The 65,269-nt window shown below is 47.1% G+C and overlaps 1 protein-coding gene across 2 annotated transcripts; it reads right to left on the bottom strand.

The window, feature by feature from the left end:
* Positions 1–20,068: 20,068 nt before the first annotated feature.
* STN1 (STN1 subunit of CST complex) lies at positions 20,069–53,788 on the bottom strand. Of its 2 annotated transcripts, XM_080913084.1 has the most exons (11): positions 53,593–53,788; positions 53,022–53,197; positions 46,234–46,329; positions 41,770–41,838; positions 35,202–35,369; positions 34,232–34,355; positions 32,041–32,212; positions 28,322–28,441; positions 25,962–26,034; positions 25,728–25,802; positions 20,069–20,277 (listed from the first exon to the last, which is right to left on the bottom strand). In XM_080913084.1, the coding sequence occupies exons 2-11, from the start codon at positions 53,173–53,175 to the stop codon at positions 20,120–20,122; spliced, it is 1,209 nt and encodes a 402-aa protein (XP_080769210.1). In that variant the 5' UTR covers positions 53,176–53,197; positions 53,593–53,788; the 3' UTR covers positions 20,069–20,119. The 2 variants fall into 2 exon arrangements, with proteins under 2 accessions (XP_080769210.1, XP_080769211.1); XM_080913085.1 differs by lacking the exon at positions 25,728–25,802.
* Between the last annotated feature and the right edge of the window lie 11,481 nt (positions 53,789–65,269).

Raw genomic sequence — 65,269 nt, 5'->3', positions numbered from 1 at the left:
ATTGGAACATCACCACTACGTATTGCCTATGTTCCAATTTGAAAATGACCCCCTGACAACTTTTCTGAATCCACGAGGGTGATGTAGGGGGCTGCACACTCTGCATCCCAAGAGCCTTGATTTGATGCCTACTTCGACATTATTCTGTGTGCTCCGTTCCTGTTTGTTAAATCAAGACAACAATGTATGCATTATGGCGTCATTGGCGGGTGACCATGAGATACTCATGTAAAGTGGTTGGCATGGTGCAGGCACATGTCACCCCTTGGTAAATGCTACTCATCCTTCCTGTTCACTAACACAAGCACCATTTGCTTTCTGGTTCTGTTGAGTGGTATTAAAGCCTAAACCTGAAATTCCCCCCCCCCCAAGATACAAGTACTGAAGACGTGGTCCTGATGTAGCAGTGTGGAGGACTGAGGCCCTTGGGCTCCCTACCCTCACCAGCTCTGGTTAACTTGTAATTGAATGGGCTACTGGAACGTGGTGGGAAATTTTAGGAGGTGGGACCTGATGGGTTGAAACAAATCAGCAGACATAGCTTTGTGGGACATATTGTCTCCCAGTCCCCTTCCTTGTTCTCTGCCGGCTTTCTGACTAACACAAATCAGCTGCTCCTCTCTGCCACATCCTTCCGCCATGATCCGGTTGCCTCAACTCTGTGCTGGGATTAATAAAGCCAAGTGCCCATCGCTGGAAGCTCTGGAACTGTGAACCTTTGAACTGTGAGCCAAGTGAACCTTTCTCACTTCACCTTTGTAAGTTTACATATTTATTTATAAATTTATATGTGTACACATACGTGTATGCCGTGACCTAAGTGTGGAAGACAATTTGTGAGAACGGTTTTCAAGGGTTGCTTCTCTCCCTCTCTTGTGTGCGCCCTGAAGATTGAACTCAGGATGTCACGCTTGGTGGTAAGTGCCCTTACCCCCTGACTCATGCCTTCCCACCTTGAAGAAGTTTCTTTGGGGTGTTTTGTCTTTGGGGTGTTTCGTCACAGTGATAAGCAGATAGCTAAGGGCAACAGTGAAGATTGTGCAGAACTTTCATGGCTCAATCTGTTTGCCGAATGAACAGCATCGATTCCAGCCAGGGGTGATGGTTCGTGCCTTTAATCCTGGTAGACTGAAGGAGCGGCAGGGGCTGGAGAGATGACTCCAGTAGTTAAGAGCACTTGCTGCTCTCGCAGAGGACCTGAGTTCAAGCTCCAGCACCCATATGATGGCTCACAGCCATCCAGACTCAGCTCCAGGGATGGGATGCACCCTACTGGCCTTCACAGGCACCGGGCACACATGGTGCACATACACAAGAGGAAATGGACATGTCTAATATAAATAAATACATAACGGCAGAGGCAGGCAGATCTCCGTGAGTGTGAGGCCAGCATGGGCGACATACTGAGTTCCAGAACTATGTGGTGAGATCTGTCTCAAAGGAGGGAAGGTACAATCCCCACTGAAGGGGTAGATTGGACCTCTGTCCTCTGGAAACTTGAGTTGCTGGAGAAAGCCAGCATCTGCCATCCTCCCGGAGCTGAGTTACTGAAACGTGGTCCTTGCGTCCTTCCGGGGCAGGTGCTCACTCAGTGCTCCGGCTGCCCTGTCATCAGTAGGGTGATGTCATCATCACAGTCCTGCGCCTCCAGGCTTCTCCTTCCTGTGCAACAACCTCTTCAGAAGCAGCATAGAGAGAGCATTTGCTTCACTGGCTCCTTTGCATTTGTTGTCTTCAAAGACATCAAGCGGTCCTTCTTCCTCGGGTGGCAGCAGGTCGCTTTCACGCTCCACTGTGTCCAGTGTTGGATTAGCGGTGCAACTCAGTAGGATCCATTAAACTCATCTGCAAAATCCTCTACCCAAAACATATTAAGGACTTGGGCAATTTTTATTACCATAAAAGTGATTCCTTCATACAATTGAGTATTGTCTTTCTCGTCTTTCTTCACGGGAACATCTTTGACACACTGCATTATTAGCTATTGACACCACGGCTGGTACTCAGAGCCAGTAGGCTACTGATGAAATACATTACACACCATCAGGATTTCTTTTTCTTTAATTTATTTATTTACTTCTGGTTTTTGTTTTATTTTATTTTTCTGAGATAGAGTCACATATTTACCAATTGTCTGTGAACTTGCTACGTAGCCAAAGTTGACCTTGAACTCTTGATTCTCTGGACTCCACTTCTCAAGTCCTGAGATTACTAGCGTGTGCTGTGTCCAGCTAAATTTCTCCTTATAAGTCTCATTTTTCATCAGTGAAGGGTAGTTTTCTAAGTTCGCTTGAAGAAGCTACTACATTAATATACATTAGCTCTTCTGGCAGCCACAGCTTGGCTACGCCAACACCTCCATAAAGAGTAAGGCGTGCAAATCAGCTCTTGTAGGGCTGTGAGCAGTGGCGAGTGCATCAGCCCTGAGGTGGCCAATACATCCCAGTTTAGAGTGATAACACCTTCAGATATGACTGTTATTGTCTTATGTTTTAACACAGTTCAAATATTCTCGGTTTTGAAAACTGAATCTTTACAAAATAATATCCCACAGAATCCAGTTTACATAAAGAAATGTCCTTACACAGTAAAGCCTATGGGGCTGGAGAGATAGCTCAGTGGTTAAGAGCATCTGCTCTTGCAAGAAGGCCGGGGTTCAGTTCCTGGCACCCACATGGCCCAATAACAAAGCAAGTCCTTATTTGGGAGAGATTTTTTTTTCCTGGAAGATATGGCCCCTAGAAGCATCCCACAAGTGCAGGGCTGGAGTTGATGGATAGATTCCACACCATCCTTGTCCCTTGGTAGGGCAATTGCATGTTCTACACTGTCTTTGAGGAAATACCGGGAGTGGGGTTGGACCCAAAGTGCTAACCTCATCAGCACAACCTCATTGGCTCTCTCCTTTTCCCACCCTACCTCCCCATGTCCTTACCATGCTGCCCTATGGTGTTACCACAAAGTCATTCACATGTCACCACTGACATGGGGCTGCTGCTCCCTAATTGACATACACACCATCTGGAAGGAGCCACACCCAGTTGTGGTGGCACATTGAGAACAAACTGAAGCGCCTGTTCAGGTCACAATACTTCTCACACATGCGTTCTTGCACAACTGCTTTCTTCTCCGAGACCTGCCTCTCCTACCACAATGATTGGACATCTGATTCACGCCACTGATATGTCTACCGTTACTGTAGCGTCTGGTTGATGGTGGCTAACTCACTTTTGTCTGAGACTTCTCCCCGGCTTTTTAACCGATGCTATGGGAAGAAAAAGCTGTGAACCTGTCCCCAGCCAGGTCTCAGCACACATGGGTTTCTGTTCCCAGTGTGTGCTGGCTAGTTTCATGTTAACTTGACACAGGCTAGAGTCATCTGAGAGATAAGAACCTCAATTGAAAAAAAAAAAAAAAAAGCCCCCATAAGATCAGGCTGTAGGCAAGCTTTTGGGGCATTTTCTTTTTTTAATTAGTGATTGTGGGTGGTGCCATCCCTGGGCTGGTGGTCCTGGGTTCTATAAGAAAAGCAGGCTGAGAAAGCCACAAGGAGCAAGCCAGTAAGTAACATCCCTCCATGGCCACTGCATCAGCTCCTGCTTCCATATCCTTGTCCTGTTTGCGTTCCTGTCCTGACTTCCTTCAGTGATGGGCAGTGATGTGTAAGGGTGAGCCAGACAAACCCTTTCCTCCCCAACTTGCTTGTGGCCATGGTGTTTCCCCCACAGTAGCAGCCACTCTGACTAAGACACAGGGAGAGGGCACGACCAATCCTCGAAGGAAGACAGGTGATGAAAACACCCCCATGGGCCTGAATCCCTAGGGACAGTGTTCTAAGCCAGCTCTTCTTTGTCCCTCGCTGAAGTTTAGGTGATAGCTTTACCCAGTTATAGCAAAACACCACAAGGTAATTAAAGCAATTATTACAGCGAAGGGCACACTACAGTCACTCAAGTGCAGAGAGGAATGCTGTAGTTCTTTTTAGTTTGTTTTGATATGTAGCCCAGGCTGGCTTTGAACTCACTATAGTAACTGAAACTGACCATGAACCTCTGGTTCTCTTGCTTCTACCTCTTAGGTTCTGGGAATACAGGTTTGTTTGTTTGTTTGTTTGTTTGCCTCCTCCTCCCCCTTGCCCTTCCCCCCTCCTTTTCCTCCTCTTCCTCCTTCTCTCCCTTCCCCTCCTCCTCCTCTTCCTCCTCTTCCTCCTCCACTTCTTCAAAACAGTTTCTAGATCTCTTTCAAACTTCTTCAACCAATATTTGTCCTAAGACTTGCCAATACTGTCATCTTAGTTGTCCTACTGAGCAATATTTTCTCTTTATTATGGGGTCACATTTTTCTTTTTCTTCACATATACATCTGGGGGTGGGGACAGGAGAGGAGACAAAATCTTACTATGTAGCCCTGACTATCCTTGACTTACAAATTCTTCCACTCTTAGCCTCCAGAGCAAAATGGTTACAGATATGAGTCACCATGCTGAGCTACATATCTAGCAATTTTTGTGAATGAACCTTGTGAGTGACAAATTACAGACACTAGACTCTACTATTGCTCACTGAAGAACATCCCTCACACACACACACACACACACATACATACATACATACACACACACACACACACACACACACACACACTTTTTCTAAAGACAGGGTTTCTCTGTGCATCCCTGGCTGTCCTGGAACTCACTCTGTAGACCAGGCTGGCCTCAAACTCAGACGCCTCTGCCTCCTGTGTGCTGGGAACACCAACACGTGAACATTTCCTTTTTAAAACTCATTTTACGGTTTTCATTTGTGCATGTTTTTGTGTGTGGCAGTGCTCTTGATGTAAAGTGTGTGCACATAGAGGTTAGAGGAAATCTTTCAGAAGTTTTCTCTCTTCCTTCACGTGGGCTCCAGGGCTTGAACTGGAAGTCAGGAGAGTCACTTGGTAATAAGTGTCTCTCCAAGCTGAGCTATCTCATCAGCCCCAAAACATGTTGTTATAGTTGGAAATTATGTATCTACTGTCAGATCATTGATAGATTATATCACTTTGATTAAAGCTTGGTTTTAAAGATAGATTTTTTTTTTTAATGTTTTAAAATGTGTATGGGTGTTTGGCCAAATGTGTTTGTACACTCTGTATGTGCAGTACCTAAGGCCAGAAGAGGTCGCTAGACTATTGTTATAGATGGTTGGGAGCTAAAACATGGGTGTTGGGAATTGAACCCCTAGAAAGAACAAAATGTGTACGGAGGTGACAACTCAAGGGATCAGTTGTCTCCATCACATGGACCTGGGGATACACCTCGGGTCATTGGGCTTGGTGGCAAGCACCCTTACCTGTAAGACATCTTTTTTCATAATGATTTATTAATTTATTTATGTATATGAGTACACTGTCGCTGTCTTCAGACACACCAGAAGAGGGCATCAGATCCCATTACAGATGGTTGTGAGCCACCATGTGGTTGCTGGGAATTGAACTCAGGACCTCTGGAAGAGCAGTAAGTGCTCTAAACCGCTGAGCCATCTCTCCAGCCCCAGTTGAGACATCCTGCCTGCTCAAAATCTGTGTTTGAACAGCCTTCTGTAAGACAAAATGCACACAAGTATGGTTCTTGTCCCCTGTTCTACTGGAAGGTTCTCTGGCATCACACAGAGGCGCCCTCCTTCTCAGGTCCCATTATTGGTGGGAAGGGCTAGCCTGCAAATCACTGTACCCTGTCAGACTAGAGTTCACTTAAAAAAAAAAAAAGATCATTTTTATAGTGTATGTTTGGGTGGAGTTGCAGATGGCTGTGACACACTGTGGGTGCTGGGAACCCAACCTGGGTCTGCTCTAAGAACAGCCAGTGAGTTTAAAGGCCAAGCTCTGTGCTCCGTGCCCACTGCCACATAAACCAGATGTGGTGGGGGTACTGGTGATGCCAGCACTTGGGAGGTAGAAGCAGGAAAATCAGAAGTCCAAGGTCATCCATGACTACAGAGCAAGTTCAAGGCTGGGCTGCACTGGGCTGCACTGGGCTGCTTCAGACCTTGTCTTGAATAAAAAAGAAAAAAAAAAACTATGTAGTTTGGGTCATATGACAGGCATGCATAGTTTAGGGAATAGCTTCGGACTGGAGTGATGGCTCAGTGGTTAAGAGCACTGGCTGCTCTTCCAGAGGTCCTGAGTTCAATTCCCAGCAGCTCACAACCATCTGTAATAAGATCTGATGCCCTCTTCTGGCGTGTCTGAAGACAGCTACAGTGAACTTACATAGAATAAATAAGTCTTTAAAAAAAAAAAAAAAAAAAAAAACAACCTGGGAATAGCAACTGAGCAAAGGTGTGTCTCTATAGCAACCATCACCATGGCATCAGGCCCAAGGCAGAGGTGCTAAGTGAGATTGAGCAGAGGGATAATGCAGTGTGCTGTCTTCCTCATCCTTGTTCTAGAAATCCCACAACCTTGCCTCACACCTTGCTGGAGGCAGCCTACAGGTGGTGACAGGGTAAAAGAGACCTGGTTGCTGAGAACTGCCACATTCCCACACCCCAGCTGGCTTTCAGAGGAGGGACCAGCTCGGTTTGGTCAGCTTGGTTTCTCCGTCCAGCTCACACACCTCAAAGTGCAGAGTCCCTGCTACTCAGTACGAGATAGGGACTCACCTTTAAGGGCAACTGACCTCTGGTTCCCCAGTACTTCACTGTTCCCAATCCATGCGGGCCAGGGGGAAATGCACATTTTTAAAAATGGGATGTGTATATGAGGCCCTCAATAAATACAGAAGGGAGAAAGGGAGGGAGAGGGAAGGAGGGGGTTGGAGAGAGGAAGAGAGAGGGAGGGGGTGGGGAGGATCTGTGTCATGTGGAAAGGACCAGGGAGAGGATGGCTATTTATAACCTCAGTGCAGAGTTCTCAAAGGAAAAGCCTTAGACTGGGACTTTCCGTCTCTGGAACTGTGAGATTCCCACTGTCAAAGACTCCAAGGCTTAGTGAGGCTGCCCAGCAAACCATAGCACAGATCTGGGAGAAACCGAGTCTGCTTTTCTAACTGGCCGCGGATGCTGCGGACGCTGCTGGATGACAGACACTTGGAAAACGCGCCTCCCGGTCACTGTGTGGCGTGGTCAGCAGCTCTGAAAGTCACCTAGGCAGGGAGAAGGAAAGTTCTGCCTTCGAACATTCGTTTTTTCATAGTACCTTCTCGGCTCTCTGACCTTAGGGGGGCGGCAGGGCATAGAGTGACTGGCCTTGCGGGCAGTGGGCAGTGGTACCCTGTCCTTGTCCACTAGAACGTGAGCTTCATGTGGCCAGGGCTCCCAAGATTTCAGGATAAATCTAAACATTGGATTTCTTTTACCTTAAACCCCCAGATTTTTAAGACCTTCAAAATGTGGGCAACTTTATTTGCTTAGTTTTGAAAGGTTGTAAAACGAAGGAACCCTTGAAGGGGCTGGTCATGCATTTTATTTGGAAGTCTATGTGTGCAAATATATACCTGTTTATATGTGTAAAAGGCCATCCGTCTGTACAATTAACTTCTTTCACGTGATGCCACAATTCAAAAACCATTTGCACTCACATGAAAATGTGGGAATAAGGCACAGAAAGGACAGGTGGCTCTCGCCCGTTTCTAGTGCCCTGCCTTCTTAAAGGGGCAGGGATGGAATGGGTACGATGGTGCACAGACTACATGAGACCCTGTCTCATAAAAATGGGCTAGGTAGGTGGCTCAGAGGGTAAAGAAAGGATCAAGTGGGCAAGTGATGGCCTGGGTTTGGTCCATGCCTGGAAACTGCAGGGCAACCCTGGCTGCTGTGACTCACGGCTGTAAACTCATCCATCCCTCCTGTGGCAGAGAAGAGGGCAGAAACTGTTTAGAAGCTCCTGGGCCAGCTAGTCTGGAGTAAACACCAACAAGACAGACCGTGCCTCAGACAAGCTACAAGGGGAGAACTGAGTCCTGCTAGCTCTTCTCGGACCTCCTTACATGTGCTGGTACATGGGCATGTCCCCAGATATATATGCGTGGCGAGCTGGAACACATGGGGGATGTCAACAGCTGACCCACTTTCATGGTGTTTAGGTGTCCCGTTTTGAGTTTCTGAATGTTTGGAAATGCGTTACAAATTAACGTTGCGATATTAGAAGAAGCAATATCTGTGAAGGCATGAGCCCAACCGCCGCCCCCTGAGGCCACTGGGCAAGGCTCTTGGCTTCCTCCCAACGGATGCTGCTGCTTAGGGAGGAGACACATTGTTGCCTCGGCCCAGCTCTCCTCCATCCTCAGTAAACACCTGCTCCCTCTGTGGCATGGGTGTGTCCTAAGGTCAGCCCAGCATTCCACGGGGTAATTCATCACTGCCAGTGGCATTCTCTGCGGAACTCAACTGCAGCCTAGAAAAGTTTATGTGCTGTCCCTGATTTAAAGACGCTGTGTTGGGCCTATGGTTCAGGATGACTGGAGAGTGCCTTCTATCTCTGACCCTGAAAGCAATACATTCTTGAGGTTAACATGGGTAGAAGCCGGGATTTGAGGCCTTTAGGCAAACTGATCTCTAAGACTCAGTTTTCTGGTCTGGCAAACAGAAGCCATCCTAACACTGGCCTGTTTGGATTTACATGACGATTTAAGTTTGCTCTGTGACTCGGTCCTACTAAGTTGACTTTACTTAGCATATCTTTTTTATATTATGGATTAAGTCCAAGGGAACAGGGTGACTACATTGATTTGGTACCTGCAAACCTTAAGAAGAAAGTGCCGAGACATTTGAAATTAGCTTCCAACCTGCAAGGAAGCACCTATGTCTGGCTTTGGAACGACCTGCAAATGCTGGATCAAACCGAGGAAGAAAGACAGGCAGTTGCAGCAGGTTCCTGTCCTGTCCTGCCTCCCTCCAGCCCAGGGCCTGGACCCCTGCCTGCCCTTTGGCTTCACATTACCTGGCAGCCTGTTTGTTGACAAGAGTTGTAAGGGTGGATGAGAGGCTCCAAGCAACCATCTGGGAGCAGCGCCGACTGGTGGCTGGTGGTTTCAAAACCCCAAAGGGTTTTAACCATGACTAATAAGAAAGGTTGAACACAGATCCCAGAAAATATTCTCCCTAAGGGCACAGGATTTCAATCACTTTTCAGTTGATCTTCCTTCCTTCCTTCCTTTTCTTTCTTTCTTTCAAGATTTATTTTATGTGTGTGAGTACACTGTCGCTGTCTTCAGACACACCAGAAGAGGGCATTGGATTCCATTACAGATGGTTGTGAACCACCATGTGGTTGCTGAGAATTAAACTCGGGATCTCTGAAAGGGTAGTCAGTGCTCTAAACCGCTGAGCCATCTCTCCAGCCCTCAGTTGATCTCCCCCCACCTCTGTGTGTGTGTGTATACATACATACATGCATACACACACACGTGATATATATATATATACATATATATATATATATATATGGCTGGCCTTGAACTCATTAAGCAATCAAAGATGATCCTACTGTTTCCAACTCCTGAGGGTCATGATTACATGTCTGATCCACTCTGCCAAACTCATGTGTCAGGGACCAGATAAGGCTTTGATCAGGCTAGACCAGCGACCAGCCCCGACAACCCAGCTACAACTTCACCATGCTTTGTTTTTTAAACTAACACTTCTGAAACTCTTTCTACTCACAACCCCTTTTAACTGAGAAAATCCTATACAAAAGAAACATTTGCTGATAACAAATTAGAAAAGAAATTTATTTTAAACCAGATGTGGTAGCATCTGTAAACCTAGCACTTGGGAAGTAGAGACAGGAGGATCAGGAGTTCAAGGCTAGCTTCAGCTGTATGGTGAGTCTGAACTAGCATGGGCTACATAAAGTACTGTTTCGAAAAAGAAAAAGAAATATTCTAAAGCAAGTTATGATATACATATAATTTTACCATTTATTAAAGATAAGAGAAAATTTCTATACAAATCCAATAATATTTTTACAAATTAAAACAAGTCTTGGTTGAACGTTTGATATGGCAGGGCCTAGAGCATCTCCAGCACTTTTCAGAATTAACAAATATTTTTTTGATTTTATGATTATCAGTGCTGTGGGCTTGTATGGATTCAGTTCCCAGCACCCACATAGCTCATAACTGTAACTCCAGTTCCAGGAGCTCTGGTGCCCCCTTCTGGCCTCCTCAGGCTCCTGCATGCACAGGTACACATATGCAAACTCAGACACCCACACAAACTCAAAGGCACTGATGCCAAGAAGGCTCTGTTTTACATAAACACACAGCACAAAATGGCAGACCTATATTTACAGCCATTTCAGAAACTGTTGGAAATTCTGTCATAATCCCAAACCAAAATATTTAATGACTTCTTAAATCAAACCCAAGTCAGCCAAACAGCAATTATTATAATCATTAATTATTATAATCAAATGCCTTGGACTCTTGAGATGTCACCAAGCCTGGTGGCCTGAATTTAAACCTCCAGAACTTACACACTGAAAGGAGAGAGTCAATTCCTAACAAGTTGCCCTCTGACCTCCACATGTACAGCTACACACGCGCACACACACACACACAGACACACACACACAGACACACACAATATAATGAAAACTTCACCTATCTGATACTTACCACAGCGTGATAGAAGGAAAACATGGAGTTTTTTCTTTCTGTAATTAAGCCACTGTACTTTTGTAAGAGCAGAGACCTTTGTACAGAAAAAGTACTGAAATTCACAAGTGTCCAATCTGAGTTGAGGTGCTTCCATGTTCATTGGCATCTCTGCCAACAAGCAATGTAGGCATATTGTACTCAGAATCCAGGCTGTACTGAGGTCCCATGTTGCAACACAGTCGGTCACTACCAAAAAAGTCTCAAGTTCATTACATTTGATTTTTTTTTAATTCCATTTTGAATTACTCTTTGTTCAGAGACTGTTTACTATCGATGTGTGTGTGTGTGTGTGTATGTGTGTGTGTGTCCATATGAACTGTCCAGAAAACTGTAAACCACAGTTTAAGAAGCCATTTTATGTAGTTTTTGTCTTTTTTGGTTATGAGACAAGTCTCGTGGCTGGCTGTCCTGGAATTCTTTACTTAGATAGACCAGGTTGGCCTTGAATTCATAGAAGTCTGCCTACCTCTGCCTCTCAGGTGCTGGGATTAAAGAAGCTACACTTCTTCTAGATTCTGTTGGTTGTGAGTCCCCCGATGTAGGTTGTGGGAATCAAACAGGTCCTGTGGAAGAGCAGTGTGGACAAGAATCCCAGGAAAGAAGCTGTATCTGCCAGGGCTGACTGGTTAGAACTTGAGATGGGGAGAAGTTGGGATGTTGCAGGTCCTATGCCTAGTTACAATCCATTTTGGGCTATCTTTAGTCCCATCCTTTGTCCACATCTGTGTTGGACTTAACAGCCCATGACTAACAGACAAAGTCAAAGCCAAGATTCTGTGACTAACACACAAAGCCTTTTTGAGATGTATTAGCAAACCCTAGTTCCAACCAACAATCAAAGGACTCGGAATGCTCTGAGCTAGTGCCTAAGGCCTAGAGTGCTCCCATATTTCTATAACCTAACAGCCCAATGTACCCTTCTATATATTTGGAAGCATCTTAATTTATTACTTTTTTGTTTTGTTACCATAAAAGCTTCATGAAACTCCTCCCATACTGGAACACAGAGTTTGAGGTAACCTAAGTCAGTGTTCCCAGGCCATTGACATTCAGATTTGGCTTCAAAATGAACTATTTCTGGTATTCTTTGAGGTGACAGGTATGTTTCTTGTGTTGATAGCAGGAAGTACTCTTAACAGCGGAGCCATCTCTCAAGCCTTCGGAGTCCATTTCTACATAGAACTCCTCTTGGTTTTCATATGTTCTCTTCTGGCATTTCTTTTGTTACCAGGTCAGACCTCCAAAGCAATCCTAAGGCCCTCCACCCCCACCCCACTAGTCTGAAAATCCTGAGGCATTTGCTGTGGTCTTCCTGGCAGGACCTAGGAAATAACTTATTCTCTTCTATCTGCCTCTGGTTCTGTTGTATTGTCCCTCTGCCATGATGCTGTTCCCTGGACCACTGCAGTAGACATGGGCTATCTGGTCTACCTGCCCCCCCAGGCTTGCTTTCATGCAGTTTTTCTGAGCTCTGCTGCCAAAGATACAGGCACACACACACACACACACACACACACACACACTTTTTCATTATATACAGATGGTAACCAATGTTTAAATGTTGCTATAAAAAATTTTAAAGGCGGAGGTCAAATAAAACCCTTTTGCACCTCAAAGCTTTAAATCATGTACCTTATGACCCATTTGATGGAAAATTCCAAGTCTGCCTGTGTTGGTGGCCCAACCCCTACTGGAGTGCTGAGACCAGCATTCCCAAGCCAGCTGTCTTCTCCAGGAGAGCAGCTCCCATTCCCTGCCCTTCACCAGGGCAGGCAAGCCCAGACGCAAGCAGACACCACAGGCACAGGCAGAGCTTGCTGACACCACTGAAGCTTCTGGGCTGGGCTGGGCTGGGCTGGGCTGGGCTGGGCTGGGCTAGCAGCTGCCACCGTAGTGTGTAAGCCATCATGCTCCTTCACGTTGAGAGAAGACTCATGCATGGCTCAGGGGCTTTTGGAATCTCTGAGTTGGAATGCATTGCTCACTCACCAGCATTCGCTTGCTTACTCCTGTCCCTGCCAGGTGTAAACAGGCTCATATCTCCAGGTCATTTTCCTTGCTGGTTAATATGTCCAAGGTCTGTGCGATGGGCAGGTTACAAAAGGGTGGACCCTGCCAAGACATTGTACATACACATAACACACACACATACGTGTTTGTGTGTAACACAACACTTAGGGGGCAGCTTATAGGAATTAGCTCTTTCCATCTACCATGTGTGTTCTGGGGATTGAACTGAAGTCAATCCTGCTTACCTATCTTAAAGACCCCTTTCCTACCTTCTCTAAGGAGTAGTTTCCAATTGTGTTTCTGCAGTGGTGCAGGACTTTTTTTTTTTTTTTTTTTTTTTTTGTCCTTGGGAGAATAACCAGCAATGTCTCCAGAACCAAACTGTGACATCATGTTTTTCCTTTCCACTTAAAATAGCATTCTGAAATGCAGGCAGGTAAAAATGACCTCATTCTGAGATTCATCTGGAATTTCTTCTAACTGTGCATTATGAGTTTTACTTTCAAAACTCAAGTGTGAGACCTGTCATTTTCCTTTGAATTTCAAGTTATCTTGGGTGAACCTTTATCCTCTAGGCTGGCAGAAAAACTGTATGGGTAGTAGGAGGGTGAATGGGGCAGATTCACCCTTCCCTGAGGATCCAGGGGAATCCAGAACTACATAGATGGAGAACAGGACAGGGCTACCTTCCTTCTGAGACCAAAGCCTATGCTGACAGACCAGGGTTCAAGCCTCATGTCCCTTCAGGACAGGCTGTTTGTGGTCCCTCCTTAGCAAACTTAGGCCTGGAATTTTAGCTGAAGCCAGGACTCAGGCTGAAGCCCCACCCTCCTCAGAGACATCACTGAAGCCCTGCCATCCCACCCTTGCCGTCCTGGTCCCTCTCAGCGAAGACTCTCAGAGAAGACTTTCCAGTCTGCATCGTCCACTCATCTGGAAACCCTTCCCAGGCTCCAGGCTTCCAGAAAACATCCCCCAAGGCTGTCTGCATAAGCAACTCCTCACGAATTTCCCTGAGGTAGAGCTTGCCTGCCACTTACTTACAAGGGGGTTTGGGAAAGCAACAACTCAATATAGTAGCATGCCACTCATCGAGGAGTAAATTCAGTGCCCACAGATTTCAGTGTGGCACAGAAGCCAGCAGCTGTCGCAGACTGCATGCAGCGCTGCCATTATTCTGGGAAGCAGAGCTAAGAACGCAGTGGAAGTGTGCTCCCTGCTCCCCTTCCCTTCCCCCATGTCCCTTGTTCATGGCTTGTCCCCAGAATGAAAACTAAAAACCCTTGGCCCCAAGGGTACAATTCATAGCAGAGACGATCAAAATGGGTGTTGCCCAGTGCCCCAATTAGCTGCACCAATCCAGTCAAGTAATGAAAATGAAAACCCCAGGCTCTTAGGGTGAGTAGGCTGGGAGATGGCAGCTCCGCTAAGCCTGCTTCTACTCCAGCTAAAGCCGCCACCCTCCCTCCCCCGTACTAGCCCTTTCCCCATAGGTGTTCATGGTTTTCTGAATTTATCTCGATGGTGACAGTGCCTGAAGGGTGTCCCATCCATCAGAGGTCTGGGCTGGTGACATCATCACTGATATCACCAAGACCAGGCATGATGGTGCACATCCGTAATCCCTTACTTGGGAGGCTGATGCAGGAGGATCAGGAATTCATTGCCATCTTGGGCTACTTAGTGAGAGCCTGTCTTTAAAGAATATCAGTCAGGCCAGGGAGTGGGTAAAGCACTTGCCACATAGGTGTGAGAACCTGCATTTAATTCACACAAAGATGGACATGGTAGTGCACGTCTTCAATCACAACGCACCTGTGGTGAGACTGGAGAAGACAGAAGAATCCCTGGACGCTTGAAGGACAGCTATCCAACAGTGAAAGAGATCCTGTCTCAAAGAAGGTGAAGGTGAGGCTTGTGTTCAAGGTTGTCCTATGACCTCAACATGCATGCTATGCACCCATATTCACACAAGCATTCACATGCATGTCACACACACACACATACACACACACACACACACACACACACACACACTCCACCGCTTTAGGTTTTAATGTATTAACACTGGCACGGGCACATGGCCAAGTACTTGAAGAAGTTGCACATTGAGCCTTTGAAAGCCGTATGTCTATTCCAGCTGTGTCTCATCCATGCTGACTGGGTTCTGGAGTAGTTCTGAGGCTGCCGTGGCTGCCAGTGGGTGACTGGTCATTCTCAGCCACGGGTAGAAGAGATGGTCACTGTCCAGGACCGAACCTTGTCTGAGGTTTCCATGATGAGCATCTAGATGCTCAATTCTGCTCACACTCAAGAAACAAATGCAAATAAAACCAGCATCTATTCACGTCTGTCACAAGGACAGTGATGAAAACTACCGGTGCCACACTGTGGGAGAGATTTGAGCGGACTCATCTGTCACTGACGGCAGTTAACAGTGGACCAGACTTTTCAGGAGGTAATTTGCTAATGCCTCTCCACTTGAGAGAAAAGCTATGAAGATGTTCCCTGCATACTTGGTTGCAACAATTACAAACTAGAAACCAATTAAATGGTACTGAGAGGAGGAAGACTGCTCTGTTCAGTCGGTGGGTTGTTTCCACTTTGGGTTATTAGTAATCACTACGCTGCTAATTTTCACATCAACTTGACACAAGCTAGAGTCATTTGACAGAAACCGGCAGTTAAGAAAATGCCTCCAGAAGATCAGCCATAAGCAGGCCTGTAGGGCGTTTGCTTTAGTGATTGTTGTGGGAAGGCCCAGCCTCCTGTGTGGGTGGAGCCATCCCCAGCCTGGTGGTCTTGAGTTCTATAGGAAAGCAGGCTGAGCAAGCCATGAGGAATAAGTCAGTAGGTAGAGCCCTTCATGGCCTCTGTATCTCCTCCTGTTCTGCTTGAGTTTCTGTCCTGACTTCCTAATTAACTATGGTATGGAAACATAAGCCAAACAAACCCTTTCCTTCCCAAGTCATTTCTAGGCCTCATACTAACACAGCAAACACTCTGAACCATCTCTCCAGTGTCAGGTTCAAGTAACTTTAAATCACTTAAATCTTAGACAGTAAATAACACATCACTAAAATCTTAGACAGTAAATAACACATCACTAAATGATACCAAATTATGGATAACCCAAAATGAGGCATCCATTCATTACAGTGGGTTGGTTTCTGTAAGAGCAGAAACCCGTTCTCTCATGGCCTGCCAGATTTAGTTAGGAGTGCTTGGTAGACCTGCAGTAGGGAACCGCAGCACTTCAACCTCAGGTCTCTCACTCACCCATTCGCTGAATCTGAACCAATGAAATGCTACCTTCCTGACTTAACAGAAGCAAAAGGCTAAGATCAGAGGGTAAACTCACCTTCGAGCCTGATGTCCTGACTTCAATGAATGGGACCCATGTGGTAGAAGGAGAGAAACAACTCACTTGTGTTGTCCTGCTATGTGTGTGCTCAGCTGTGCATGAGCACACACACACACACACACACACACACACACACATTAAACAGATGTAAGTAACAATCCCAAACCAAAGCCATCAAGTGTTTTGCAAGCTTCCTCTTTCTGATCTCAAACGAAAATGTAGCATTTGACTTCATCGTAACAGACCTTTGGGGACTGATCTGGAATTCTTGTGAATATATAACCCGGTATTATTCTGGAATTCCCCTGTTTGTCTTAATAAAGACAGCAGAAGTCAGCAGGCAGCAGACAGGCTATCAAATTTCAGTAGCAACAGGCTGAAGTAAAATTTCCGCACAACACAAATCCCAGTGGTCTGAGCAGAGGATCACATTTTGCCCTCTGCCAGAACAGCAGGCACCAAAACCTGTTACAAAGCTTTGCCCTGGGACCCCACCCCTTCAGGATGGCCCTGCACACCCTTTTCCCAGTGCCCGCTGCTGGTGTCCCTGGTGAGACACCTCATAATCTGAGTTTCCCATAGGCTTCATATAAATTTAGAAAGGGAACAAAGAGATGTTTTTGGGTAGCCTCGTAGAAGCCACTTGTGGAAGAGAAACCACATTAATAAGAAAGTGTAGATGCTTTCGCCAATGGGAAATTAGAAGTTTGCTTGGTTTCAGTCATTGGCACCGGGTCTTGAGTCCCTCACAGTTGAACGGACTTTATCCCACTTGGCTTTTTTGGCCAGTATCCTGGCACACCATCAGAGGGGAAAATAATTACAAAGGAGTGTCTCAGAGGAATGAAGAGCGCTGGGAGTTTACCAGATGGGGATAATCATGGCCCTTCAAACAAACCCATGGCTAGACAGTAGCACCGTTTGTCCTCTGGCCTGCATGAGCTACGTGTGGGCCCACACTTCTCCAGACAAGCATATACCCAGAGCTGGGGACTTCATTCAGCACCCCCCTTTCAGGGACTCTCTGGTTGGTGTTTGTATATATGTAAGCTGCAGCTTCACTACATTTAGTTCCCGCCTCCCACCCCCACCTCAGGGTCCCAGGGTTTTCCAAGAGCTTCCCTCAGCTCCGCAGTGTCCTGGTTCGGAGGATAGAGCTGTTGGATCCTCTGAACCAGAGTGACAGGTGGTTGTGAACCACCTCAGTAGGGGCTGGAAATGGAACTCAGGGAGAGCAGTGCACCAGAGTCATCTTGCTAGCGTCTTTTTTATTTCGAGACAGGGTTTCTCTTTATAGGCCCCTGCCTGTCCTGGAACTCAGAGATCTGCCTACCTCTACCTCTTGAGTGTTGAGATTAAGGGTGTTTGCCACCACCACCCGACCTCTTCAGCGTCTTATGTTAAATATATGATTGTGTGTGTGTGTGTGTGTGTGCATGCCGCAGTGCACATGCAGAGGTCAAAAGGCAACCCTGTGGAGTGGGTCTGTCCTCCCACTATGACACAGATTCCAAGGATGAGCTCAGGTCACCAGCATGTCTGACCCTTCACCTGCTGAGCCATCTCACGCGCTGGCCCACTCCATCATATTTTTCCAGCTGGGATTTGTGAAGCCATGAATCTGAAAGCCTTTGGCATCTCACCTTTCAGAGAAAATCAATGTCAGCCTTGGGTGAGCATTTCTAATAATGTCTGATGTGTACAGTTATCCACATAACACTTTTCAAATGGATCAGTGTGATATTAACGTTGTTCTGCCCAGAAACTGACCCAGAGGCAACAGCTTCAAGAAAGCAAGAACTTCCCTGAAGATGCAGCGAACAGGGGTGAGTAGTGGAGAAGACGGGCAAGGAATACTGGTAAAAAATCAAGTTAGGATGGGTGGCCGGCACTTGATTTTTTTCTGGAAAGGACATATCACAGTCACATCTCCGAGGACGAGGGAATCCGAGTCGCTACAACCCAGGTGCCCTGGCTGAGTTTGTTTTGGGGTGATGTTAGTTTGTGCGTTCCTGGACTTCCAGACACTGGGGAGCCCTCAGGACATGCAGACATGAGGAGCTGGAAACAGCTGCAAACCAAAGTGGGACTTGTGAAAGATGTGCCAGGTACTGCCTGGGTGGGTACCAGGGACACAGGAAACAAGAAGGAATTCTAGCCTCCTGGAGCATTCTTCTGGGGAGACAGATGATAAACAGGGCGAGCAGGCAAACATCTGGAGTGCGTTAGGCAGTCACTAGCACCGTGGGCAGAACAAAGCTCAGGAGCAGAAATTGGTTATGATCAACCGAGGGCTGGGGTGGGCTTCACCAGGGAGGTGAGGGACACAGACCTGAGGGACAAGAGCAGAAGCCTGTTGCCAGACAAGAGTACCTGGTGCCCCAAGCACAGCCATAGCATCTCCTGCATCAGGAGCCTTAGGAGCAAGGCAGGGGCTGGGAGCAAGTCCAGAGACTGGCTCTAAACAGATTAAGCTGGTTATGTCTCTAAGACACCTATGCAGATGCCAGCATGAGGATTTATGGGTGTGAAGATGGCAGACAGGGCCAATCTCATACCACCTGGGAAGTCTGGCAGTATGCAAAGGACCTGACCATGACGTTAAGATCCCGGGAGAACAAGGTGGCAAGAAGCGAGGTCGGGGGCTGAGACTGACTCTTGAGCACTTGGGCATTCCAGCTGATAATAAAAACACAAACAGCCCTGTAACTTGATTCTCCTCACACACCTCTGGGAGTACTGGACGTCTGTCTGCGCCATCATTTTAGTGGCTGTGCAGTATTTCACTGTGTGTGTGGTTTCTAGTCAACCTCTCCACATATAAAATTGTTGTAGATTAGACGGTGATAGACGACTGATACACTCATGATTTTCACACTCGTGTGCTTTTTTCCCCTGGAGAGGAATCCTCACGGCATTGCTCTATCCAGCATATGGGTATTCTATATCCTGATTCTAGGCTCCCTCCCGAAAAGCTCCACTAATCAGGATGTACTCATTCAGCATGGTTTGGAATAAGAGTTCCATGAAGATCCCATCCAGCTGAGACCCTTCCAAGCATAGGGAAGAGGAGGTGGCTGTGTCATCCCTATTAATAAGGAGTCACCAGAGGTCTGGAACAGCTCCTGGACCCAAGGGATTTCTGGCTGAGCCATCCAGACTCAGTTACGTCAAAAACCAGCACAGCAGACTAAGGCAGATGTGCCCTCTGCAAAATGACTGTAATTAACTCCAAATCTTTCTCCATACTTTATTTCTGCTGGCTGGATCTGCCATTTGCTGTTGGAACAAGCCTGCTACATAACTCAGATGTTTTCTTTACCTTGTCATTCTGAGCAGAAGCACGGCTCCAGCACCTGTCTGGGCACATACCAAGCTTCGTCCGGGTGCTGCCGGCACAGCCTGCACACTCAGCAGCAATCTTGAAAATAACACTAGCAGCCAGGCAGCTAGCTGACAGCCTCTGCCCTCTTCAGGGGCACCAAGGGACCACACATTTAGCTGGGCACTTCTCTGAGTGCAGGGAAGTGTTCTGACATAATTTTCAAGTCATAAGGAAATGAATTAAAATGCCAAGCCATGAGTCAGAGTCTTTAGTCTCCAATGCAGATCTGCAGGCCTTAGGAGCCTCTGCCCCTGCCGAAGCCTCAGGAACCAGAGGCTGAGGCCAGTTACTGTAGGAGATGATGCCCCTATGTGAGCTTTCAACACTTCAGGGGGCCTGGGGAGGATGTATATGGTAACCTGGAGTGTGACATCTTCAGACAGTGTAGTCTGGCTATTGCCTCTCCAGTTCAGATGTGTGGGAGCCTTTACCCTGGGATGTCCCTCTATCATGAAGGGGCCCCTGAATTCAGACACAGCAATCGGACCAGCAACACTGTTTCCACCCACTGTATTCTGAGTGACACTGAGTCCAGCCAGGGAGCTGACAAGGAGGGTTTGTGTGTACCATGGCTGCTCTCAAGCCATCTGTCCCAGAACACAGCAGGCAGCAGGAAGTCCAATCCTGTTTTCCTGTGACTATCAGAATTTATTATGGAATTCATGGATGTCTCTACAGTGCCTGTGGGCAGAACCTGGGTAAGGCCGCCTGCCGTTGCTCAGAAGGCCGTGTAGTACTGGTCTCCGGTACTCACGATGTCACTCTGGTCCTCCAGGAGCTCCAGCACCTGCTTCAGCACAGCCGTGTTCAGGTCCCAGCGGAGGTTGAGGTGCACACAGTTCAGGATATGCATCAAGTGGCAGCCCTTCTCCACATCTACGGGCAAGGGCAGACACCAAGTGTGATCGCGACCGTCAGCCTTCCTCGGTCCCGCCACATGCATCACACCAAGATCCAAGCTGATTCTTTACACACTAAAGTCTGCAGAGCACTGGTTCACACAGTCATGCATGCCCATGCCGGAACAGCCTGCGGCCCCACATGCATGCCTCCCTGACACAGCCGATTCTCAAAGCTCTGATCTTCGATAGTCATGGCTTCCAATCAGTCTGTATTCTCTGACCTAGTGGCTGTGCAGCCCTACAGACCTTTTCTCTGGTACACAGTACTGAGCCCTGGCTTCCCAGGAGGCCTTGGAGACTCACAGCAGAGCTGGTTTTCCTTAGAGGTCCTGACTCGATGGGGTCACATAGCTAAGGGATTCATTCCTCTTCTGCCTTTCACTGGGCCATACCGACAGCAGTTGCAGTTTAGTAATCTTTTACCTTTGACCCCAAACTAAGAGCACTGGGCGCTCCATAATGAAAGCTGGCGTCGCTCTGGTTTCCTCCCGAGGGTTGAGGCTTTGGGGGACTCCTAACTCCTTTCATGGGTTGGCACCCTCTATTCCCTGCCAAGTCGACTAGAACAGAGGAACAAATGTACTGTGCTGTGCTGTCACTTTACTTTGGCTGGACATCCGACATAAACAAAGTCCTAAGTCACAGTGGAACCTCATCACCGAGGCCCGGCCCTCCTCAGAGCCCCAGCCCTGGCACACACCAGCTGAAGCTGATGTGTGTTCACATTGTAACCAAAGGGCTTGGGAGGGGAAGGCACTCAGAGAAGCAGTTTGAGCCTCAGGTACGTTTGTAGCCTTGGGCAAGTCACAGCACCCACAAGAATCAGTTCTGGTTACTGGTTAAGGGACAGGGAGCACCTGTGATCCTCTCATGGCCTAAGGTCCTGTCTGGGCTACAAAGGTTAGATTGTGACCCCTAGTGGTTGTACCCACTCACTGCTTTGAAAATGCTGCTATTTTAAAAGCATTTTATATATTACCCTCTAGATGTAAAATAGGACACAGTGGGAACACAAGGGCATCCCTGTGCTAAGGACACAGTGGGAACACAAGGGCATCCCTGTGCTAAAGGACACAGTGGGCGCACGAGGTGCCCTGTGCTAAGGACACAGTGGGAACACAAGGGCATCCCTGTGCTAAGGACACAGTGGGAACACAAGGGCATCCCTGTGCTAAGGACACAGTGGGAACACAAGGGCATCCCTGTGCTAAGGACCCAGTGGGAACACAAGGGCATCCCTGTGCTAAGGACACAGTGGGAACACAAGGGCATCCCTGTGCTAAGGACACAGTGGGAACACAAGGGCATCCCTGTGCTAAGGACACAGTGGGCGCATGAGGGCATCCCTGTGCTAAGGACACAGTGGAAACACAAGGGCATCCCTGTGCTAAGGACACAGTGGGAACACAAGGGCATCCCTGTGCTAAGGACACAGTGGGCGCACGAGGGCATCCCTGTGCTAAGGACACAGTGGGAACACAAGGGCATCCCTGTGCTAAGGACACAGTGGGCGCATGAGGGCATCCCTGTGCTAAGGACACAGTGGGAACACAAGGGCATCCCTGTGCTAAGGACACAGTGGGCGCACGAGGGCATCCCTGTGCTAAGGACACAGTGGGAACACAAGGGCATCCCTGTGCTAAGGACACAGTGGGCTCACGAGGTGCCCTGTGCTAAGGACTGGCATCCAGGGATCTAGGTGAGACAATTATTTGCACACTTCATGCTTAATTTTCCTGCTCATCTGAAACCCAGGCTTTTAACCTACGACACCTATAATAGAGAAAAATCCGCTCAACAACCCCATCAACTTGCTAGTTTCTGCCCCAATATCCAGCCAAGGGGCAGAGAGCTGGGGTGAGCCTTCAGGACCCCAGGCTAGAGGTAAGGGCTACCAGTCACTGTCCCATTGGGAAAGGGAACTTCACTTTCCTCACCCCTTTCTAGCCTAAATTAGAATTCTCTCAACAGCTTTGTTAACACCAACCCATATCCTTCAGGTAGACACACTGCCACCTGTTCTTCAACCAGGCTCTCTCCGATGCCACATGCTGCCCACTTTTCAGACAAGCCCTTAGCCCTTCAGGGAGCCAACACAGACTCAGTGCAGACACTTTCCTTCGAAATGTCAGCCCATCACCTACTTTATATGAAAGGAAGGAGAGGAACTAAAGGCTCAGTGGGAACACTGAAGTAAACAGACTGGCCTCTCTGGACAACTGTGGAATAGCATGTAGCCATTTAGAAGTCTGAGGCCCCTTTCCATGCACAGTGCAATTGCCAGTGACCACTAGAGGTCAATGCTGGGTGCAGACAACACAGATGATAGGCCAACCTTGAGTTTCTAGAAAAGTAGGACTGTGGATTTGCAAGTGCACAGAGCCTCCTCAGATGGATGCTGGCCCGGTGTGGAGAGGGTGTCTGAGTTCCTCTGAGCAGTTCTGCACTCTATGACTTTTCAGGATCTGCATACATTATTATTCAGTGTCATAGGTTGTGACAACAGAAAGACAGGTGGTCACAGCCCATGCCTTGAGGTCTTACACCCCCACTGTGTAGGGAGTTATTTGAGTTAGGTGATTGGCCTATAGCTCTTAGAGGCCTGCATGTGTTTGGAGCTGAGCACAAAGATCCTCAGACCCCCAGATCTCCAGGAAAACCAAGAGATCTTTCCAATGGGAAATATGTAAATTTTGCTTTTCCACTCAGAGATTTGGGAATTGGAGGTGATTAACAGCCTGCTGATCTACAATATCTGTTGGGCCAGGACACATCAAACTCTTACAACCAGGAGCAGTACTGGCTAGTAATCTAAATGACCTGGACAGTCCCTGGACAGCCAGGGGTTCCCACCCAGCACCAAAGACATCTAATAGTCTAAATGGCCATTACAACATCTGGATAGCCAAGGGCTCCCCAAGCTCTTGTGACCAGGACCAAATGACCTCTACACTACCTGTATGAGCAGACAGGCCAGACCCTCCCCTAGACCCTTAAGCTAATACATGTAGCCCATCTCCAGAACCCATCTTCTTGGAAGAAATGACATGTGCCCTGAGTTGAGGTACAATGTAATTATACCGTGTGCACTGGGGGATTAGATTATACCTGGAAACTTTTTTTCCAAATTATACTGGGTTTAAATATGCTGGCAGTAAACCCTCTGGCACCAGACTCCCTGAGGTTTGATCCAGGTTGACAATGTCATTCTCACCTCTTCCTGGTTCGCTTCCCTGCCCACCATGACTGCCTGCAGGGTCCCCCTCACTCATATGCAGACAGTGGCAGAGCCATTCACCCTGATACGCTCACTAGCCCAGGCAGGAGCTGACCAACCAGCGTATGTAAAACCGGTCACTTTTTATTTCTCTGAGATATTTTATTGGGGTATGTGTGCATGTATGCACATACCACGACGTGGACATGATTTTGGAAGCTGGTTTTGCTGTCCACCTTGTTGCTTTCTGCTGTTGCACCATATGTTCCAGGCTAGCTGGCCTGGACAACCTTCCAACTGCCTCCCATTTTGTTATAGGGGTGCTAGGAGCTCAACTTTTCTGTGGGTTCCAGGGATCTGAACTCTGACTTTCAGATCAAGTGCTCTGACCACTGAGCCGTCTTTCTAGGGAACTTGTCATTCTTACTGTGCCTCTGCTCACCATGCTGCAGGTCCTTCCAGAGAGGAAGTATGGCAGTCTTACGGGCTGGAGAGGCACCTTGATTGGGAAGCATAAGGACCTGAGATTTCAAATCTCCAACACCCATGTAAAACCAGCCAAGCATGGCCATAGGACAGCCTGTCATCTCAGCACTGTGCACATATAGGGAGGGGGGAGAGAGGGGGAAAGGACAAGAGAATAGAGGGAGCACCTTGGCTGCCAGCCTTCCTCCAGGTTCAGTGATAAGTCTGTCTGTCTGTCTTAATCGGACAAGACAGGGGAAGGACTGAAGGAGCTGAAGAAGAGGGCAACCCCATGGGAAGAACAATAGTGTCAACTAACCAGACCCCTGAGAGCAACCAGAGACTGAGTCACCATGGGCTGCTCTGTGGCCCCTAACATATGTAGCAGAGGACTGCTTTGTCTGGACTCAGTGGGAAAGGGTGTAGCTAATCCTGTAGAGAATGGGATGCCCCGGGAAGGGGTGGGGGTGGGGGATAAGGTGGGGAGAAGAGGGTGAAATGGGGAGGCAAAGGGGAGGGGGTAAATCTTGGAGGGGAGACCAGGAAAGGGGAGGGGGACAACATTTAGAATGTAAGTAAATATATAAATAATATTTTTTTTTTACAAAAAGAGAGAGAACAGGACAGAAAGGAATAGAGGACATAAAGTCTCCCTTTGGCTTCCATGCACATACATCATGTACCCACCCCTTCTCCTCTCTCTCTCTCTCTCTCTCTCTCTCTCTCTCTCTCTCTCACACACACACACACACACACACACACACACACACGAGGGGAGAAGTGAAAGAGGAAGGAAATGAGGGATATGGGGAGGAGGAGAAAGAATGCACACCTCACTATGTTAACCTGGCTGACCTCCTGCCTCAGCCTTTCTGGGCTGGGGTTACAGGTCCATGTCACATCCCCATGCCTGCCTATGCCGCTCTATCACTGCCATGGAGGAACCAAACAACATTCATTAAGAAACACACTGACTCTTGCTACTAAAGTAACACACCGACACTTGTTACTAAAGTAACACACTGACTCTTGCTACTAAAGTAACACTTTAGTAGCTGGTTACTAAAGTAGCACACTGCTTAAAGGGTTTCTCTCCTTTCTTTTTTCAAAGTCTGGTTTTCACACCCCACTGGGTCCTAAACAACAGGGTAGATGACCTGGCCCCCCTCTACCTGGTAACTCAGCCAGTCTGTCTGCGTCTGAAAGGAGGGAATGACTGACTTCTCCAGAGAGAAAGAAAATAGTATGAGGACCCAGGACTAACAACCTTTCTGCTCCTAGGATCATGTTGACACAAATATTTGTTATTGGCATATGTCTGCAAAAGCCAGGTTCTGAAAGGTCACTTTGAAGACTGACAAGTTCATACGGACTCACGATAAGACTGCCGTTTTCTTTAATTAGGGTGAATTGATAGGCAAGTTGTCAGACTAGCTGTAGTTTGAGTGTCCGGCCACTAGAGGCCGACCTAACTCCACAAAAACATACTATTTTCTAAGCTATTTCATTTATAAGGCATCAGTTTCCAAGATGACTGGATTTCATTATTCATGAGCTGTGATGTCTAGAACCACACTACCTAACACTAAAAAGCCTTGATGTTTGAAAAGAGGGTGAATGTCAAGTTCATGTTCACCGGCAGTGGTAGGCATGGACAACAAACTGGGGACCAGAAGCAGTGCATCTCAGAGCTGAGCATGGTGGTTCCCTTTAGTGTGCCAGAAATCTCAGGGGGATCTTACCTGTCAGCGTCCAGCTTGTCCCCACAGGATCAGAACCCCCAGGGCTGTTTAAAGGAGCTTCACACGATGACTCCTCTGCCCAGCCAGAGTCCAAGCAACATGTGTCAAATGAGAGGAAACTGAGACTCAGGGAGGACAGAAGCCCTGGCTGTCAGTACAGAGCATCCTGATTCTGTCTGGTTCTAGGAGGGACCTGCATGCACCTCACCAACACCTGGACCTCCAAACACTTACGATTTGGTCTCTGACAGTCTTCCTTAATGATCTGGTAGATCTTCTGGTGCAGGTCTTTGTCTTTGCTGGTTACCTAGAAAGGAGAATCCAGAGAGGAAACTTGGTTTGGGAACACAGCAGGGTGTCACTGAGAATTCAAGACCAGCCTTCTAGGCGATTCTACAAACTCCAGAACCACAAGACTCCCCTGCACACCCTCCCTTAGTGATGTGATTCCAATGCTTGGTGGCTTCCTGCAGCTCGGCTCTGTCCCTAAGGACATAGCTGTCTCAGGAGCTGGTTTGTTAGGGCCAGAAGGGAAAGTACAACTGGAACTGTGTGCCTTGTAGGGGCGATCACTTTTCTCTACACCCTGGCCACTCAGAAAGACATTCCTCTTACTTGCCTGGTGTTTTTGAAGGAGCTCAAGTGCTCAAAGCCTCCACCCTCTGTCCCAACCCTCTTTCTTCTTGGTCCCCTCCCCTCTCTTATATTTCTTTAGTTTCTCGTCTTCTAAGCACAGGGAAGAATTAAAGAAGAAATGGGCATGAGGAAGTCAGCATGCTAGAGAATCCAGTTTGTTTACAGAAACACTCTGCTCTTGTAGGCAGACACAACCATGTTCTCAACTAGCAGCAGGTTTCACCCTCAGCTCCAGCAGTAAATCTAATAACAAGAGAGAAGAGAGAGGGGAGGAGAGGGAAGAAGGGCAGAGAAGAGGGAGGGCAGAAGGGAGGGAGGGAAAGACAAAGGAAAAGAAGGTGAGGAAGGGAGGAAGAGAAGAAGGGGAAGAGGGAAGGAAGGAGTTACAGCCTAAGCATGGGACAATGGAAGTGGGTGGTAGGGACAACCCATGGCCGACAGACCTGATAACGTAGCACTCACAAGATTAGTGCAGAAGTAAACTGTGGGTACACACAGAACTATGGGCACTGCTGTGACTATGTCCCCAGCAAGGCTTCTGGAGAAAGGAAACCCACAAATCAGGGATGAGTGGAAGGGAGGGGTCAGTCACAGAAGGGGACTGGGATCTATTCCTGTTTGACTACCCCTTCCAGCTCATGGTGATTCACAAGAGGAAGTGCCCAACCCTGCCACACCTCACCCTGGGCAGCTGCAGCGGCCCTGGCTGCTTCCCAGGGATGGTTGCTCTCTACAGACCCTCATAGAAGCCAATCCAGAGTAGAAGAAGGCACAAATCTCTAAGAAGACTCTAGCTCAGCTTCCCTGCTTGGTGTGACAATGGCCACCATGTCCTACTTGGCCCTCCCATCCCAGGATGAGTGGACAGCAACACTGGAAAACCCCTCCTCCTTAAATAAACAAAAACAAGCCTCTCCAAAAGGAAATGACCTGCTAAGGAGCCCTCTAGTGAGTCTGCGAGCAGTCAGGCCCAGCAGCCTGTCTCCAGAACTCACCCTATTCTGAAGCCAGTTCTCCACTGTGGACACAGGGTCCAGTCTCAGCTTCCTGCCTCCAATGTCAGAGGTATGCAGCAAGAAGAAAACTTCAACCTTGAAAAGGAGGCAAACAAGCAGGTCCTCCGAAGGGAGGCTGACTGGAGGCTACACGAAAGCTGTAACTAAGTATCCTTTGCCCCTGACACTCTCCTGCTTGAGCTGTTGAGAATAGGGACACAAATTCACACAGATAGCCACACAGATGGGGCCAGGAAACACTATTTGTGACAGCAAAAGTCACACAACACCAGAGTGTCCATCATAAAGGAAGGGCTAGAAAGTTCTGGTAAATACTCCTGGTTAGGAAGACCGAGGCAGACTAAGGCACAGGGACAGACAGTGGCACTGAAAGCGGTGCAGAGCACTCTTTACAGCATCTGGTGATGCCCAAAGGCACTTCTGATTGTCACATGTGAGATGCTTAGTGGCATTTAGTGAGAGAGGTCAGGGATGCTGGTCAACACACTGCGGTGCACAGGACAGTTCTCGGTGCATCATCATCTGGACCACAGGGTCTGAGGATGAGGGTTTCTCAACTAGAAGATAATTGCTCACCCTTCCTTCCTTCCTTCCTTCCTTCCTTCCTTCCTTCCTTTCTTCCAACAAAAAACCATAGGGACCTGCTTGTAATTTATGTATCTGTCAATGCACAGATAAATATTTAGGACACTGAGTTTCAAGAGGCACTATGGATCACGAGTAGTGGCGCACACCTACAGTCCCAGCTGTGGAGAGGTGGAGCCAGGAGATTGGGGGTTCAAGGTCAGTCTGGGTTTACAGATTAAGACTGTTTCACAAGAGCAGAGATATGGTTACATTGTGAAAGGGCTGACTGATTATCTTAGAAACAACTGCTATTCCTAAGCCTAACTGTACTTGTAATGGAAGCCACGAGGGCAAACAAGACTGCAGGTCTCTTACATAGTATAGCTTATCAGAGCCAGCGTCTCTCTGGAACACGAGCCCCCTTTCCCAGAGCAGCTGTAGAGCATTCTTGAACACACTATGCGATACACCCGAAGTGTTGTTCTTTAACTCCACCTGCACAGGGAAGAAAAAGAAGTAAGTTTCTCCTTCCATCACCTGCGACTAACTCCCAAGCCCGACTGGTTTGTGAATTCACCCAACAGGCTTTTCCTGTGCTGAGTCAACACAATCTAGGCATATGTCAGCTGAGCAGGCCAGTGTTTAGGGAGGGCTGGAAGTCTGCTCTGGGGGTCACACTTGCTAACTGTGCTGTGCTTCAGTTTTGATCTGTCTGCTCACAGCTTTGTCCCCACACTGCTGGGCAGTCTGTCACATGAGCATCAGCTCTCTCTGCGAGGCTGGGTCAGCAGGGAACACACAGCCATGGGTAGCAAAGGCAACTGCAGCTCAGCTCCCAGTAACTATAAACAATCTGGGAAGCATCCTCTCCAGAGATGACGGCTTCAGTGGCCTCAGGATGTGCTTCCTAGCCTGTTTTAAAAGCCACAGTCGTGAGAGTAAGGACTCTGGGGGGGGGGGGGGTCCTCTTCTGAAAAGTCCCGAGCTCTGTGTTTTGCTTCTCATTTTCAAAAGAACAATGACAGACACGCAGGATTCAGGAAACCAAAATTGCTCACAGACTGAAGCAGCTTGGTGCTCAGGCCAGGAACTGGTGGCTTCCTGAAGTAAATATAGCCTGCACTGCCAAACACAGCAACATTCATCAGCTGTCAGAGAGACAATGGTTCGGGATTTGCTAAGAAAGGTGATGTTAGAGAAAAAAAAAATCAGAAGAAAGAAAGGGAGAGACGGGAAGTGAGCGTTCACGAGTGATAACAGGGTGCCCAGGGCTCTCGGGTTTCTGCATCGCCCAAGCGTCTGCAGTTTCCCAGGGCGCTATTAAGTGGGATTCAACTGAGGGACACTGACATCCCAAGCAGGGCCATTTGACCAGCTGATTCATAATTGATGGAAGAAATCCTTTCAAAGAGAAACAAATACCGCACCGTATCAGTTTCTTGTTAAATGCACAGCACTGCACAGGGACAATTTTCTGCTTTAAGCCTTTTGAAGTTGATACCATGTCAAAACCTTGCCATGGAACATTGTGCCCGGAGGAGTCCTGACGTCTTTGCAGTCAGCTGTGGCCATTATGGCTCCACTACTTACTAATGTCTCCACAGAGCTGGGCATGGTGGCATACGTGAAGTCCTAAACATAAGAGGCTGAAGCAGAAGGACCGTGAACTTGGGGCTATCCTGGGTTATGTAGCAATTCCAGGACAGCCTGGACTACTGAGTGAGACCATGTCTCAATAGAAAAAGCTTGGAAAGAGGAAAGGTGCTTGCTTCCAAGTAAAGGCAAGTAAAAAAAAATTTAGATGGTTTAAAAGGTTTAAAAGGAAGAGAAAAGGGGGAGAGAAGACAAGGAGAGTTTACTGAAACTTCTGAGAGGCATCAGAAGCCCAAGGAAGGTCAGTTTGGCTCTGAGCATCTTCCAAATGATGCAGTGGAAAGAAGGCCAATGGGAAGTAGAGGCCGAGGCTGTCTAGAGTCCAGTGGGTAGTGGGCAGATGGAGGCTGAGGCTGTTTAGAGGCAACCTTGGCAAAGAACAGAGTTCCCAGCCATGACCTTCTCCACTAGAGTGTTTTCTGAAACGCTATCGCTCATCTCCCTGTATGAAATCCTGGGTCACTGGGCACACAGCCTGTTGCCAGGAAGAGGTAATTAGGTGTGTGAACAAATCCAGGAAGCAAGGGTGGAGAGGCTGGGATGGTGAGATGGTGTCTGTCCCATCTGCAGCATGCACAGTGAGTTAGGGTCCTCAGAGCAGCCTGGCTGCTGATGGGAGAAGACTGGAGAAACGTTAGGACAGTTGCAGAATGGAGCCTGTTTACGCGCGTGAACTCATCCTTGGCAGGGGGAACGAAAGCTTTTATATGGTAGCAAGTCTCTATGTACTGAAAGAACAGAAAGGTTCACTGCTCACTGAAGCTGAGGTCTCCTAATGCCAGAAGTGCACTCTCGTGTGGGTAACGGGAAGGGAGGCACCCGCCGCTGTCAATATGAGCCCAGCATTTGGCCAAGGTCATGCTCTGGGAAAGGATGGGAAGGAAACACACTTGTCACTCTCTAGGACCATTCAAAAAAAAAATTTTTTTTTTGCTTTTAAAGTATTTTATTAGAAGCAGAAAACTATGCACTTCCACTCCAAGCCATTATATAAATATAAAATAGATATACTTTAGGCAAGATGGCACTACATTGTCTAATTCTCATGTTCAAGTGAGGGTCTGGCTCGGTCTGGGCACACTTGAAGAGACAGCTGCCACTGATGTGGTCCAGCCAGCACGCATGGCCTGCAGCCTGAGGTCAGCTGGCAACAGTGCAGTAAAAAGCTGTGTCAGCAAAGCCCTTCACGGTGGGCGGGACAAAGGGCTTGCTCTCATTAGACAAGGAGATGGTGATGTCATTCTGGTAATTTCTAGAATTCCATCTTAGTCTGGGCGCTAAGATTAGCCCACATCTAGGTGAGGGGACTGGGCTTCCATGCAGCCTGCAGACTTCATCCTGGGGAACTGAGACAGAGACCATGAGAGGCAGGGACAGGGTATGTACCTCGACAGAGCCAGTGCTGGGACACCAGGGTTCCCTCTCAAGGAAGAAGAGAAAGAACTCAGGACCATTGAATTAAAAAAAGAAAAAAAAAAAACCAAAAACAAATCTTCACTCCTTTCAGTCACAAGGAGCTGGCGCCTGCATTCCGCAGTCCCGTCTGAGTCCTGTGTGGCAAGCACGGAACACGCAGACAGGGCCTCTGCCAGCACAGATCTTTAACTCTGCTACAACAGGTGGGGGGAAAAAAACCAACCCGCTTTGTGCCAGTGACATCACAGGCTGGGATGTATTAGGGTGAGGACCCCAAGGGACAAGGGACAGTGACATGACATGGATGGAACTGAGGGCAGGAAGGGTGAGCACCAGTGACACCAGATCAGTGAGGGCCAGCAGTGTTACAGATACAGATCTGTGGAGACACTGAGGGCCGGCACAGTGAGAGCCGATGAGGCATCAGAAGATGACTGTGAGCCAAGACTATTCACTTAAAAGTAAATACACAAGTCACACGCAACAGCAGCGGACCCAAGAACAGTGACACAGGCGACAGTGTGCCAGGAACACTAGGAGTGCAAGGCTGGGTGTGGCAAGAGGGATGGGAACAGTTAGGTACTCTGTGTGCTTTTTCATCCAGCCTTGTCTGGATGCTGCTTGGTCTTTATCTCAATTCCTGCAACCGGACAGATTAACCTTTTCCAGGAAAAAAGAGCAAGTCATTAAAAACCCTGGCTCAGGTACCATCTCGATGGTCAACACATCGTCTCTTATCTCCCTGCCTGCTTGGACGCCCATCTCAGCGAGTACGGGGAACTCTGTGCTGTGCCTCAGCCTACCGTAATTTTCTCCTCAAGCACCAAGTGCAGTGTGATTATGGAAGCAGCAGAAAGGGGCAGGTCCAGCGCATTTCAAATTCTTAGTGGTCAGTGACCTTTCCAGAATAGAAACCGCACATGCTAGAATGGTGACCTCCGCTTTTGGAGTCTGTCCCGTGTGACTCTTACACCAGTCACTCATGCATCTGCGTCCCCTCCACCCCCCCAATGTGCTGCACTTACTTGGTCTGAGCTCGTGCTGTGGGTGACGGGCTGACTGGCCAGAGACTGCAAGGACTCCACCATTTCTAACTCCTGCTGGTAGAAGCTTTGCACTTTCTTCTCCTGGAGGAATTCTTTGACTTTCTCACTCAACAAAGACGTGAGGCCAGCAAGATCCAAAGTGTCTTTATTGCTGCAGGGGCAAAGTGTTAAGATGCCCTGCAGAAAAAACCCATCACTTTGCTCCTTTCAGAGTACACAACCAAAAGCTATCTGGGAGACCATTCTGTACTGAGCTTGTTTTTATTTGTTGTTGTTTTTGAGGGTGTTTTGTTGTTTTTACAAAAAGGGTAATTCATAAGGAACCCATCATGTGGCTTTGGTGGAATTGTGTCACTTGGGAGGCATTCAAGATGAATTATAGATTGGGTCAAGGACAGCATGGAGGAGAGCCATGTTTATGAGGGGAGAAGAGATCCCACCAGATCTCTAGGTGACATTCATGCTCCTGTATGCCCAGAACACAGGCATCGAAAGGGAACCGTGACAGCTCAAGAACACTGGCAGCCTCTGAGCAGTAGTGTTGAGAGACAGTTTCCACTTTCTGTGTTATACAGACCTGCTGTTTGACTTACAAAATAAGCAATGTATTTACATGTTTGAAAAGTTAGAGAGGGCTGGGGTGCAGCTCAGTGCTAGGGCACTCGCCCAGCATGAGTCTGATCCTGGTTCATTCTCTACCATGGAAGATAAACTGTCTGATGGCTGTGCATGTGCTGTGTGTGCACTATTGTATGTGTGTGGTCTGCTATCTCTGTGTGCACTGCGTGTGTGCTGTGTGCGTGTGTTGTATATGTGTGTGGTCTCTGTATTCTGTCTCTCTGTGCACTGTGTGCTTGCATGTGTGCATGTGTGTGTACATGCAGATGCCAGAACTTGAATACACGGGTACCCTGCTTTACTACTCCCCACCTATTCCCTTGAGAGCAGATCTCTCATTGACTGTAGAGATGAACAAGTGGACAGCAAGCCCCGCTGATCGCTCTGCTTCCATCCCTTTCGGTGCCCACCAGCCTGCCCAGACTTTACTATAGAGTGGGATCTGAACTTGGGTGCTCACACTTGGGGGACATGGACTTTTACCCACTGAGCTGACTCTGACCCCTCTGCCACCAATCCAATAAAATAAATAAAAATTTAAAAGACAATAATAAGTACCCCCCCATGCTGGCTAGTTTTATGTCAACTTGAAACAAGCCATAGTCATCTAAGGAAAGGGAGCCTCCATTGAGGAAATGCCTCCCGAAGACTGGGCTGCAGGCAAGCCTGTAGGGAATTTCCTTAGTTGGTGATTGGCATGGGAGGGCCCAACCTATTGTGGGTGGGGCCATCCTTGGGCTGGCAGTCCTGCATCCTCCTACGAGAATGAGCAAGACAGTAAGCAGCATCCCTCCATGGCCTCTGCATCAGCTCCTGCCTCCAGGCTCCTGCCCTGTGTGAGTTTCAGTCCTGACTTCCTTCGATGTTGAGTTGAGAGTGTAAGATAAATGAGCCCTTTCCTCCCTATGCTGCTCTGGCCATGGCGGCTCATCACAGTGTAGCAACCCTAAGTAAGACGCCACCTCGTTCTGTCCTCCCAGCTTGAAGTCTCTAGGGAGCCGCTGGTAAGAAATGTGAGTATGTTCATATTCCTCCTGGGCTCTGTGTCCCCTCTGTATAGGAGCGAAATCCATCCTTGTTGAGAGCAACCCAGTTGATTTTTGTCCTTGTTTTACGGTGGGGACAGGCAGGACCATGCAGGATCATGGCGCAGGGTGCCATGTTACTTTGTGGTGGGGACGGAGATGTGCCTCACTGCAGTCTTCTTTGTGGTCCTCACCTGGAGGTTTGCTAAGCTTCTTGGATCTGAGTTTCTAGTTTTCATCTAACTTGAGCAGGTTTCAGCCACCATCCAAATATTCATTTGTGCGCCCTCCACTCCCTCAGTAACTCCAATTATATTATATAATATATAATAATCACAATATGCGTGTTTCCCTCACAACCCTAGTACCTCTATGCCTTAGTCACTCTCACTTTGCAGGAGAAGGAACTGAGGCACAGGGAGGTGGAGCCCATTTGATGATTTGTACCCTGGCTGACCCCAACATCTGGCTCCCACTGCTAGGCTTCCCTGCGGCCGTCACCTTCTCAGCAGTGACAGGGGACTTACTTTAGTGCCTCTTCTTCCTTTAGGGCTGGGTTATGGAAGGGCTGGTCGTACACCTTCTTGTAGAGCTCGGGCAGCTCAAACATCCTTGCAATTTGCATGTTCCACACTGGATCATCCACCTTATCTAACAACCCAGGAAAGAGACCACAGGAGTAACCCTGAGAGAACTTCCTTCCGTGTCCAAATCAACACTAGGACATTAGTGTTGAGTCACAGAACAGCTCCCGCCACCCAGAGAGAGAAGGCAATGCCCTATGTGTGACAGGCACATCTAGGGTGGGGACAGGTTTGTCACCAGCAATCTACATGTTATTCTGATGTACTACTGGGACAGCCCTTATAATTTATATATTTATTTACTGAGACAGGTTCTCCCTATGTAGCCCTGGCTAGCCTGTAACTCATTATGTAGACCAAGCTAGCCTTGAATACAGGAAGATCTGTCTGGCTCTCTCTCCTAGGTGCTGGAATTAAAGGCATATACCACCATGCCTGGCTACTTTTAAGAATTTCAGCTGAAAACCAGCCAGAACAGTACAAAGGGGGGTGATTTGGAACTACTTCTAATTAGCTATTTCATCACAGTTGTCTGATAGGTTTTTTCACTACAGTTGATGGACGTCATGGCGTTCAAGACATCCCTGTCCTTTTGAACCAGTAGAGCACTCTACCCTAATAGACTGACATTTAAAACACCAAAATGCTTCAGAAATGGTGATGTAACCCAAATCGACTCATCAACCAAATAGAGTCAAGAAATTCATTGTTTCCCAATTTACTTCTAATTAGCATTCTCCAAAATAAAGTTTTAAAATGCTGTTTTCCTAAAAACAGCATGCTAAACATAACTTCCCCCAACAGGATTAAATCTTCTGTGAACCTTTTGGGAGTCTGACTTTGAGCTACACAAGCATTTACTGAGCACACACCCAGAATAGCAGCTCATTTGGCAGAAACTTGCCGTACTTACAATAAATGGTGGCACGGATCTCTCGCTCTTCTCGGAACATGCGCACATAGCCTCGGACTCGGATAACATCCCCAATCCCTACCTTGGTTTTCTGCTCAATGGACTCCTGCAGCTTCTTAAGCTGTGAGGTCACACTAAGCTCTCTTGCAGTGCTCAGAGCGGCTGGGTCTGTGAGGGGCAGGGGAAAAGAGAAGAGGTGTAACCGGGGGTTCCTCCATGCTGGGGACAGTTTGAGGGTCAGAGAAACCCAATACTCCCATTCTCCTGATGAGGCTCTCTTACAAGAGCTCTTCGTACCTTTTCAAACCTTCTACCCAGAGGCATATTGTATTAGTGATAGCTTGGCCCAGGGAGTGACACTATTAGAAGGTGTGGCCCTGTTGGAGTAGGTGTGTCACTGTGGGTGTGGGCTTTAAGACCCTCATCCTAGCTGCCTGGAAATCAATCAGTGTTCTGCTAGCAGCCTTCAGATGATGATGTAGAACTCTCAGCTCCTCCTGCACCATGCCTGCCTGGATGCTGCCATGTTCCTGCCTTGAACTTGTAAGCCTGCTCCAATTAAATGTTGTCTTTATAAGAGATGCCTTGGTCATGGTGTCTGTTCACAGCAGTAAAAGCCAAACTAAGAAGTGTATTCAAAGGCAGAACAAAAGGAGAAGACTCTGGAGTGAGGCCGAGTGGGTGAGCTTTATGGTGGCTGCGACACCTTTCCTGCCCCTGCATCCCAAGGCTCTTTGTAGCCTTGAATACATGTTCAGAGCAACTGCGGGCAACAGTGCTACACTGCCCTCTATTTTGAACATTTTATATTATTTTTGCAGTATGAGGGATTGAACCTAGGGCATCTCGCATGCTAGGCAAACACTGTACTGAGCACCCCAACCCCCATGTTCCTGTTTTATTTTACTTTGAGACAAGAGCTCAGTGAGTTGCCCAGGCTAACCTTGAACTCATTCACTCTTTAGCCCAGGTAGGCTTTTAAAAGTATAGATTTCCTTCCTTTTTAATTATGCGTATGTGTGTATCTGTGTGAGGTTACAGGTTGCATGCATAAATATGCAGACAACTGCAGAGGACAGAGGTGCTGGGAACAGAACTCGGGTCGTCTGGAAGAACAGCAAGTGCTCTTAACTGCCGAACCACCTCTTCAGACTCTGAATTCATGTTCTACCCGCCTCAGTTTCCCAAGTGGGTGGAACTGAGGACTGCACTACAGGCCTGGCTACAAACAGCTCTTTAGAGTGTGATGTGGACGCCTGGGTGGGAGTACATTGGGGAGGATGGTGTGTTCCTGGCTAGTCTGCAGTGCTGTGAGATTCTGTCTCAAAACAATAATAACAAAGTATTTGTACGGACTTCGCCCCACCCATCAGTGTCAAGGGGACTAGACTAACCCTCTCCCTCACGTGTGTGGACTCTCCTCCTATCTTTAGCCATCACCTCATGGTGAGAAGAAGCTGATGTACATTCAACCCTGAATAATCCCCACCACTCACTTTTACTTCTAAGTTGTATGAAGTAAGAAAGGACGAGGTAAGTACAAGAGCCCGCGTGCCTGGGGATCCAGCCCTCACGGCTGCTCCGACTCAGAGGTGAGAAACTTGGCCACAGAGAGGTCAAGCAACTTTTCCCAAGTCAGAGTCTTCTTTCAAAGGAAGAAAAGCTGCTGTCTGAACTGCACTATCTGGCTGCAGAGACTGACATATGGATGCGGCCATCTTCTGGAGTCAGAGTGGCTCATCAGAGACAGTGTTCTGTTCTTTCGCCTACTGTAGTTCCAAATACAGATGTGGCACAGAGGCTGCATGACTCTGCATTTCCTTGTCGCTTAGCTTTCTGAAATGTGGTTTTGCTATGCAACCCCTGGTGGCCTCGACCTCTACTTCAGCTTTTGGAATGCGAAGAGCCACCCAGCAGCTCCTGGTATAGAACATCCTGTCGTGTTAGCAGGATGGGCTAGTTGGAAGTCTGGCTGCATATTCCTTCCCTTTTGATAGCTTCTCATTTTGATTTTTATCACTGCATAGGGCAGGCGGAGGACAGCATTTGGCTCCTGGAGCCAGAGAAACTCAGCTTTTATCTCAGCTAAGTTCTCAGCTGTTGTGCCACCACCCCTTGTTCGATGCTTGGGGACATCTCCACTATGATGTCCCTTTCTCCTCAACTGAATGAATCAAGGAAAGGAAATGGCAGCTTACAAGTGTGTGCGCGCACACACACACACACACCCACACCCACACACACACACACACACCCACACACTTGTCTTCTTCAGGTTCCTCTATGTAAACTGCAGGCTAGGAGGAAGTATGGCCAACTCTTTCCAGACACTATTCTCTACCTGAAAAGACATTTGCTAACTGCTGATGTATTTCCTACAGTCTGGTTTGTCAGTAGGGTTTCCTAATAGAGGGATCTTTGTTTTGTTTGGTCTTTTGCTCAGATTTTCTGCTTTCTGACCACTTACAGTTTTGACAGCCATGGTTTTGTAATGTGTAGCAGCGCTAATACACATCTGCTGTTCATAGCAACACAGGGAGCACAAAGAACTGTGCATGTGGTGACCGAGGCCTAGGAAACTGGATGCAGAGCAATGGCTGCTTAGCTCACTGGGTTTATCAGTTTTTAAAGGCTGCTCTCCCCACCTTCCCACCTCAGGCCCCCTCTCTCCACCCTCCCACCTCCAGGCCCCCTCTCCAGGCCCCCTCTCTCCACCCTCCCACCTCCAGGCCCTCTTGTGCTCACTGCAGACGTTTAGGGGATTTATACAACCCCACTGCCAATATGCAGACATCATAGATGTTAGAAAGCTCCATGTGGCTCCACTGACATTATCAAGTTGACAGCTGATCTGAGAAAAGAGGCCTTGCTTTCATTTAAAGAATAAGCCAAATTGATGAAAGAAGGCTCTAGCGTGTATTTAATGAATGTAATGAGGCAGCTGGAGCCTGACAGAACTTCATTTTAGAAGTCTACTCCATTCTGAAGATAAGCCCCTTTAACATTCTGATGGCGAGGGCCAACCCGCCTTAACTTTGCTCATAAGCTAAGTGCAAATGATGGTCAATGTAATGCCCACAGGGTTTATGTTATAGTTTTTACTTAATTGATTGGAACATGATTTTGACTCACACTGAATTCTATTTTTAAAAAATGATCTGTCTCGGCCACCTTCCAGTGAAAGCCTTTAAACGCTGGGCAATTAAATTAAAAGAACGAATGAGTTGGGAGCTATTTAAAAACACCACGTCACAGGCAACACCACGGCAAGGCCCTTTCTCAGCCTCCTCCGTGAACTAACCATTTTCTTCATAGTTGCAAAGGAGCTTTAAGGGAAGCCTGCTCTGCACCTGCTCCTGGTTCGCTGCTTTCGGGATTTAAGACATGTCCTCTTGGCATGTTCGGTTCATGTTCAGTATTAACCACTGTGCTGACGTAAAGCATTGCTGAATCAGGAGTCCCACGGTGTCCCTGATCGTGCCACTTCTTTAACAGCAGAGAACTAAGCTGGATGTGCTGCACACACTTCTGACCCCAGCTCGGGGGAGGCAGAGGAAATGGGGATCAGTGTGAGTTTGACGTCAGCTAGAGCCATATAGTGAGACTGTCCGCGCCAAAACAGTTAATTTAGAAAATAAAACCAATATTTAAACCACAGAACAAACCAATCTATAACCTGTCTAGAGTTTTATTGGGACAGAGCCATGCCTCATTGTCCCATGTATCATCCATGGCCCACTCTGTGCTAAAATGGCAGTGTCAAGTAGCTAAGGCTGATCACGTCCACAAAACAGAGAATACATACCATCTGTCCCTTATAGAAGTTTGCTCACCATCCACATAACTCAGGTGTAGCGAGACAAATGGCGCCCTCGTATTAAGGGTGTGAGTAAAGCCATAAATCTGCAAATGGCCCATAATGCTGCTGTGGTTTGCATGCTTCTGAACCCTTCCCATCCCATGTGTTGGAAACTGTATCCAAACTGTACTAGCCAGTGTTCCATCCGGGAATGAAAGAACAACAGACTCCTTACGAAACCGAGAGCTGTATTTTGGCTCATAGGTCTGGACGCACAAGTCCAAGGTCAGGCAGTCTCTATGGTTTGCAAAGAGAGGCATGTCATAGCAGGAGTGTGTCCAAGCCAGGAAGCAAAAGAGGCTATGGCAGGGTAGCATAATCCTCTTTGATAGCATATCCTCAATAACCTAGGACCTCACATTAGTTCCCAGCTCTTAAAAGTCCAGAGGATCTTCCATTCCTGCTAACCCTGGAGACCAAGCCTTTACACAGACCTCCAGGAGACTTTTAACCAGACCATAGTCACAATACAACAGCATTAGGGGGTGGGACTGAACAGGAGGTATATTCAGAGCAGTACAGTGTGGATGAGTCAATGCTATCATGAGAGTGTGCAATAGGGCTTCTGTCTTTTTGCTCCTTGGCCATGAGAGGAACACTCCAGAGAGAGCAACATTCAAGGAGCCATCTTGGGAGGTGGAGGTTAGCCTTCACCAAACAGCAGTGCCTTCAGGTCCTTTGGATTTCCCAAACTCCAGGCCAGACAAACAAACTGTCATAAATTACCTGCCTAGAGTATTCTGTGGAACAGCTCTGTGATGATAGGTCTTCATTGTCAACTAGACTGGATCTAGAATCACCATGGAAACACACTCTGGGTACATCTGTGAGGATGTCTCCAGAGAGGATTAATGAGAAGAAATCCATCCACTCTGAATCTGAGCTGTCTTACTCCATAGGCTGTGATCCCCGACTGCAGATGGACAGAAGGAGAAAGTGGTGGACAGCTGCATTCATCTTCCTGCTTCCTGTGCATGTAGTGTGACCAGGTACATCACTCACCTGCCTCTGTGCCTTCCCTGACAAACTACAAGCAGAATGTAATGTCATCGTCCTTAAGTTCCTTCTGGCCGGGCATGGTGGTATGAGCATTTAAACCTAGCGACTGGAAGGCAGAGGCAGGTGGATCTGAGTTTAAGCCTAGATTAGTGAGTTCAGGCCAGCCAGTGTGATCCCCGCACTAACCCCCGGAAAAGTTCCTTTATCGGGTATTCTGTCACAGCAATTGGAAAAGTAGCGAACAGACTAAGGTAAGTACCCCAGACCATACGAAGCTGGGCGTCTGGCTTACGGCTTTGTGTCCTGCCTTCTAAGCAAAGCGGAGCCACCAATTTAGATGTTGTCAGATTAGGACAGGCATGTCAAGATTACACAGGACTAGCTAATTCCTAAGCATACGTACATTAGGAAAATAAACAAATGAGCACATCGATGGTCAGTACAGCCAAAGGGAAGGTGGGATGCTGACACAAAATATGGTAGAAATAAGGAGGAAAAGCTCATAAGCACAAGACATTCCTGCAACATCCCGCATGAACCACCAGACACCGGAGGTTAAATACTGGAGCGAGAAACGTGAAAGCCCGCGTGGATACCACTACTTTTCTCATGGCACATGACAGAACAAGGCAGTGCCCGGATCTGTGACTTCTCAGAGCCTAAAAGGACCACTAACACTGCAGAACACCCTGTAAGTAATTATGAACTTAATTTAATTTTTTAAAAATGAATTTTGTTAGATGAACTAATGCTTTGCCTGAACGCATTTGTACGTACCACAGGCATGCCTGGTGCCTGAGGAAATCAGAAGAGGTTTTCGGATTCCCTGGAGCTGGAGTTATGTATAACTGAGAGCTACCACGTGGGTCCTGGGAACCAAACATGAAAATGTTAAAAGTTACTTAAAGGGCTAGAGGCAAGGCTCAGTGGTCAAGAGGACTCAGGTTGGGTTCCAAGCACCAACATGGTGGCTTACAACCTTTTAACTCCAGTTCTAGGGGATCCAACGCCCTCTTCTGGCCTCTGTAGGTCTTGCATGCATATGCTACCCAGGTAATCATCCAAGTGCAACACCCATACATATAATATAAAGTAAATAAACTTAAAAACTTACCCAAAAGGGCTGGGCCTGTTAACCCATGGTGGAATACTTGCCCAGCATGTTTAAGGCCCTGGATGTTATCCCTACCAGTGCAAAACACACACACACACACACACACACACACACAAGCATCATGGAAATAAATTTATATTCAAATAATTCTAAATGCTTCAGTTAGTCAATGTGTTTAAAATATAATTTTGAAATGTATACTACTTAGCAGCTAACTTCCAAAGGACTTCTACCTTAACAAGCTTTGAATTCTTGCTATATATTTGACTATATTAGAGTTTTCAGGAAATCTAGATCATAGTAGCAGAGACATTAGTGCATGCATGTGGGAGTAGCGATCTTTAAAGTCTTTGCTCAAGAATTCTGCCCTTGTGAACCATCAGGCTACAACTTCTTGGCTTGCAACACAATAGGTGAGGTAAAAACTCCATTACAGAAACTTCCAGAAACCCTTTCTCAGTGACTGCCCTTCTTTACTACGAGGACAGCTGTCAGGGCCACCAATGCAGCCCGGCGGCAGCTTACTGTGCAAACACTGACCGCTGTTTGATGAGCTACGCTGAGTGAAATCAGAGGAAAGTGGCAAACATAATTACCTGCTGAAGACTCAGTATTGCTCAGCTTTTTCCAGCAGAGGCAGTTTATCACCCCGGTAGCATCATCCACTGAAAGAGAAGCAGCAAGGGAGGTGAGAGACTTGGCTATGACTGGAATTCCCGTGTCATTCCAGGCTTGGAATTCACATGTCAGCGCTGCACTCAGTCGTACTGAAAGATGACAGTCTCAACAGCCTCGAGGAACAACTCCCTTAAAGAACTCTCCCTGTCTTTAGAAGCAACCTTTCACTACACACCGCATGAACTGCTTACCTGTGAGCATGCAACACACAAATCCAATGGATACATCCAATGTTTCCCTCGCCTACCTCTATGGCAGTGATGAATCTTATCTACTCTGGTAACAGTGGGTAATGTTAGGTGCAAAACATCCATAACCTTCTTCTCTCTCTCTCAAACAAGGAAGCACCATGTGGCCTGTGGTCTGTGGCATTGTCACTCTGGGCCCAGCTCTGTCATTTCTTCTTCTGCTAGTTCACTCATTACCTGAACAAAATGTGCCCCATCATTTGGCCCAGGGGTTCTCTGTGAAAAGGTCTCAGCCCAGTCCTCACCTCTGCAGGGATATAAGGGAGGGAGATCAAGCTCATCACAGGACTCGGTTTTATTTTCCTAACAGAAAATAATTATACCCTGGCCACAAAAATAGAACTGTTCTGCCTTACTTTATTTATAGTACCAAAAGGAAAAAGAAAATCAAACAGTTTCCATGAGACTTGGATTTGTGATTATAGAAGAACTTGAAGATCTCTGCCGAGAGAAGACAGGATTTTCTCTTTGTCTGAATTTTAACAAACTCCAAACATAGGTTGCTAAGCACAGAGTCGTGGGCCTCATAATTGAAACAAAACAAAACAGAAGACTGATGTTAAGACCCAAGGCCCATGTAATATAGAATATGAGGGAAATGTTTTCTTGTTAGATTAAATCTCTGTAGAAAGAAGATTATTCTTTATAGTAAATATAAGTTTCTTTGTTAACACAAGGTGAGCTCTGGATTTAGACTTTCTAAAGCAGAATCTGAAAACTGTAGCTCATAAACAAAGTCTGATACATTTGCTGGCCTAAACCAAAACAGCAACTTTTCCAATATATGGTTGTTGCTTTAATATATAAAGAGTTCGTATAAACTAATGAGAAAAAGACCAAGTCCACAAGAGAAGCAGTACCAAAGAAAAGGGATATGTAATGCATGGGAAATGTGTAAGTGGTCAGTAAGAAATATGCAAATGCTAAATCCACTAACTGCCATGAAAAAAATCAAGTTGACATAATTTCTCAATTGCTAAACAACAGTTTAAAACACTGATAGCCAGGGGGAGGACAGGGACCAGTGTGTAGCACTTAGCTAGCTTGCATCCTGGGTACCTGGGTTGTTTTGTATTGGGGATACAATAAAACACACACACAACAAAATACTGATACCCTCACTGGCTGGAGAGGAAGTATATAACAGCAGCTCATTTCTAAACAGCAAGCACACACACCCTTTGACACAGCAATTACTTCTAGTTCATTATTCCACAGAGAAAACCAGGACAAGGGCACAGATATCTACATCTAGGATAATGTTGCTCACTGAAGTAGGTGCTTATTACATTAAAAATGGGAAGAGCTTACATGGGCTGGAGAGATGGCTCAGTGGTTAAGAGCACTGACCTCTCTTCCAGAGGTCCTGAGTTCAATTCCCAGCACCCACATGGTGGCTCACAACCATCTACAGGGGGATTTGATGCCCTCTTCAGACAGGTGTATGTATATGCAGTAGAGTACTCATACATTAAATAAATAAAATAAAATAAAAAGAAAATGGGAACAGCATAAATGTTTATAAATATGCAGTTGGTTAAATAAATTTTAATAATGCAGTATATGAGACTAACGTGTTATGACCTAGGTCCTCACTGTTGAAAGATACACATAACTGTAAAACACAAATCCCATATACCTTCTAAATCTTACATGTATAAAAATTAAACAGTATACTTCCACAGAAATTATTTTAACACACTAAATGCTAGTAGTAGACTTGTTGGCAGTACGAAGGAAGAGACCTCCATTCAATGTGCACATTAACTGTCAGGTAAATTTCAAAAACAAGGAGAGAGAGGGGGTCTAAATCTATAGCGGGCTTGGACTCACTGCATAGCCCTGGCTGGCTTCAATCCTTTGCCTCCGCTGCACTGGGGATTACAGGCCGGAACAGACTGGAAATGTTTATATTGGAAGCAAGACAGTAGCAAATGAGCGAACACTTGTTCTAGGGAACGTGGGGTTATCCAGGTCTAACCTGAACATCTTTAGAATCACATGAGAGCTCAGGCTGCTGTCAAGGGCTCAGACCCTGACTTTTCCGGCCTCTCCCTGCAGACCGTGTAGCAGGCCTGCTGCTGCGTGCAGGAGGAGACCCAGTACAAAGCCATACCACATCCTTCCCTAGTGTGACACTAGGAGTCAGCGTGGGCGGACTAGGAGACACACACAGTCCACACCTGCAGTGAGTCAGGGAGGGGGCTGGGCCGGTACACCGAGGGAGGTAAGTGGCTCTGTTTCGGCTGGCCACACAAGAACTCAAGCTCAGAACGCCTTTCTGCCCCTAATTACTTCCACAAGGCTGCCTTCCTGCAGCCCACGGATGTGTCATGCTCTCACGACACCCACTTGGAGGAAAAGTCTTCTTAGGGAAGAGCCAAACATACCATCTCAAGCGTCTCCACAGTGGCAGAGTGAGTTACATGAGGTCCATTTATGTGACGAGGCAGACCAGATCCAATTCTAGGGCCAGAACTGAAATCCCCAACAGTCTCTTATTTGATCTGAAAACATTGGCTCCAGATGCCTGGGGTTGGGAGCCTGGAGAAAGCAGGGGATGCAGGAGACAAAAGCTATTTCGAGCTGTGTGCTGACAGCAGAGAACACTGGGGTCAGTTAGCAGTCAAATGGACTCAACCCTCTCTCACCACAACCCTGAGAAAGCTAGGTGAGTCACAGTTTCCTCACCTGCAAAATGGAAATATTCCTCCGTTTTCTATTAATAGCATTTCCATAACTGTTTCTAAACAAAACGGGGAGGATAATATGGATGAATGTGAAAGTGCTTTGTAACTGAAAGACACAATTACGTCATCACGGGGTGCATGGGGAGTAGCTCTGTATTGTACTACACACAGCTGGGCATTCGGAAGGAATGGAAGGAGCGCTGCGCACACCTGCTGAATTGTTGGAGGAAAACAAGACCAACATCTCTGGTAAAATAAAGCAAGGAGTCAGGAAAGTGATGCCTGGCAAGTTAAAACACAAACAACACACACACACATATACAGAGAGAGAGAGAGAGAGGAAAGGGAGAGAGAGAGAGAAAATGCAGAGGAGAAATTTCATCTCAGACATATTTTTTATAATTTATAAGCACAGGGACAATCATCACCTTCAGGAAAATAGGTAGAAGTGGAGATGGTGTGAGCCTGACAGTGTCAATCAAATGTTCTTGGACATAAAGGTCACCCCACCTTCCCCCCCCGCCCCCCCCCCCACACAGCAAGGAAGCACACTGCAGGCAAGGTCACACAAGCGTGTCCGTCAGAGCAGAGGTCTGCGACTCAGCTGTAACCCGCACCTCCCCCGAATCTCCCGGTTTCTTCCCCACAGAACCTTGGATGTGCTCAACTAGTGAAACAATGTAACAAATGGAGACGCTTGCTTTAGGGTCGGAGAGACCCTCAGTGTCAGGAGCCTTTACTGCTCTCCATGGGTGCCAAGTTCCGTTCCAGCACTGGGTGGCTCAAGGCTGCTTAGAACTCTAACTCCAGGGGCTCTGACGCCCTCTTCTTGCTTCCTTAGGCACCTGGACTCGCAGGCACATAACCACACACTCGAAAAAGCAAAACCCACAGTACTAGAGCCCATTCTAGCAATTCAATTGTCAGGTGTCTGAACTATGGAGGCTCTGGACTTAGTTTGCAACATGACGGACGGGCAAGTCTGATAATGGATATTTACACCTTGAGTAACAAAACTTTCTTTCCCTCACCCCTGACTGTCCTGGATATAAATATTTAAAATAAAAGATTGTTATCTAAATAGGTCTATTTTTACATTTACTGGGCCTCTTTTCAAAGGGATCGCAATAACCTCTCAGTCCGGTCCTTGGCTCTGCACAGCTGTGTGGCGGGTGTCAGGTGTCTCCCCTGACCATCAGTGACCCCACACGGCTGCATTTCAATTCTTCCAGTCTCTCCCCGACAGCAGCGCCTCCCCGCACTCATCCGTGTCATTCTTGCCTGTGGCCTCCTTTGCTGCGTACAGACACAGGACCCCACAAGCCTCTCAACAGAGCGCTTGTTTTTTGTGAGACCCCCGACTGCTCTCAAGCATGAAGGCTGCTGAAAACGCAGCTTTCAGCTGGGTGGGGGGAAACTGAGTGTCAGAGGCGATCCCTCTTACCTCCGTAGCAGTAGAAAGCCTCTCTCTCTCTCACACTGACGACAGTTCCCATGATATCCACCCGTCGTATTGGATGCCCGTTGTAAAAATATATACCTAAAAATCAAGAGGAAGCAGTTCATAGCACACAACCACATTTGCTTGCGTTAAATGTCTCTTAAGGTGTCATGAGTCACTGGCGAGCTGTGTGTTCAGATTCCAGCCTTAAGAGTCAGTCCTCGGCAAGTGGCAGGTTCCAACAAGGTAAGTGGACCTTTTAAGGAGCAGAGAACAGAAAAGTGGGCTCTTGAGAAGCCTGAACTAGCAGAGCAGGGAAAAGCAGGGTCACCCATGCAGGTTGGTTAGCTCCCTTTCCACAGTGAGTAGACAGTCCGCAGGGCTGACCACAGCTATCACTTGACCCAGCATACCACCAAATCCAAGCGACTGCAAGGGAAGCCATGGCTTTTTTTTTTTTTGGGTACAGAATAGAGTTTATTTAGGTAATGGGAGGGTTAAAAGGGTAGTAGAGGCAGAGAGAGAGAGAGAGAGAGAGAGAGAGAGAGAGAGAGAGAAGGGGGGGAAGTAGAGGCTGGCCATGAGCACATGGAGGGAGAAGGGGAAGGGAAAGGGGAAGAGGAGGGGTAAGGGGGAAGAGCAAGGCTGCAAGAGAGCAAGAGAGCCAAGAGGCAAGAGAGCGGCTTTTCTTTTAAAAGACTGATTTATTTTACTTTACGAATATGAATGTTTTGCCTATATGCACACATATTTGTGCACCACATGCATGCCTACTGGGTCTCCTGGAATCGGGGTATGGACCCTGCAAGCCACCATATGTACTGGGAATTGAAACAGGGTTCTCTGCAAGAGTCAGTGCTCTTGTGCTTTCTCTCCTACTCCAAGACTTTTTAAAACTATAACTTTCCTAAGAAACCAGCCATTTTTTGTATGAACCAGTAAGAAGAAGGGCCAGCGGACCCGGCTCAAGCCATTCTTAAAGCCCAATTTGTCAAAACTAGGCTTCAGAGATGCTGGGATGCAAGCTTCTGCTGGTGGGGAAGCCAGAGGAGGAGCTGCCGCTGACACGCAGCAATGGTTTCTTCCTATGTGGAAACACAGTCCTGGGGTTTTCTAGAAGCCTCCAGCTCCTAATTCCACTTTTATCCCCAGGACTTCCTGGCTGCCTCAGAGTCTCACCCAGACTCCATATCCTACTCAAGCTCCTGCGTCAGCCTCTACCGTGTGCTTAGATCAAGCACTGGTTCCCAAGAAGTGATCTCTCCACCTTCAGCCCTCTGCCGCGCCTGCAGTCTTTACCTTCAGATGAGAAGGAATCATTATTATTATTATTATTACTTATTTGTATGGATGAGGATGAAGGTACCCACAGAAGACAGTGTCACATTCCATGGAGCTGAATGCACGGACTGGTTATCAGTTACCCAACGGGGTACTGGGAACCAAATTTGGGTTCTCTGAAACAACAGCATTCAAATACTGAGCCATCTCTCTAGCCCCATACATATATTGTTCAAATGGCCTTTTCCTTTGAAAATAAATATATTTGGGTTGTAAACAGAGAAGCCATGATAACTTCGGGCATCTGGCTCCTCTCTCTCTCTGTCTCTCTCTGTCTCTCTCTGTGTCTCTCTCTCTCTCTCTCTCTCTCTCTCTCTCTCTCTCTCTCTCTCTCTCTCTCAATCAGCTCAGCTGGTCAGACCTCTGGATTTCAATCCATTAGGAGACTACTACCTAAATTTTCACACTGGCCACTGCTGATGGGTGGTCCCCTTGGAGGGGTACTAGGGTACACACCAGTGGGTGTGGTTGGAGAGAAAGCACTGCTAAGGAGGAGTTGGAAGATGGGAGGCTGTCCTTAGGGCAACCTAGGAGGCTAGAAGCTAACAATGGCAAGGCCCCCTTGAAGGAAGGACCCCAGGATACAGAGTCACCCTGAATGACAGACAGCTGCTCCCGTTCAGAAACACACAGGCTGACGTGGATCTATAGTCAACAGCTGAAATGTAATGACCCTTAAGAGGGGTGAGGGGCTCAACAAGTCTGTCTCCAAAGGCAGAAAGAAGAGTGAGTCAACGCACAAGCCAGTGTCCCTAGTCACCGACCTCCATGTGACAAACCCTAGCTGGCAATAATAAAACTCTCAATACGTTCTCACTTGGGGACATGCTGTACCTCCTTGAGGATTAAACATGAACCCCACGAATGTATGCCTTGGGAATTAACAATGACCTACTTTCAAGAGCAGTCACTTGAGGCTGAAAGAAAATCCTTCTAGCCTCCAAGGACTCAGCAGAAGTAACTCTTGAAAGCATCACAGAACAATGGAGAACTACAGAAACAAACAAACAGCAGATGGTTTGAATTGCCCCCCCCCCCCCACCTCTGAGGAAACTGGCTGAGGAAGAAATAAACTGCTTAAAAACACACAAGAAACTTCTCAGAGCATATTAAGACACAAACCGCAGGATAAGAAGCCAGGCCTCGAGATGCTGGCTTACAACACTACAGAGAGAGAGCCACTTCCTTCCACCACAGGGAACTCTCTTCTGGAGCCCAAGGGTGCACGGGGAAAGTAATTCAAATGATCAAACAGACACGCTTACAGCACACTTGTGTTCCTTTTCCATAGAACCCACAGCGGTCTAGGCCAGCCTGGGTATTTGTGCTCTGCTATGCTCAGATCCTAAGAAAAGGAAGCCACGCTGTGAGGGCTTTAAAAGGCTAAGGTCGGGCCAGAGAGATGGCTCAGTGGTTAAGAGCACTGGCTGCTCTTCCAGAGGTCCTGAGTTCAAATCCCAGCAACCACATGGCAGTTTATAACCATCTGTAATGAGATCCGATGCCCTCTTCTGGTGTGTCTGAAGACAACTACAGTATACTTATATATAATAAATAAATAGATCTTTTTTATAAATTTATTTATTTCATATGTGTGACTACACTGTTCCTGTCTTCAGACACACCAGAAGAGGGCATCGGATCCCCCATTACAGATGGTTGTGAGCCACCATGTAGTTGCTAGGATTTGAACTCAGAACCTCTGGAAGAGCAGTCATTGCTCTTAACTGTCATCTCTCCAGCCCCTAAATAAATAAATCTTAGAAAAAGAAAAGAAAAGAAAAAAGGGTCCATTTCTTGGGTCTTCCTTAAAAAAAAAAAAAAAAAGCCAAGGTCATTGGCAAATTTAATTCAGATTTTAAACCACTGTCAATGAACATCCACAACTTCAAGAAGATATTATGCTTTCTTTCTTTACATAGTATTTTTAAGGGCTGGAGAGACAGATCAGGGGTTAAGAACACTGGCTGTTCTTCCAGAAGACCTGAGTTCAATTCCTTGCACCCACACGGTAGCTCCAGTTCCAGGGGATCCAACGCTCTCTTCTGACCTCTGAGGGCACTACATGCTTATGATGCAGACACATGCAGACAAAACTCCTACATCGTAAAAATAAGATAAAATAATTAAAAATAGCACTTTAAAAGAGATCCACCTCAAGAAACAAGACCATTCAAATCCAGGCTGGTCTACATGGTAAATATCTGGTCAGCCAGCGCTACATAGGGAAATCCTATCTTCAGGGAAGGTATCCTCCACATAGAAGCAGTTTTTAACATGTGACCATGACCAACCATACAACTAAAAACCACAGACTTCACATTCCTACCAGTGAAACCCGAAGTTCAGGTTTATGGAAATGGTGTTTTACAAAGCAAACCAAACAGTGCCCAGCTACGTAAAATTTCACCAGTTTAGAGCATACTCTCCAACAAGATGGGCCAGCTTTTCAGCTGCTAGCCTGCAGCTTTGCTGGGGTCCTCTTGTCTGGCCTGCTGCTTCTGAGACTCCTTCAGCTTTGATACTTAGCCAAAACTCAGGAAGGTACCACACTAATGATAACAATTTATAAGAAAGGGCACAAATCAGTGTCAGCTAAATAAAGTGTCGAGGAAGGTCTGGAGAGCTCCAACGTGAGACTCTGGGACACATTACCCTCTGACACAGTGTCCTTAACTAACCAGGTAAGCTCATACATGCCTCAGCATCAGGGCTTTTAATGGGTTTCATAGTGCAGGCATGATTGATTTACTGGTCATATGACCTCACCCTCCAGGGTCAGGCTGATAGGGTCTCTCCTGTATTCCCAACCCTCTATTGATTGGGTATAGATAGGTAGGTCCATTCTGATAACATGTTCCATTAATATAAACTAAGGTGTGGTTCCCACCTCCAGTTACTAAGACATTCCTTTACTCAGGAAATTCCAAAGATTGAGAGATTATTGCCCAGAACCAAGGACAAAGGGCAAGCAAGTTCATTACAGAGCACGTTTGTTTCCGGTTCTGTCTGTAGCTGTTAACCTCTATGTTTTGTTTCAGACACTCTCTGGTGTTTAAATAGCTCTAAATTTTATGGAGTCGCAAGCATCTTATTTGGTTTTGTTTGTTTTCTTTTTGTTTTGTTGTTGTTTTTGGGTCTTGTGCCTTACAGAGATCTACCCGCTCCTGTAGCCTGTCAAACCCTGGGATTTGAGGCACACATCACACATCCCTCTGGCCTTGTGTTTAGAGCCTTGTATCATGTAGACCAGGCAGGCTATGGATGTAATTGAGGATGGATAACCCTGAATTCCTGATCTTCTCAACATTGGGATTACAGCTGCATAACTAACTACATCTGGCTCACAAGGATTCTCTTTTATGGTGACCTAAGACACAAGCCCAAACCAAAAAAAACCTACATTAGTGGGGTTTCCTGCCCTCTTGGAATTTCAGCAGCACAATCTAAAGAAAACCATCCTGAGACTGTGATGTTTGCTTCATCCATGACATTTCCTCTTACAAATGAACATCTCAAAACAGTCGCACCAGAGAGGGAAAGGATCACTGGTTTTAACACATCTCATCCCTTTGTCCACAGGGATGCCCCTGGCACTGGCTTCCGTACTCACGGATCTTTAAAGAAAGACTGGCATTTGGTGTGAATTAATTTCTTCCCAAGGAGATGAGCTATAAAGAAAACCAGATAATTCTGGAAAACTCTGGAGGAGGATGGCTGCCTTCCAAGTGGAGGAGAAAAAAAAATAAAAAATCCACAGACTAAAGGTGTAGGGAAAGAATTCTGTACAAATGGTTTTAGGAGAAGGTTGTCCAAGCACATAAAGCGGACCGTGCAAACCTCTTTTCATTCAAACTGAGATATCTCAGATCTTGACTCTGTGGATATCTGAGATCTTGACTCTTTTTTTTTTGACTGAAAACTCATTATTCAGAAGGTCCTTGAATGGAAAGCTTCACAAAATTGCAAGAAGTTTAATCAAATTTCTCACAAAACACAGTATTAAGCTCCCGAAGGACTACCCTCAGCCACATAAATTATTCTAATCTATATATTTGTTAAACTTTTACGTATGATAATGATGCCTCTAGTAACCAATACTTTCATTTTAAAAATTGTGGCTGGGGAGATGGTTCAGTTAGTAAACACCTGCCACACAAGCAGAGTAGCCTGAATTCTGACCACTGGCACCGGCACACACAGAAAAGCCCAACTTGTCTGCATATAAGGATAACCCTGTAGGGCACCAAGCAAACAAGATCTTTCGGTCCAGAGAGACGGCTCAGCGGTTAAGAGCACTGACTGCTCTTTCAGAGGTCCTGAGTTCAATTCCCAGCAACCACATAAATATCAATAAATATTAAAAAAAAATCAGCAGCCTCCCTGAACTGATCGCCCAGTGAGCCCAGTGTTGTGAGGCACCTTTAATCCCAGCACTTTCCAGAAGCAGGTGGATCTCTGCATTCAAGGCCAGCCTGGTCTAGAGTGAGTTTTAGGACAGCCTGGGCTACACAGAGAAACTTTGTCTCAACTTGCATGCCCCTCCTCCCCTGCCCTATAAGGTGAAAGGCTAAAGAGATGTCTCCTGGGCAGAATCCCTCTTCTGCCCTCTGAAAACACCTGCACGCGCACGCACGCACGCGCGCGCGCGCGCGCGCACACACACACACACACACACACAGCACAAGACAAAACATCCATACACATAAAATATGTAAACAATAAAATTTAGAAAGTGAAAAATCCAGGAAGATGACTCCCATAAACATGTATGTATACTACAAATGTGTGCACAACCTTACTCGAGTTTCTCAAGGGCCTACCTACTGAAAGCAGATGTTGTCATAACTCACGAACAAGCCAGATGACGTCTTTCCTCCCAGAAGTTTCTATTATTTTGATTGTGATTAACTCAAACCAAAACCAACCCCCACATGTTTACTAAGAGGACACTGAAACTTTACAGAAAGTGAGTCACATAACCAGAAAGGTAAATACCACATTAAGATTTTAAGCCTGTCTAACCCAGTGACATTACCATTCAAAAGCAGGCTACCAAAAAGAATCAAAGTATTTTAAAGTATGGAATACCTTAATCATATGTGGATTTAGTTATGTATTTTATTAAGAAGAGGTCTTATGTAGCCCAGGCTGGCTTTGAACCCCTGATTATCTCTACTTCCATCTTCCAAGTGTTGGAATTATATCTGGTTATATACAGGTTGGGAGAAGGAGTGCAGTGCAAAGGTTGTACCCTCAAACTTAAAATTTTTAGACTGTCTTTAATTTGCACAAAAATCACGGAAATGAACTCTTTGCAAGGTTGAGGCTAGATAACTTTCAGACAGGGTTCTTTGGATGCCCTAAGGCTCTGGCTTTCTGTATCTTTGAGGGAAACTGAGAGGTCAGGGTGCAGCACAGGGCATTCAATAAACTGTCTGGCCACATACCTGGCACTTGTTCGGACTCCTTCATCTCCAGGACATCCTTGATGTAGAGTTTTGCAAAAGCTAAAAACATAGGATCCAGACCCCAAAAGAGGGGTGGGATCTCCTCTTCCCTTGGACTGGATTCGCACTGCATCAAAAGGCAAGGCTGTGGCATCTGCTAACCCTGAGCCAAGGCTCTATAAAAGACACAAAAATAAGGTTTCAGGGTGTTTAATGTGGGTAAGGGTCATCCTGAAGTCTTAGGAGGGTAAAACGGGTTCAAGACCCTGTCAAGCTCCAATGCCCCTTCCCACGAAATACCGAGAATCAATTAAACAACACATTTTCTTTTCAGGCATGGTCTCGGGTAGCCCAGGCTGGCCTTAATCTGGCTATGTAGTTGAGGTTGACTTTGAACTACTGGTCCTCCAGAACTGGGATTCCTGGCATATTTTATTAGGCCTGGTTTATACAGCACGGGGGATCGAACGCAGGGGCTTCATGCAGAAGAAGGCAAGTGTCTCCACCAACTGAGCTACATCCCCTAAATACTAACTCTCCACTTTGAGGATAACCATCCACGCAGGCGTACCCCAAAGGAGTTTTAACGAATGATCCGAATGGCGCCCCTGTGGCCGTAGACTTTGGGCCCCGGAGGTGTGTCTATCCACTCTTCGACCTTTCACCTTCTGGGAGGAGAGGAGGAAAGGAAAAGGAGACAAAATCAGAGCGGTTTGCAGCTTCTCCCGGAGCAGGAGCAGTTGGCCAAGATTGCCGAAACAGTTCCGGTTGCGAGAAGGAAGCGAGCACACTCCCGCCGGCGTATTTCCTTCCCGCCACCCGCGCCTAGCTACCGCCAGCCACTCCCGCTGAGGCCACGCCCCTGACGTCCGCCTCGTTGGACACGCCCACCGCACGCATCGGCTCCGCCCACGCCGTCTTCCGAGTCCGCACCCTGCGCAGGCTCTTCGGGGTCTCGGGTAATCTCGGAGATTCCCGAACCAGGCCCGGAATTCCTGCTGCTCAAGTCCCGCCTTGCACGTCAAGCTCAGACGCTTCCAGGAAATAGGGACGGGAATCAGATTCTTAATTTTATTTTCTTAAAATTAGGGCAGGGGGTTGTCTTGACTTATTAAACCGACAAAATTAGGCAATGGGGTATTTTACTGTTTTCTTCACAGCTGACTTCACTTCTTCATCCACTGACACGCCGTAGGGATGCTGTAGTCTCGTTTGCAGATGTTCTGATCTAAACCTTAGGCCCCGAGTGAATGTGCGGTCTGTCACTAACGGAGACCACCCCTACAAGATCAGAATACGCTTTGTCTCCTGTCCCCCTCCTTAAGGTATAGTCTGGGATGTTGTACATTTAACTCTCGAGAGACTGGCATTTTGTAAACCATAGCCACCTTGTCGGAACCCTGTCTCCAGCGTTTCCACCCATATAAACAAAGAACTTCCCTACTCACAGGGACTAGGAAAGGGTAGGTCACTCACTCCAGTGGCAAAAGAGGTAGGAGGCCAAAGAGATCATTGCTAAACTATCAGAGGACTGGAATGGAAACTGGGTATCATTAGAACCATGGCTTCCAGTTACCACCCTGGTCCCAGAAGGAGCTGAAAAAACACTGTCTCCCAGACTCTATGCACGAAACAGCTGGGCCTGTGGAGTTTAAGATCTGTGTAAACAAGCCCAACCCCTCTCTAATACAAGAGTTTCTCCCCAAGGAAACATAGTAGGACGGATGCTTCCAGTTCACCTGTCAGGTAGAGACAGACAGGTTGGGTGACATTCTCAGGACTGCACACATCTGCTCTAGGGTGTAGCACAGGAAGAACCACTCTCAGGTGTCCTCAGAAGTTGAGGTATTTTCAGAAATGACTCTCAGGGATAGAGTCAGGTAAGAGCGCAAGGACTCTGGGTTTACAGCCAACCTGGGGGAGGACCACACCTTGTGGTATAAATAGCAGATTCCTCTGATGTCATCTTTTACAGTGATGGAGGACTTTTTGGAGGGGAGTGTGCCTCTTGATCTGAGCCCCAGAAGCTGCAGGTGAGATGTACAATTCCAGATTGCAGAACCACGCTGAGGGGTTTGGGGGGAGCATTGTAATTTTGTAACTGTATGGCTCAAATACCTCAAAGGTGAAATTGGTGTGCTTTGTGATTTCCATCTTCACAAGTGGAACAGGGTTTGCTCTGCTTGTCAGTGATTTGCTATTTGGAGCTAATAATTGTCCGAGATTTTCTTCTTGATCAGACCTTAATCTAGCTCCTCGATTCTCATGTAGGCAACCTTGGTCTATAAAGGTCAGAACGGACACTGACATCATTTATAACAGCAGCTAGGTACATTCTTGTACCTAGTTCCCCTTGAAATGCCCAAGAGAACTCCAGATTACAGAAGAATTGTTTGCTCTAGCTGATAGCCAACCACTGGAGCCAGTCCCCAGCCTCTGGGGCAGGGGTGGAGCCTGAATCCCATAGGCAACAGTTAACACACTTAGATTAGTTTCACTTGGCCTAACTCCCTTCAGACTTCCTCAATTTGTCACTTCCCTGACTGCTCAAGCCCTGGCTCCCCGTTCCACGGTCCCTACTCCCTCATTTTCTCTTCTAAAACTCCCCACTGAATGAACCCCACTTTTTCTTCCTGTCCGTGGTCCCTGAATATAATCTATGTTCACTGTTTTTGACTAATGCCATGCTGTGTTTAGCTTTGATATGATAAAGACAACTTGTTCTGAGGGCATCTTCAATTCCTCAGTATCCTCTGAGTGTGTGGAGGAACAGTAAGCTTGGGGGGGTGATGCATGTGATCAATTAAATAACAAAGCAAGGGCTGGGGTGTAGCTCAGTGGTAGAACAGTCCTCTAGCTGCTAGAGTCTAACGCGTGCATGGTTCTGGGCTCAATACCCAGCATTGAAAAAAAAAAAAAAAAAAAAAAAAAAAAAAAAAGAGAAAACCGAAGCACCAGCAAAAATAAAAAACAAGCAAGAGACTGACAGTGTGTGACATGGGATATAGCGAGTCTGTGAGTCATGGGAGATTAATGGAGGGGCTCATTAAATGAGATAATGCAGTACAGTAACAGCTACCATTAAATAAAATAATGTGGTATAGTAACAGCCAGAACAAAGTAAGCACAGTACAGGTGAACTATTATTTGTATTCACTGAGGATGTGGAATTCAAATTGGGTTAAAAAAAAAAAAATGGAGGAGCTGACCATTCCTTTATTGGTGAAACATATTCCCAAAGGTCCTGTGAAGCAGTGTCCCGAAGGAGGGAAGGAGGGAGACAACTGTGTGAGGGACGAGATGGGTCCTTGTGGAGAAACAATGGACAAAGGGAGATGAATGAACTAAGTATTGTCACTGCTTAGGAGGACATGAGAAATGCTGTGTTGTGTCTCGAGTATAGGGCCTGCTCTCATCAGATGAGATGCCGGAGATTAGGGGCCGAGACCTGTGGGGTAAGGAGTCAGTGGTTCCAAGTACTAAGGAAAGTCTTGGTGGGGGAGGTCTTTAATCCCAACACTCAGGAGGCAGAGGCCAGCCTGGTCTACGAAGCAAGTTCCAGACAAGCTTGGACGTCTGGGGGCACTGCTGCAAAGTAGTTCTGTGTTCTAGGAACAGTAAGGGGTGGGGGGTGGGAGTGCTATGCAAGAGGAGGTAGTCCAAACGAGCCGATAGCTCATGAACAGCATGGGTCCGTGTGAGTCAACCCAACAGTCTTGCCGCAGAGGGCAGTGAGGCCAGGATTTGAGCAGGGTTCTGAAAGCTTGAATAAATGTCTAACTTCACTCCCAGGAGCAATGTGAAGGACCTGCTTTTGGTCGGGGCAATGACTTAACAAATCAGACTAGTGGGGTAGTTGGGAAATGAGCGGTGGAGGTCCTTGCCACCGAGCCAGACAACCTAAGTCCCATCCTCGGGATCCAAACGGAACTTGACCTTTGACTTGTGGGTGTGTGCCCCGCCCTTTCCTAAATCAATAAATGTACAACAACAGCAGCAACAAATTAACCGTAGGGTCTGCCTGCTACATCTGACATACTACAGAAATGTGTAAAGAGTGTTCTCTAACCAATGAACTGAGTCAATCCTGAAATTTGTATTTTAGGGATATTGACCAATTGATGGTGAAGGAGTTGAAATAAGATATTTGGGGACCTATTCCAGTGATCCTCATTCATGTCACCCGTTGTGCCTCCAATATAAATTTGCCCTGAGAGCTCTCAGTTTTCTTTCTTTCCCTCTTTCCTTCTCTTTTCCTTCTTCCCCTTCCTCCTCCCTTCTCCTTCTTCTCCCTTTCTCCCTTCCTCTCCTTTCCCCCCTGCCTCTCTCTCTCCTCTCTCTCTCTCACTCTCCCTCCTTTTCTCTTTCCCTTCCCATCCCTCCTTCCCTCTCTGCCTCCCTTCCTCTCCCCTCTTTCCAACGTTTATCCACTTTGGAAAAATGGCTTCTCCGAAGCCGTCCACCTTTTCATCTCTGCCCTGTGGCTCACAGCCTCCTTTCAGGGCTGAGCTGTAAGGGAGTCCTGGATACTCTCCATGCACACTTCCTGACGGTGGCTGTCCAGTTCAGCCTACCACAGTCGGACTCACTTTAAGCTTCCAACAGCCCCAGCCCAGCCTCCCAGAGCACTGAAATTGCTCTCCTAATGTCCACAATTATATTCAAATTCTCAAGGGCAACGGCTGCTCTCCTAGTCCCGCCCACTGTGGCTGTCTCATTTTTTCTAACATTGGGCGTAGGGTTCTCTCCTGACCTTTGACTCCTGAGTGCATCCTTTTCCGTTTCCCTCAGATCTCCTTGTCTCTTTGCCTTATTTTTGTCTGCTGTTTATGTCTTACAGGACCCAGCCTGTCTCACCTAGGCACACTGGGAAGCTTCATTCAAGCCTAGGACTCAACCAAGTCAATATTCCAGTGACTCTTACATCTACCCAAGAGCTCTGCCTGAGTCCCAGATGCCAATTTCCAGTGGACTCTCCTGGTACCTCGGTCTTCCCCTGTGACTGCTCCTCACCGCCATTCTGATTCTCTCCTCCCTACCAAGGTGAATGCCAACCTCATCTGCCTATTTTCTAAGTCAGAAAACTGGGAGACTTCAAAGGCACCTCACCCTCTAACACTCGAGATGCAGTTAGTCATGAACCTACCAATCCCGCTTTTAAAGTATGCTCTCCAACTTAGCTCTCCCCCTGTTCTTGCCATGGCCTTCATCTAGGCTTTCACAGTGATCCCCTAGATTGCTGATGTCACCTCCTAGCCAGCTCCTGTGCCTCCAGCCCATCCTGCCTTCCTCCTAGTTTCATCATCTACTTGGCAACACAGATGCTCTTTGTAAAATGCAAACTGCACAGCTTAGTCCATTGTCTAAAATCTCCCAGTGGCTTTATGTGGATGGCTGAATAGAATCTGCATTTCACGTCAGTCTGTCCCAGCCTGACCGTGACTCCTCTGGACTCATCTCCCACCGTGCCCCGTGGCTGAGCCACACTGCAGCTGGCATCTCTGAATGCTGGTGTGAGGAGGCTTTGCTCAAGGTCATGAAGGGAGTCTGGCCAGTTAAGTTTGGATTTAAATCCAGTGAGGAGACTCAAACTCAATGGCACTGAGAGGAGCCAAGAGGGGAGCCAAATGGGTAGAGTCTGACCCTCAGACTTCAGTGAATTTGGTTGGGAAAACACATCTTGGGCATCTGGATCATACATACATTCCGGAATGTATTGAGCTGCCTCTTTCTCCTCCCCTTCTGCCTGGGGTGCCAGTCACTCAGGAGCTACAAAAATAACTGTTCTGTATGTGCAAGGGATAAAGAAAAAAGTGTTAAATGCTTGGCAGATAGCAGGAATATGTGTGTCTGGCGAGCCAAACACATAAGGCATGATCACAGTATGTTAGAATGAAGAGGGTGTCTTAGAGGCACAGGGTGGGAACCTGAGTTAAGGGATCAGAGGACAGGACCTCTGCTCTCAATTCTTCCCCCGGCCTCAGTTTCACCTCCGGTTCTTCAGTGCACACCCACCTGTTATGTCTTCTTAATATGTTAACTCTTTGTGGTATAAAATGTCCCCTGCTCAGTGTCAAATGAGGGGACTTGTCTTAAAGTCCATTTCGAGGAAAGAAGCAGTGGTTTTAGTGGGTCAGAATGCTAGCTGCACAAGCCTGAGGACCTGAGTTCGAATCCCCGGTAACTACATAAAAGCTGGCCACAGCTGCAGGTGCTGCAGTGTTTTATGTTACAGGAGATATGGCATCGTTTTAAACGCTGAAAAGAACATCGAGGATGAAAAACATAGTGGAACTTTTTGTTTTAGGTTCTTCTTCCTCCACTGTTTGAGGATTCACCTTCCTCATGAATGATGCAGTAATTGTCTGGACCAGGAGTCTGATGTCTGTCAGAGAAACAAACAGTTATGGGTGTCCTTTAACCTGGGGGGGGGGGAAAACTAGCCAAAATGTCCTGATCACACTGGCTGTCATCTCTGTGTGTGAATTTAGAACCTACTTAGGTGGTGACAAGATCATCAGCTTTGGCATGGTTTAGGATTCCTTGAACTGTGCCAAGAAAAAGAAGCTCAAACACAGACTGGCAAGACAGAGCTCTAAAAAAGAGTCTAGAAGCCAGTGCAAAGGAGGCAAGAGCAGGATGAAGAAATGGGGGTCAGTGGGGGGTGGGGAAATGGGGGTCGGGGGGACGGGGGTGGGAGTGGGGGTCAGTGGGGGATGGGGAGTGGAGGGGTGGGGGTCAGTGGGGGATGGGGAGTGAAGGGGTGGGGGTCAGTGGGGGATGGGGAGTGGAGGGGTGGGGAGTGGGGATGAAGGATGGGGATGGGGATGGGCTGCCAAGGTGGGGGTGGGTGGGGTCGGTGGATTGGGGGAATAGGTGGGAATGGGTGGTGAGTGGGGGTGGGTGAGTGGCAGGGGTGAAGGTCAGTGGGGATGGGGGATGGGGTGGAGGTGGGTGTGTGGAATGGCCCAGGGTGATGCTGGCAGAAGTGACAAGGAGGAGATCGGTGGTGGCAGAGGGAATGATGATTCTTCAGCACCTTGATCGGTGGTGACCGTTCAAATTTCCAAGGTGAGGATTAAAAGCCTGTACAATTTTTAATAAAAAAGAGATTTTTAGACAGTTATCCCACAGCAATGCTGAGCATGGCATTAAACTTACATGACGGTCACCTGTGCCTTACATGATGCTCGATTGTTCAATTCATAGACTCTGGCTGCATCTTGCCAAAGGCAGAGGTTCCCATTGTTATGGTGGTTTATGGGGTGGGTTACATGCATACTCTCTCTTTGGATGAAGTCAGACAGGGTTTTCTCTGACAGATGTTCCTACAGGGCCTGAGCTGGCCACACCCCCACCTCACTAAAGGTTACCCGCTATAATGAAGTCACCAGCTGAGAAACATTTTTCTACTGGTAATGTTGCTGCACATATTAAAATTTGGAGCTAGAGAAACACTAAGCGTTAGAGAACTTAGATTAATAATCATAAACAGGCCAGAATAAAGAAACAAAGAAAGAAATGTCAAAAAAAGAAACCAGAACTTCTCTTTTTAGGTAAGGCACGAACCAAAAGCTTATGAATTATGCACCGACACATGTCCTATTTTAAGGTAATCCTAACTAATGGGACGATTTGATTTTGAATCTATATTGCTTAATACCAATAACGAGCATTTTTAAAAATATCATTTCCCAGATCTCACAAACACAATGGTAAGTAACAAAGCCACGCAGACTTGCCCTGTGTCTTTGGAAGTCAAGGGAATGGCTACTCTTTGCAGGGCAAACTACACTGGAAATGTGAAGGGGCCTTCTGTGCCTCCTGGCTGTTTAGATTTCTTGCCTGAGCCTATATTAAGTTTTCCTTAATTTTCTAAAATTGTGTTTACTTGTTTGTTGCGTGTGAGTAGTGTGGTGAGTGTGCGTGTGTTCGGCACCCCCATGTCGCAGCACACGCGTGGACATCAGGGAGCAACTTGCAGAGCTCAGTGGCCGCCTTTTACCATATGACTGCACAAAATCACGCCTACACAGTCAGGTTTAGTGGCAAGAGACTTTCTCCGGCAAGATATTATGTTTCAGTAAAATATGCTTTCAATTTATATCCTATTATCTGAGGTCGAATTTTAATTTATCTTCATTATTTTTAATGATGTATATATGTGTTTGCCCATGTGTAAGGGATGTGCCCTTGAGTGCAGTTTAGGGAGAGGTCAGAGCATAGGACCCCCTTGGAGCTGAGCAGTTGTTAGCCACCGGATGTAGGTGCTGGAATGTGAACTCTGGTCCTCCTGAAGAGTAGTTCTCGTTCTTAACTGCTGAGAATTTCAAGTTGAGAGAAAATAAAAAGTGAGCTTGTTAAATGTGTAAGACCCCACATTTGTGTCTCGGTCACTTAGAGGAGTCCTTTTTCATGGTAACGTAATTGAAGCAGAGCACCAGCCAATATTCATCTTTACCGTTTGACAGGTGCCCTTGGGCTCAGATAGCCGTGATGTCATCACCCTTAACTTCAGGATGGGTAACCGCATCCAATTCTGCTTCTCCCAAGGACGCTTTCAGCCAAAGAAAAATTTGACTCCCAAATGGCGCTAAAGACAGCACATTCCAGAGCTTAATTAACAAAGCACTTGGGAAGATTGAACTGCTATTATGCTGACACCTTTAAGAACAGATTGACTAGGGTGATGTTATTTGCAGTAGTGTTTAGTGTTATATTAACCTGATGGGGAACAGCTGCTCTGTCCCTGATGATTAAACTAGGAAGTGTGTGTGTGTGTGTGTGTGTGTGTGAGAGAGAGAGAGAGAGAGAGAGAGAGAGAGAGAGAGAGAGAGAACACACCTAGTCAGGCTAGCCCCCCTAGGGACCATACTCATCTTGTCTGTATTTCTCTATATGCAGATTTTACCAGGCCCAAACCAAGCCCAGCTCCCAGTGAGACCACCTCAGCTATGCTGGCTGACACTCAGCTCCGAGCATCCCTCTGGCTGACACCCATCTCGGATCATCCCTACCTCTGCGAGTCTCACACACTCCAGTGCTTTCCTGGTTATGCTGTGGATGTGGATCTGGGCCCCCACCTCCTATTTAATAACATTTTTTTTCTAGATTCTGACAGCATGAGGGATGACAGAACAAATTTTAATTAAAAGAATTATTACTCAGGGGCTGAAGGGACGGTTCTGTGGTTAAGTGTGCTTACCACTCTTGTAAAGGACCCAGGCTTGGATCCCAGAAGCTACATCAGGTGGCTCACAACCGCCTATAGCTCCAGTTCCAGGGGATCCAATGCATTCTGGCCTCCATGATCGTCTGCACATGCAGATACACAGAAACTTGAGCAGGGACACAATACACAGACATTAACAAATAGGTATTTTAGTAACTGTTCGTAGAGCAGTGGAATTATGTGGGGGTCTAATCTATCTGTCCTTTCTGCTTTTCAGTGTTTGGGGAATTCCCTTGTTTGCCAGGTAACGATGGCATCACTGGGTGGAATGCTCTTTTGTCCCTTTCCCATTCTTTCCTCCTTTCCCTTCTTTTCTTCTTGAGACAGAGTCTCACTGTGTGGCCTCAGGCTGACCTGGAGCTCACTGTGTAGACCCGGATGGCCTGGAACTCACAGAGATCTGCTGGATTCTTCCCAAAGTGCTGGCATCAAAACCATGGCCACCACACCAACTGGTTACTAGTTTATCTAATTTAGTCTTTTATGTGCATGTCTCAGTGTTTATTTGAATAGCTTATACTATCTTTATGCCATGGATCTGACTTAAGAGATGTTAATATTTCTGTTGGATGACTCACCGAAGATGGCACGCCAGTTATACTCACAGATAGCTAATAGCCTGGTGTAGTGAAATTACTCCTTGGGCTTCACCCGATGCCCCAGTATCATTAATTATTAATATAGAATCTACTAATACATATTCACTGTTACCAGGGACTTAACAACTGGGAAATTTGTAGCGCATATCAATATTTTAAGGCTAGACTCAGGAAGTGACTGAACAGCCCACTGTACCAAGGACATTTTCAGTGTTAGTTTGGTATTTCCGTGTCCAAAGCCAGTTCTCAGTCTGGGATGCTTCTAGCCACCTTAACTGTTGCAGACGCCATGGTATGTTATCCACATTTCCATTCAGAGCTGTAGATAATATTTGAGACCTTCCCCAGGAAATTGCTTCACCCAAAGCTATGTCCTGAGTTTGATGGCAGTAACCAGTCGCCATAGTCCCGATTTGTGACATCATCGGAGCACCCTGTGCTTGGCTTCTATTTCAGCGGCTTTTCGGTTTAGCTTCTCTTTCTGCCTCGTAGTGGGAGCTCCTGAAAACGCCATCCCAGTGTTTCCTTCTGGGCAAGTCTCAGAGTCTGAGAATCCGAAGGAGCTGCCTAAAACTGGCAGACAGGATGCTGGAGGAAGTGGGCGTGGCGGGATGAGGACAGCCCCTTGGGCATGCCAAGGTGCAATCAGTTCTAGGAGGGTGGATTGAATCGGCAATGCATGGGAGAGAAACTGAGAGGGCTTAGGGTGGTGAATCGCCAGTTTAAAGCTGTGTCTAGAATCAAAGTTCCCTTTGGTCACAAGGGAAATTCTTCTGCAAAGTCCAGATTTCTGAGGATGGCACCCTGAACCGTGGTGACAAAGTACCAGAAGGCAGGGGAGACAGGATCCTTATCCACAGTCCTAACAGAGAAGGAAAGAGATCCTGGGACACAAGACAAGCACCTTAGGAATCTTGACTCCACAGATTTCCTCCAGACCCCCTAGGCCTGGAAAAGGGACTCACTCTACCAACGTGTTCGAGGATAGTACTCTACTTGGGGAGTCAACACATGGAGACTTTTGCTTTGAAATACGAGGGCTTGCTAAAGGGAAAGGAAGGAGCAGGTCCTGGACCACATCTGCTAGAAGCTAGAAAGGTAAATATGATTCTCAATTTAGGATGATTTAATGATTTAAAAAAAAACATTATGATGGTGCAAAAAATGGTATGAATCAACATAAATCTTTCTCTTTCTGAGATAAGTTCTTATGTAACCAAGGCTGGCCTCAAACTAAGTAGCAGAGCCTGGCTTGATCCCACCCTCAATGACACACTTCTCCAACAAGGCCAAACCTACCCCAACAAGGCCACACCCACCCCAACAAGGCCACACCCACCCCAACAAGGCCACACCCACCCCAACAAGGCCACACCTCCTAATAGCACAACTTTCTGTGAGCCTGTGGGAGCCATTTTTGTTCAAACCACCACAAATGGGTTTGTCTGAAGGAACCCCACTGTAAACTGAGAAGCATTTCTATATATGAATACTAAAAATATACACTGAAGGAAGTAGAATATAAAATTGACTTAATAATAATTTAGTGACAGAGAACATTCTTCCGATTTATAGGTATCCAGCTTGGCAAGGATCCCAGGACATCTGAGAACCTGGATCACACATCTCTAGAATCGGCTCTAACATCAGCTTTAACACCGATAAGCACCTGCACTTATCAGTGATAAGATACAAAAGTCTGAGGGTGCATTGGTATGACGATTGTGGGGTTCTGCATTCCATCAATGAAAACTTGAGGTCACACCTGCCATGTCAGACCTGGCTCACCTGGGACATTTTCTTCAAAGTAAAGAACAGATAGTTGCAATTCATAATTCTTCCACTACTTGGAGAGAAGGGAGATGTTTGGTAGGTCCTGGAATCTGCATTTACCTCCAGACCTTCATCCTGGTAACAGGAAGATGTTACAATGTTACACCTGTGATTGGTGCTTTGTAGAGAGTCCAGGATACAAGAACCACACCCCCCTCACCACCCCATGTCTCCTTGGCTGTTTTATCAGTGACCAGGTAACATCTGGGTCTCCTCTGCCCTGCTCCAGCTCCCTGGGAGCCTGTCTGCAGCTCAGGCTCCCAAGCTTGGGTTCAGAGGGCCTGATTCTTCTACAGATTTCTATGCCCCTGCTGACAGCATGCTCCTCCTGCCATAAGAGAAGAGAAATCCCTGTGCAGGCTGTTATAGCTGCTGACCTTTGGGCTCCCAGGATCCCTAAAGAGCCCAGAGGGATGGTCTTCTCAGCCTGTTCCTTGAAAAGGGATTGCACGGGAGATAACCTAGGGAATGCATAGTCAGAGTTAGTGGAGGTGTATCTAGTGATTGGTGCAGGAGAAATACACCTGTTAAAGCTTTGTTTTACTTTTAATTTTGTCTAACTCAGGACTGTATGTGCATGTGAG

The sequence above is a fragment of the Micromys minutus genome, assembly GCF_963924665.1.
Source record: "Micromys minutus genome assembly, chromosome: 2".
Classification (NCBI taxonomy): Eukaryota; Metazoa; Chordata; class Mammalia; order Rodentia; family Muridae; genus Micromys; species Micromys minutus.
This window is presented reverse-complemented; position numbering and strand designations above follow the sequence as displayed.

What these genes read in the sequence shown, in the direction of transcription:
- STN1 (XM_080913084.1), bottom strand. Translation starts at nt 53,175, where the DNA reads ATGCCACAGCCTTGCCTTTTGATGCAGTGCGAATCCAGTCCAAGGGAA. An exon ending in GATCCGTGCCACCATTTATT is followed by an intron (nt 34,356 to 35,201) that starts GTAAGTACGGCA and finishes CTGGGTTGTTAG; the next exon opens with ATAAGGTGGATGATCCAGTG. An exon ending in AGACTGTCAGAGACCAAATC is followed by an intron (nt 25,803 to 25,961) that starts GTAAGTGTTTGG and finishes CTGGCTGGGCAG; the next exon opens with AGGAGTCATCGTGTGAAGCT.